Source organism: Pongo abelii, chromosome 14 (genome assembly GCF_028885655.2).
Source record: "Pongo abelii isolate AG06213 chromosome 14, NHGRI_mPonAbe1-v2.0_pri, whole genome shotgun sequence".
In the NCBI taxonomy this organism is placed as follows: Eukaryota; Metazoa; Chordata; class Mammalia; order Primates; family Hominidae; genus Pongo; species Pongo abelii.
Genome location: NC_071999.2, coordinates 92,659,134 through 92,731,222, shown reverse-complemented (window position 1 = coordinate 92,731,222; position 72,089 = coordinate 92,659,134). Strand labels below are relative to the sequence as shown.

Here is a 72,089-nt window from a genome sequence, read left to right as displayed (position 1 = left end):
TCCTCTATTCCTATCTGGATGCCTTTCATTTCTTTCTCTTGCCTGATTGCCCCAGCCAGGACTTCCTATACTATATTGAATAGAAGTGGTGAGGATTTCCAGTACTATATTGAACAGTGTTGTCTGGATTTTGTGCTGGTTTTCAAGGGGAATGCTTCCAGTTTTGCCCATTCAGTATGATTTTGGCTGTGGGTTTGTCATAGATGGCTCTTACTGTTTTGAAGTACGCTCCTTCTATGCCTAGTTTATTGAGGATTTTTAACATGAAAGGATATTGTATTTTATCAGAAGTGTTTTCTGCATGTATTGAGATAATCATGTGTTTCTCCTCTTTAATTTTGTTTATGTGATGAATCATGTTTATTGATTTACATTAGTTGAATCAACCTGTTATCCCAGGGATAAAGCCTAATTAATTTACCGTGGTGAATTAGCTTTTTGATGTGCTGTTGGATTCGATTTACTAGGAATTTTTGAGAATTTTTGCATCATGTTCATCAAGAATACTGGGCTGAAGTTTGCTCTTTTTTGTTGTTTCTCTTTGCCAAGTTTTAGTATAAGGATGATGCTGGCCTCACAGAATGAGTTGAGGAGGAGCTCCTCCTCCTCAGTTGTTTTGGAATAGTTTCAGAAGGAATGGTATCAGCTCTCCTTTTTATACGTGGTAGCATTCAGCTATGAATCAGTCTGGTCCTGGGCTTTTTTTGATTGGTGGGCTATTTATTGCTGATTCACCTTGGAGTTCATTATTGGTCTGTTTAGGGATTCAGTTTCTTCCTGGGTAAGTCTTGGGAGAGTGTATGTGTCCAGGAATTTATCCATTTTTTCTAATTTGTGTGCCTAGAGATGTTCATAGCAGTCTTTGATGGTTATTTGTATTTCTGTGGGGTCAGTGGTAATATCCCCTTTGTCATTTCTAATTGTGTTTGTTTGAATTGTCTCTCTTTTTTTCTTTATTATTCCAGCTAGTAATCTGTCTTCTTATTACTTTTTTTAAATAACAAACGCCTGGATTTGCTGATGTTTTGAATGTTTACTTTTTTCTGCGTGTGTGTCTCAATTGCCTTCAGTTCAGCTCTGATTTTGGTTATTTCTTATCTTCTGCTAGTTTTTGGGTTGGTTTGCTGTTGCTTCTCTAGTTCTAGTTGTGATTTTAGATGGTTAATTTGAGATCTTTCTAACTTTTTGATGTGGAAGTTTAGGTTTAATTTTCCTCTTAAGACTGCCTTATCAGTGCCAGAGATTCCAATGTATTGTATGTTTTTTCTCAGTAGTTTCAAAGGACTTCTTGATTTCTGCCTTAATTTCATTATTTGCCCAAAAGTCACTCAAGAACAGGGTGTTTAATTTCCAAGTAAATGTGTGGTTTGAGTGATTTTCATTGTATTGAATTATATTTTTATTGCGTTGTGGTCTAAGAGTGTGGTGGTATAATTTTGATTCTTATGAATTTGCTGAGGATTATTTTATGTTAGATTGTGTGTTCAATTTTAGAGTATGTGCCATTTGGTGATGAGAAGAATATATATTCTGTTGCTTTGGGATAAAGAGTTCTATAGACGTCTATTAGGTCCATTTGATCAAATTTGAGTTCAATTCCTGAATATCTTTGTTAATTTTCTGTCTTGATGATCTATCTAATACTGTCAATGAGGTGTTGAATTCTCCCACTGTTATTGTTAGGGAGTCTAAGCTTCTTCATATGTCCCTGAGAACTTGCTTCATGAATCTGGGTGCTTCTGTGTTGAATGCATATATATTTAGGATAGTTAGGGCTTCTTGTTGAATTAAACCCTTTACCATTATGTAATGCCCTTCTTTGTCTTTTTTGATCTTTGTTGGTTTAAAGTCTGTTTTGTCTGAAATTAGGATTGTAATCCCAGTTTTATCTGATTTCCATTTGATTGGTAGATTTTTCTCCATCCCCTTATTTGGAGCCTCTGGATGTCATTGCATGTGAGATGGGTCTCTTGAAACAGCATACCACTGTGTCCTGCTTCTTTTTCCAGCTTGCCACTCTGTGCGTTTTAATTGGCACGTTTAGTCCATTTAAATTCAAGGTTAGTATTGATACGTATAAATTTGATTCTCTCATCATGTTATTCACTGTTTGTTATGCAGTCTTGTTTGTGTGGTTGCTTATATTGTCATTGATCTGTGTACTTAAGAGTGTTTTTGTATTGGCTGGTAATCGTCTTTCCTTTTCGTATTTAGTGCTCTTTTCAGAAGCTCTTGTAAGGCAAGTCTGGTGGTAACAAAGTCCCTAAGCATTTTTTGTCTGAAAGTGGTCTTATTTCTCCTTCACTAATGAAGCTTGAATTGGTTGGATATGAAATTCTTGGTTAGAGGTTTTTTTTTCCTTGAAAATATTGAATATGGGTCCCCAATTTCTTATGGCTTATGGAGTTCTGCTGAAGGTCTGCTGTTAGCTTTTTGGGGTTCCCTTTGTAGGTGACTTGCCATTTCTGTCTGTCTTTAATATTTTTTCTTTCATTTTGATCTTAGAAAATCTGATGATTATGTGTCTTTGGGATGATCATCTTGCGTAGTATTTTGCAAGGGTTGTCTGGATTTCCAGAATGTGAATATTGGCCTCTCTAGTGAGGTTGGGCAGGTTTTCATTAATGATGTCCTAAAACATGTTTTCCATGTTGCTTGCTTTCTCTTTTTCTCTTTCAGGGACACCAATGATTCATGGATTGGGTCTCTTTATATAAACAGAAGTTTCTTTACATAATGATGTCATTTTGTTCATTCCTTTTCTTTATTTTTTCTTATTTTTTGTTTCATTGTCTTATTTTAAGGATCCAGTCATCAAGCTCTGAGATTCTTTCCTCAGCTTGGTCAATTCTAATGTTAATACTTGTGATTACAGTATAAAAATCTTACAGTGTTTTTTTCAACTCTACCAGGTCAGTTAGGTTCTTCTTTATACTATCTATTTCATCTGACAGCTCTTCTGTCAGCCATAGACTTTTGCAGTGAGTATTACAGCTCTTAAAGATGGTGTGTCTGGAGTTTGTTCCTTCAGATGTTCAGATGTGTCCAATGTTTCTTCCTTCCGGTGGGTTCGTAGTCTTGCTGACCTCAGGAGTGAAGCCACAGACCTTTGCAGTGTGTTACAGCTCTTAAAGGTGGTGCAGACCCAAAGAGTGAGGAGCAGCAAGATTTATTGTGAAGAGGGAAAGAACAAAGCTTCCACAGTGTGGAATTGGACCCGAGCAGGTTGTGATTCTTAGCTTCCTTAAATTGGGGTTTGACATTCTCCTGTATCTCCATTATCTTTGTTTCTTTCCATATTCTGAATTCTATATCTGGCATTTCAGCCTAGTTAAGGACATTTGGTGGAGAATAAGAATCCTTAACTAGGCTGAGATGGCTAGTTTGGTCATTAGGAGGACAGAAGACACTCTGGCCGTTTAAGTTGCCAGAGTTCTTATGCTGATTCTTTCTCATCTCTGTGGGTGTTCCTTTAGCTGTGGTGTAGGTTGAGTACAGTCAGTAGAATTCTTTTTTTGGATGTTTCCAGAGGGCTGAAGCTCTGTGAAAAGTCTTTATGTGTAGCTGACTCCTTGTATTTGGTTTCACAGTGTGGTATGGTAGTAAAGTATTTTTGACATTTAAATTTTGGAATATGATCCAGTAGATACCACTTAACCATAATGTAGAGTAGGTAGACTCTTGCTCAACCGCATGGCTCCTCGGTGTTTCCTTACAGTTGCAGCCATGCTCCCTCTCAATGCACTGAAAGTATGTGCTCCTTTACCATTTGAGTGTTAACTGCATGTCATGGCTTGGCACTCCCAGTCTGCCCACCACAGCCCTGGGGCAATCTCAAGGTTTATATTCTCTTCCCAACTTGCAAGTACCAGAGAAAGGGAACTTAGCAGTGCTTGTGGGCAAGGGTCTTTCACTTTTCTCCTGGGGCTCCACCCCAGAGACATGCAGAACTGTCACCAAACAGTGCTATTGGCCCAGTATAAGGGGCTGCACTCTGGACCCAAGCTGTGGGGGGTTAGGGAGGGCACCTTGCCTGGTGCCAAGCAGGGGGAGTGGTTGGGACCTGTGGGAGACACACTGGCCTCCTCTCCTTAGGGTTACTGCAGCTTGCTGGAGGTCTGGATAAAGAACTTAGGGTCTTTGTTCCTTCTCCAGTCTAAGAATAGCAGAGGCAGTGATTGAAGGGCTTTTGGTTGCTCTGGGAGCTCCACCTCTGACAGACACAAAGATACTGCTACAGGGAGTGTTCAGCCATGGGGTGAGGCAGCTGCACTGCTAGTCTGAGCTGGGGGTTCCACTTGTTGTGGAGCATGGATCAAGAGCTCACAGATAGGACAGACTGGTCTCTCTTGTGGTGATGGTGGCATACTGTAAGCTCAGGTGTAGCCCTCAAATTTTGTTTCTTCCCCAGCCTAAGGGCAACAGGAGTGGAACCACTGTTGTGGTGTGTCCAGAATTTATTCCTTCTGGTGGGTTCTTGGTCTCGCTGACTTCAATAATGAAGCCATAGACTTTTGCAGTGAGTGTTACAGCTCTTAAAGATGGTGTGTCCGGAGTTTGTTCCTTCAGATGTTCAGATGTGTCCGATGTTTCTTCCTTCCAGTGGGTTCGTAGTCTCGCTGACTTCAGGAGTGAAGACACACACCTTTGCGGTGAGTGTTACAGCTCTTAAAGGTGGTGCAGACCCAAAGAGTGAGGAGCAGCAAGATTTATTGTGAAGAGCGAAAGAACAAAGCTTCCACAGCATGGAAGTGGACCCGAGCAGGTTGTGGCTGCTGGCTGGGATGGCCAGATTTTATTCCCTTATTTGGCCCCGCCCATGTCCTGCTGATTGGTCCATTTTACAGAGCGCTGATTGGTCCATTTTACAGAGTGCTGATTGGTCCATTTTACAGAGTGCTGATTGGTGCATTTACAATCCTCTAGCTAGACACAGAGCGTTGATGGGGGCATTTTTACAGAGTGCTGATTGGTGCATTTATAATCCTTTAGCTAGACACAGAAAGTTCTCCAAGTCCCCACTCGACCCAGGAAGTCCAGCTGGCTTCACCTCTCAGTGGCAGTGGCAGAGACGCTATTGTTTCCTCCGGGAGCCTCTCCCCAGTGAAACTCAGAGTCACTACCAGTGGGCATGCTCAGTCTGTGGGGCTTCTGTTCTGCAGTCCTGAGCTGGGGGCTCTGCCTAGTTGAATGTGGTGGGTGGGGTTTCCCAGGATAGAAAGACGGGGCTCCCCACAGTACGGTGTGTGCTCTGTGCTGAAGATGCCTGTGTAGTGACTAAGCCTCTGTTCCTTCCTCAGCTGGAGGGTGGTTAGGGTGTTACCACTGCAGCTGCAATAATGGAGAGGCTGTGGGTTGACTCTGGGATTTCCTCCTCAGAGAAATGTTGAGCTACCTCTGATTTAGGTGATCAGGTAGCGGGTGTGGTGGTTATGCTAGAGTCCCAGGTCAAGAGGCTCTGCCCAGTAAGGAGAAGTAAAGTCTGGGATCTGTGTGGAGGACATTCCCATCACTTTTTCGTGTGTGGCGGCTGTACTGTGCTAGGGGTCCACACCAGCCCCCCTTCCCCTTGAGACTCTCCAGAGCCTGAAGACAGCAAAGTCAAAGGCTGTGAAATGGAAAAGATTACAGCCCACCCTTCCCTCTGTGAGCTCCATCTCAGGGAAGTGCAGAGTGGGTGAAGGCTTGAGAACACTGTGGGGGGCCGCTAGAATCCCAGGTCAGTGGGTCTTGGTCTTTGTAAGATGTCATGGAAGTGAAGCCTGCATACCATTGCTGCCTAGCCCCCTGCACTCAGCCGCTTTTTGGGGTAAGATAAGGAAGGCTAATCTCGCCCTTTGCCAGAGCTCCCCCTACTTACTGCCTGGATGCCCAGGGATCCACTGCTTCTACGATTCTGCATGTATCTGAGCAGCAGCTCTGCTAAGATACCATGTAGCTCTGCATGTCAGACTGAAGGCTCTGGTGAAATGGGTTCACAGGGGATCTCCTGACCCCACGGTGACAAAGATCCATGGAAGAACTGTGGGACCCCAGGGTCTCCCACTCACTCACCATTTCCCTGGGTTGAGGAGCCTCCCCTGGCTCCATGTCGCTCCCAGGTGGACGGTCATCCTGTTTTGCTCCTATCCATTCTCTGCTATTTCCTTGGCTAATCCCAATGAGTGCACCTGAATGTTTCAGCTGAGGTTGTATTCACTCATCACGTTTCTTTCTTGCCATGAGAATGAGTCACACTAACTGCTTCTTGTTGGCCATGTTCCCTCAGCATAACATAACATTTTACATGCTTATGTCTCCTAAATTCTTATAGTTTTTTCTAAAATTTCAATTTTTTCGAGTGCAGTATCAAACATCATCATACAGAGGTTTGAGATCAATCCCTTAATAAATGTATACATACCCAATATTTCCATTTAATAACATGTTGACATTTATCCATTAATACCATTGACATCTGATGTAATAATACAGTTTAGCCAAATTCAGTACTCATATGCTTATGTTTTCTACATCAGGTCCTTATTAAACACAGCAATATGCGTCTAGACTATATATTAGATTAGTCATAAAGAACTTACAACATTTTTGTGTTTGTGCTGGAAGCTACAAAATGTGCAAACTACCAGAGAACCTAGTTCTGAATAAAAACATAACTAACAAATACTGAATGTAGAAGCAGGATTTTAAAAGCTCTCCCCAGAAGACTGAAATTTTAAATGTCTCCAATGACCCAGACAATATTTTCCCTTTATAAACTATGGTGCCAGTGATAACATGGAGTGTCCTATGTCAGTTGCAGAAAGTATGTTGCAGTTTTATGTACATTTGTGTGTGTGTTTTAATATTAGAAAGAGGTGCTATTTTACCTTAACGTGGAGTTTTAAGTGGAAACCAACCCAAGGCTGGACCGAACTAATATTTCAAGTGATTTTACAAAGACTGTCATCCAGTATCATCCTCAGGGTTTCTCTCAGTAGCTACTCCTGTGGCCAAAGGAAAAAGCATTTTTCAAAACTGTTTTCAGAACTTTAACTTGGGATTCAACGATGAAGATGACTGGTGTTTGAAAAGCTAAAGTGTTATTTTCTTCAGGTTGTTTGTAACTCTCCAAATTTGTTTGAAACATGTGCTCATTGGATAAAAGGGACAAAGATTGTTTCCCAGTTTAAACTCAGGCATAACTAAGGAAAATGATTTCATTTCAACAGTGTTTCATTCTCTAATTTAATGTATGAAAAATATATGTTCATACTTGATTTTATCCATCTGAAAAAAAAACCTCTGAATGTTGTGTTAGAGATATTACTGCTTGAGAGAAAGCTATGCTAGTCATCATGCAAAATGTTCCAGATACTCAACTCACCCATGCACACTATTATTTTCCCCATTATTATTTAAGCATCCTGCCTTAGTTTACGTTATCACATAAATCCTCAGAAAATAAAATCCATTCTAAAACATTTAAACACCTTAAAGAGAACTTTCATTTCCTATGTTCTTATCATTTGTAGGGGCTAATATTTATCAGGCTTTTCCTTTCATCATAACCAAGAAGTGATAAAAATTTTCCTAAATTACACTTTATGACAATGAACTGCACACAAGACAATTTAAATGTAATTTGTTGTGCAGAAAGTATTTTCTTAAAAAATATTAATTGATATCAGTGTACAGACATTAATTTAAAAACACAATGAAATGTAATCAAGGTTGAGAAGACCCTGCTTATATTCTCTCTGAGATATGATAATTTCCCAGTAGTATAATGATCTCTAATGAAACTAAAAAATCAGAAGGACATAGGAACATAATACATTTTCACTTGGAAATCAAATTGTTTAAGTTGAGAAAATAGAAAGGTATTTTTCTTTCAGAGGGAGAAAAAAGCCTTACACAAATTGAGAGCTTCATTGAGATTACGATTATTTTAGATTCAGTTTTTTTGTGACAGAAAAATCACCTTAATAGTCTTTTGAAATTTTTTGAAATGTACAACACTTAAATAAAATTTTAAAACATTTATCTATTTTGTTATGTTTAATACCAGCATGCAATATATATTATTGTCTTAGAGTATTAACTTTTTTCATAATATTGTATTAAATATTTAATTAGCCATAACAGGATAAGTCAATAATTAAAAGTGGTATATGTGTTGAATATCTTGAAAATATCAAAAGTCACTTTATTTTGAATAAATTTTAAATCTTATATACAATGAATTGAAAAATATAATTAAAACTGGCTGTTTGGTAGTGGAATGAGTTTAAATCTCTAATAAATAATTTTATCTAAATCAGTTTTAACAGACTCCAAGACCATAAAACAAGTATCTATGAAGAATGTATTTGGTTACATTTTGGAATCATTTTGACAGTAGATAGCTTTAATGACCAAAATTTTGTATTACCTTTGTCCGTGTTTGCATTGTGTAAATATAACTCACAGCATATCAAATAGGATTTAAAAGTGTGAAAATTTACTTTTTTTACATTAAATAGAAAGAAAAATATAAATTTCTGATTCAACCCACTTAATACCATTGTTTTGTCCACTTGTCCAATAACTTGGAGTCGGCAACTGAGATTATTTGAAAAGGTAATACATTCAAAGACCATATCAGACAAAAACTTCATTATTTTAACTTGAGCTTTGCTTAGACTTATTTTTATCAAGCAAAAGAAAAAAAAGACAGACATTTCCCCCTAGTATTAAGAGTCCAAAAGAAATAATTATTTGAGGCCAATGACTAGAGAAAATTGATACAAGGAGGCCAAGTATTCAGTGAGTAGAGCAGGATGCATATTTGTTACCAATTATGTAATTCAGCATACAAACATGCAGTGGAAAGTGGACATTTTAAAATAAAAATGAATGTTACAAAAATTGGATGTTAGCAGTAGTTCGGCCGCATGAATAACAAAATTTTAACTGTTTGAATTTGAAAGCAGACTTATTCAAAATAATCACGGTATGGAATCCACCTAAGTGTGCACTAGTAGAAGAATGGATTAAAAATGTGACATGTATATATATGAAATACTGTTATAAAACTATAAAACTACAATGGAATACTGTTTAATTATAAAAAGACAGGGAATTCTGTCATTTGCAACATGGATTGACTTGGAGGATATTGAGATAAGTGAAATAAGCCAGGCACAAAAAGGTAAATACCACATGATCTCACTCATATGTCAAACCAAAGAAAACGAACTCGTAGAATTAGACAGTAGAATGGTGGTTATTAGGAGCTGGGGTGGAAGGTGGGGTAGCAGGGGAAGGTTTAGAAGATGTTGGTTAAAAGATAACAAAATTTTACATATGAATAGATTTATTTAGATAAGAGGAATTTAAGCAATCCATCATATTTAATATATTGCATTTTTTCTTTCTTTTTTTTATTATACTTTAAGTTTTAGGGTACATGTGCACAATGTGCAGGTTAGTTACATATGTATACATGTGCCATGTTGGTGTGCTGCACCCAGTAACTCGTCATTTAGCATTAGGTATATCTCCTAATGCTATCCCTCCCCACTCCCCCCACCCCACAACAGGCCCCAGTGTATGATGTTCCCCTTCTTGTGTCCATGTGTTCTCATTGTTCAATTCCCACCTATGAGTGAGAACATGTGGTGTTTGGTTTTTTGTCCTTGCGATAGTTTGCTGAGAATGATGGTTTCCAGCTTCATCCATGTCCCTACAAAGGACATGAACTCATCAATTTTTATTGGCTGCATAGTATTCCATGGTGTATATGTGCCACATTTTCTTAATCCAGTCTATCATTGTTGGACATTTGGGTTGGTTCCAAGTCTTTGCTATTGTGAATAGTGCCACAATGAACATACGTGTGCATGTGTCTTTATAGCAGCATGATTTATAATCCTTTGGGTATATACCCAGTAATGGGATGGCTGGGTCAAATGGTATTTCTAGTTCTAGATCCCTGAGGAATCGCCACACTGATTTCCACAATGGTTGAACTAGTTTACAGTCCCACCAACAGTGTAAAAGTGTTCGTATTTCTCCACATCCTCTCCAGCACCTGTTGTTTCCTGACTTTTTAATGATCGCCATTCTAACTGGTGTGAGATGGTATCTCATTGTGGTTTTGATTTGCATTTCTCTGATGGCCAGTGATGATGAGCATTTTTTCTTGTGTCTTTTGGCTGCATAAATGTCTTATTTTGAGAAGTGTCTGTTCATATCCTTTGCCCACTTTTTGATGGGGTTGTTTGTTTTTTTCTTGTAAATTTGTTGGAGTTCATTGTATATTCTGGATATCAGCCCTTTGTCAGATGAGTAGATTGCAAAAATTTTCTCCCATTCTGTAGGTTGCCTGTCTTGAAAATGCTGAGAGATGTAAAATGTTCTCATCACAAAACTGAAAACTATATGAGATAATGCATATGTTAATTAGCTACATTCACTCATTTCACAATGTAGATATATATCGAAACATCATATTGTGCACTAAATACCTACTTTTATCTGTTAAAATTTTTAAATCCTCAAGCAGAGTACATCTAGAAACTACTTTTATTGGAAAAGATGGACTTATCAAGGAAGATATGCGTAGAGCAAAAGTGAATTCATATTCTGAAGAATCTGGGTATCAGACCTGCAAACAACATGAATTCACACAGAAAAGAGGTAAGAATTTAACTACTGAGACAAGATTACAACATGCAGCCCAGGTCAATGAGTAAAAGTAAAAGGTGCTATGTATTTACATTGTCCTAAAAAGGACAATTATAGATGTTAACTTTAAAATATACTGTGAGACTTATCCACCACATTTCCCACCTCCAACCACCCTCCCATCTCCAACACACAGAAACATACACACAGTAAACAAGCTGATTAGTTTCTAAATTCTGAAACAAAGCTAATACATCTCAGTGTTTCATACCTAGTAAGCATTAAAAAATATTTTTTATTTGAAGAGTCATTAAGAGAGTTGAATATGCGTAAAGAAAGATAAAGGGATTGTATCCAGATATAACTTGAATATTTAACTGTATATTGCAACCATTACCTTTGGTTATTGCACCTATATCTCCTGCAAAATATCCAAGTTTCTCATGTGGAGCCAAGTAATAGATTTGTCATTAAGTATTTTGAACTGATAGGTTAAAATTTAATTTTTTGTGTAATTAAATACTAATTGATTTTGTATTGTCTCTTTCACTTGGTTTTTCAGTTAATTACCAAGATATTACTTTTATTAGCAATTGGTAACAATTAGTGTTAATGATGGCAGTGGCAGCCCCTCTGAAGCAGCTGCTGCCATGACTCCATCTGCGGTGGGGTACAGGCCCAGGATGTGAGTCCTCAGATTCAGACACCAAGGCAGGTAGTCCCCAGAGCTTCTCCCTAGGGCCTGCTGCCCTGGGAACACACCTCTGGGAGCCACTTTGGTGGGGCCAGGCCCAGCCACCCCCTGACATGAAAGCAGTGTGGCTGACCATGGAGGAGTGGACGGAGAGGGGCCCCAAGGCTGGGCTGGGCCCAGGGAGGTGCTGCTTTTGCACATGGATTCACTTGGAGGACATTGAGATAAGTGAAATAAGCCAGGCACAAAAAGGCAAATACCACATGATCTCACTTATATGTGAAACCTAAGAAAGCTGAACTCATAGAAAGCAGAATGGTGGTTATCAGGAGCTGGGGTGGAAGCAGCAACTCCTGGGCCAGCCCTGAGACTTGGAACTGGAGCTGTGCATCAAAGGCCTGTGTGGGAAGTGGGAGCATCCTGGGCTTCAAGAACCCAGCCAGGATGCAGGCACTATGCCCGACCCATCTACAGCACCAAGTTCCTGCACCTCAACAAGAGGCTCTGTCCAGGGCTGCCCAGGGATCTGCCCCACATGGAGGTGACCACCCAGGCTGACACTCTCCATGGCCAGGCCCAGCACCACGATCTGCTCCTGGAGGTGCCCTTCAAGCAGGGCCATCAGCCTGGAGAGGGGGAGACCCAGGCCACCCCTAAGCACTGGGGCCACAGAAAGAACTCACAGCAACATCACCCCACCTAGGATGACAGCCCAGGCCCAGAGAGTGAGGACATGAAGTTCCCACCCCAAGCTGTGGCGAGGCCCAGCTGGGGCTGCATGCTCCTCAAAGGTGGCAGGAGCTGGGGACAAGCAGGAACCCGTTCCTTCTGAGCTGATGGGATGGGAGTTCCCTGGGTGCAGCTATAGCCACCCTCCCATGGTTGCGGACCCAGGCATCTCTGCATTCTTTGAGGCCCACGAAGGCCCCCCAGCTTTTCCCCACAGGTTTGAAAGTGTCTGCTCCCACTGCCTGGCTTCTCCCTTCTATCAGCACTCACTCTGATCTCAGAGCAAAGTCGGGGCAAGCCCAGGCACTGTCTGAGTCAGACTGGATGTGCACATGCTCAGGGCAGTGTTAACACACCAGCCCCCTGCCACCTCAGGCCCCTGTGGACTTTGGGCATTGACAAGCATGGGAGGGAGGGTGAGGAGGTGCTGAGGACAGCCCAGTACTAGCATGAAGCCACTCCTTGATATGAAGAGCCTGGGCACCATGAACAGGCATGAGGCAGACAGGCTCCTGAATGGAAGGGGGTGGTCCTGGCGAAGCCCCACTTTCAAGCCAGGTAGGGCCTGAAGCCTGGGGCTGGGCTGCCAGTCCTGCAGTCTGGAGAGGGATCTTGCATTACTTTTCTCTGGAGCTGCCAATGCCCCCCCCATAAGGACCAGTCAGCACACACTTCCTCTCCTCTGAGGCTCATAAAAACCCCCAGACTCAGCCAGACTCAAGGAGAGGATGGAGATGACATGATGACCAGCTGTAGGGAGGAGCTACCGTCTCTACTGAGAGCTGAAGAGTTGATGGGATGACCTGTCCTCAGAGAGGAGCTCCCCTCTCTGCTGACTGAAGAGAAGATGAAATGACCAGCTGCAGAGAAGAGCTACCCTCTCTGCTGAGAGCTGAACACTTGTTGGGACACCCTGTCTACAAAGAGGAGCTACCCACTGCTGGTCTCCTCTAAGCTGTTCTATCACTCAATATAGCTCCTTTCGTCTTGTTCACCCTCCTCTTGTCTGTGTACCTCATTCTTCTGGACACACAAAAAGAACCCAGTGTAACGCCAAGGTTCTTGCCTTGCCATGCCAAAGAATTGGTGTGGCAGCTGACCACAGCAAGTGATAGAGACACGGACCAATAGAGGGAAAAAGCTCTAGGCTTTATTGAGCAGAGTGAAAATACAAAGCTTCCACAGTGTGGAAGGGGTCCCGAACGGGTAGCCACTGCTGGTTTTGGGTGATTGCCTTTTAAACTCTTTAAGGCAGGAAATACGTGCGGCAGGAAGATGTTACTAGAGCAAGAAAAAAAGAAAGTAAATTATTTTGTGACACGTCTTAGATTTTGAGGAAAATCAGAATTGCAACTTAGGTTTTATTTACTTTATGACCTTGCAGTGGCATGGCAAAGGAGACAGGATCTCACAGGACTTTACAAAGTATATTTACAAGGAATTGGAACTGGGAGTAGAGATAAGGTCTGCTGGTCACAGAAAAATGGGCAGTTAACATTCCTTTTACTTTAGTTTCAGTGGAGGGGGAAGGGAGAGAGGGAGAGAGGACACAGGGAAACTTACAGCAACATTTTCGCTGTTTATAGCTTTCTTGGGGAAGAAAACACATGCACAAATCCTGGTGTTAGGAATAGTTTAAGCATATATCTTCAATATTATTCATCCAGGACCAAAGTAAGTCCTGATGCAGGAAATGAATGGGTTTCACAGCTTTCTGAGCCCTTACTCGACCCAGGAAGCCCAGCTGGCCCCTCCTTTCACCAGGACCCATTCAATGGCAGGGCTAAAGGAGCTGTAACAAACAGGGCTGAAACAAGTTCCTTGCTTACCACACTGCAGGCAACAAGAAGAGAGAAAAAGAGAAGAGCTGCAGCCCTTTGGAGAGCCCAGACCTAGAAGCTTCCTGAGCCAGGGCTACGATATCCTCTTTGGGGTTCTGCAGTGTCTGGCATCTCCAAGCTTCTTGGAGCCACTGCATTTCCTGGTGTCAGCTGTGGAAGTTGCTTATGGTATGCCTGGTGTAGCCACAGCCTTGTAGGGAGCCAGCACCCGTGTCAATGCCTGAGACTGCATGTCCCATCACAGCGAGTGTGCCCGGCTGTGCTCACTGGCCATTCCCCATCCTCATTCACGCATTCCTTGCTGCTTCATGCCTGTCTTGACCTTGGCAGGCATGGGATCCAGGCCGGTAGCAGGAGCTGAGTGCAGTCTGCCAGGCTGAGTGGGCAGAATGAGCCCTGCAGGCCAGAGCAAAACTCAGGCAAAGGTGCCAGTGGACACAGAGGTTTCTGGTCGGTGAAGGGACACCCCAAAGATTCCGTAACATTAATGCAACACTTTAATGCATACAGTGATTCACATACTAAGTAATGAGGCTCCTAACTAGTAAGTGTTTAATTATGTAGAACTCCAGAATATGTAGAGACAAATAGCATAGTGCATGCAGTTAAATTCCTCTTATTATTAACTTCTTAAAACCTATCTCTAATATTTTTAAGTTACTTAATAATTAACTCATTACCAATCATTATTACTTAAGTTTACATATTAAGGATATGAAATCAGAAATTTGATTTTCCAGGCACTATGACAATATCACTCCTAACATTGAATATTGAAAAGAATTACGGAGACAAATGTGTTAGTTTTCTTTTCCACCATAGCAAGTAAACATCTACGTAGAGAAGTAAACAGCACCCATGTATTATCTCACAGTTTCTGTAGGTTAAAGTCTAGTCACAGTTTAACAGGTTTCTCTGATCAGAGACTCACAGGGTAACATCAGAGTATAGTAACCTGGACTGTGTTTTTTTAAGGCATTGAGAAAGAATCAATTTCAAGTACACTCACATTGCCAAAGGTTTGTTTCTGGCAGTTGTAAGACAGATCCCTTGATTATCTGTTGATCGTCAGTTTGGTTTTACTCTCAAGTCTTAGAGCCCACCCACATTCCTTGCCACGTGATATGGTTTGGCTGTGTCCTCATCCAAATCTCATTTTGAATTCCTTTATGTCATGGGAGGAACTTGGTGGGAGGTAATTGAATCATGGGGGCAAGTGTGTCCTGTGCTGATCTTGTGATAGTGAATATGTCTCATGAGATCTGACAGTTTTATAAAGAGGGGTTTCCCTGCACAAGCTTTTCTCTTATCTGCCACTATTGAGATGTGCTTTCACCTTCCACCATGATTGTGAGGACTCCCTAGCCATGTGGAACTGTAAGTCCATTAAACCTTTTTCTCTTGTAAATTGTCCAGTCTCGGGTATATCTTTATCAGCCAGGTGAAAACAGACTAATACAGTAAATTGGTACCAGTAGAGTGGGGCACTGTTGAAAAGATACCTGAAAATGTGGAAGCAACTTTGGAACAGGATAACCAGCAGAGTTTAGAACAGTTCGGAGGGTTCAGAAGAAGACAGAAAAATGCGGGAAAGTTTGGAACTTCCTTCCTAGAGACTTGTTGAATTGCTTTGACCAAAATGCTGATAATAAGGACAATGAAATCCAGACTGAGGTGGTCTCAAATGGAGATGAGGAACTTGTTGGGAACTGGAGCAATGGTGACCCTTGTTTTGCTTTAGCAACAAGACTGGTGGCATTTTGCTCCTGCTGTAGAGATTTGTGGAACTTTGAACTTGAGAGACATGATTGAGGGTATCTGGCAGAAGAAATTTCTGAGCAGCAAAGCATTCAAGATGTGACTTGGGTGCTGTTATAGGCATCCAGCTTTAAAAGGGAAACAGAGCATACTTTGGAAAATTCGCAGCCTGACAATGTGATAGAAGAGAAAATTCCATTTTCTCAGGAGAAACTCAAGCTGGCTGCAGAAATTTGCATAAATAATGTGAAGCAGAATGTTAATTGCCAAGACAATGGGGAAAATGTGTCCAGGGCAGGTCAGAGGCCTTCACAGAAGCCTGTCCCATCACAGGCCCAGAGGTTCAGGAGAAAAAAATAGTTTCACAGGCTGTGCACAGGGTCCCTCTGCTGTGTGCATTATAGGGGCTTGGTGTCCTGTGTCCCAGCCACTCTAGCCATGTCTAAAAGAGGCCAAGGTACAGCTCAGGCTGTTGCTTCAGAGATTGGAAGCCTCAAACCTTGCCAACTTCAACACCACATGGTGTTGAACCTGCAGGTGCACAGAAGTCAAGAATTGTGGTTTGGGAACCTCTACCTGGATTTCAGAGGAGGTATGGAAACACCTGGATGCCTAGGCAGGTTTGCTTCGGGGTGGGGCCCTCATGGAGAACCTCTGCTAGGCCAGTGCAGAAGGGAAATGTGGGGTTGGAGCCCCCACACAGAGTCCCTACCAGAGCACTGCCTAGTGGACCTGTGAGAAGAGGGCCACCATCCTCCAGACCCCAGAATGGCAAATCCACTGACAGCTTATACCATATGCCTGGAGAAGCCACAGACACTCAACACCAGCCTTTGAAAGCAGCCAGGAGGGGGACCATATGCTGCTCAAGACTGTGGGAACTCACCTTTTTGTTCCCAGCATGACCTGGATGTGAGACATGGAGTCAAAGGGGATCATTTTGCAGCTTTAAGATTTGTCTGCCTCGCTGGATTTTGAACTTACATGGGACCTGTAGCCCCTTTGTTTTGGCCAATTTCTCCCATTTGGAACAGTTTTATTTTCCCAGTACCTTTGCCTCCATTGTTTGTAGGAAGTAACTAGCTTGATTTTGATTTTACAGGCTCATAGGTGGAAGGGACTTACTTGTCTCTGATGAGATTTTGGATTGTGGACTTTTGAGTTAATGCTGAAATGAGTTAAGACTTTGGGGGACATTGGGAAGGCATGATTGATGCTGAAATATGAGGACATGAGATTTGAGAGGGTCTGAGGCAGAATGATATGGTTTAGCTGTGTCCCTACCCAAATCTCATCTTGAATTCTCACATGTTGTGGGAGGGAGGCATTGGGAGGTAACTGAACATGGGGGCAATTCTTTCCAGTATTGTTCTCATGATAGTGAATAAGTCTTAGGAGATCTGATGGTTTTATAAAGAGGAGTTTTTCTGCACAAGCTGTCTCTTTTTGCCTGCCACCATCCACATATGATGTAACTTGCTCCTCCTTGCCTTCCACCATGATTGTGAGGCCTCCACAGCCATGTGGAACTGTAAGTCCATTAAATCTCTTTCTCTTGTAAATTGCCCACTCTCAGATATGTCTTTATCAGCAGTGTGAAAACTAATATAACACGTGATCCCATATTGAAAACCAGCAATGAGGAATATTGCACTCATTAACTTCCTTTCAAGCTTTGGATCTCTTTCATAAGGAAAAGCTTAGTCCCTTTCAAGTATTCCCTTAATTAGATTAAATGCCCTGAGGATAATATCTCCATTTTAACACCAGCTGATTTGGGACATTAAACATATTAGCAAAATCTTTTTACTGAAGCACCTAGATTATTGTTTGATTGGATAACCTGGAGAAAGTGTGTGTGCACTAGAAAATGAGGGTTTTGAGGAGCCATCTTAGAATTAAGCATAACCCCAAAAGTAGGTGGATTGGAATGCTAAAAAGGTTTACATTATTGCCCATGTATGCTGTTCATTAAAAGGATAGAGAAAATCTATATTATGACCTAATTGCACATAAAATGGATAATGAAAATAAATTGTATTTACTTTTGGACAAAGAGCTAAGGAATTTTGGAAAAAAAACTAATACATAGGGTGGTGAAAATTCCATGTGAGATCTAACTGAGGGCTCTCTTTCAAGAAAGCTCACACCTATACATAAAAAATTTACAGCTATGTATAAACGGCTCTTGCCATGCCAAATTATTACTATTTCTTGAACATTCTACTCTGGGTAACATCTGTTCCCTTTGTGCATTTTATTCTTAGGCAGAATTAGATATGCCATTTTCTGTGATCTAACAGTTACTTGCATACATCTCTATTCTGGAGCTTATTACTTTATATTTTTGCTAACTTCCCATGAAATATTGAATTCCATTTTGGCAAGAAATGCCTTGCTACCAACTGCAACCAATAGATACTTGTTATGCTACCTGCCTCAGAGTGATCGTTTCACAAAATATGGTAGAATTATTACGTTGAAAAAATGTAAGTCAATTCAAATAAAAAGATGTGTTTTTCCTACATGCTATGATTTTATATTTTTCAGCTATATTGAAATATATTGGACAAATAAATTTTTTTTATATTCAAATGTACAATGTGGTCTTTTGGTATACATATACATTATGTAATAATTACCAAAAACAAGCTAATTAACATATCAATAACCTCACCTGGTTACATTTTTATGGTAAGAATAGATAATATCAATTGTTTTGGTGAATTTCAAGTATACAATACAGTATTATTAAATAGAGTAAGCATGCTGTGCATTAGGTCTCCAGAACTTATTAATTTCTCATAACTGAATCTTTGTATCCATGAGCAACAACTTTATATTTCCTCTGCTCTTCAAACCCTGGTAACTACCATTCTACTTTTTACTTTTCTGAGTTTGACATTCGTAGATTCCACACAGAAGCAAGATCATGTCCATGAGCATTGGAGACCACTTTCTGTCTCTAGCTTATTTCTCTTAGCAAAATGTCCTCCAGGTTCAAGTTGTCACAAGTGGCAGAATTTATTCCTTAATTAAAGCTGGATAGTATTTTATTGCATATATACATATATCCACATTTTCTTTATCCATGCATTTGAGGGTAGACACTTAGGTTGTTTCCATATCTTGACTATTGTGAATAATGCTGCAATTAAAATAGAAGTGCAAATATCTCTTCAAGGTAGTGATTTTATTTCCTCTAGATATATACCCAGAAGTGAAATTCCTGCATTATATAGTAATTCTATTTTTAATTTTTTGAGTAAACTTCATATAGTTTTTCAAAATGGTTGTATCAATTTTCACTCTCACCAACAACGCACAAGAGAAGTTTTCTTTTCTCCACATCCTCATGAACATTTGTTACCTTTCATCTTTTTGATAATAACTAACAGACATGATGTGATATCTCATTTCGAATTCAATTTGCATTTCTCTGAAGCTTAATGATGTTAAGCATTTCTTCATATACCTATTGGCTATTTGTATGACTTCTTTTGAGAAATGTGTATTAAGGTCCTTAGCCCATTTTTTAGTCAGGTTATTTTTTTTGCCAATTATTTCTTGTAGTTCATTAGGCATTTTGCATATAAACCTCCTCTCGTTTACATGATTCACTTGGCAATTTTTGCTTTGGTTGCCTGTGCTTTTGAGTTCCAAAAAATCATTGCTCAGACCAATATTTCAGAGCTTTTCTCCTGTGTTTTCTTCCAGTAGTGTTACAGTTTCAAGTCTTACACTTCAGTCTAATCGGTTTTGAGTTGATTTTTTGTATATGATGTGAGATAAGGTACTAATGTTATTCTTCTACTTATATTATAATAGATACTCAGTTTCCCCAACAGCATTTGTAGAAAAGGTTAGCCTTTCTCCATTGTGCATTCTTGGTACCCTCATGGAAAATTACTTAACCATAGATGTGTGGACTTATTTTTGGATGTCCTATTGTCCATTCATTTATATGTCTGTTTTTATGCTGGTACCATACTGATTACCACACATAGCTTTGTAGCATCTTTTGGAGCCAGGTAATTTGATACCTAAAGGACAAAAGAATTTTGTCCTTTTTGACCAAGATTGTGTTGGCTATTTGAGGTTTTTTGTAGTTTCCTAATCATTTTAGGATTTTTTTTTCTATTTTGGTAGAGAATATTATTGAGATTTTAATAGAGATTGTATCAAAGCTGTAGATTGCTTTGACTGCTATGGACAGTTTAACACCATTAATTTTTGCAGCGCCAGGACTTTTTAATTACACAGTTTATTTTGTTGACTACCTTCTCATAAATAAAAAACTAATTAGTATCACAACGCTAAAAGATTAGAGCATAATCGTTAGCTAAGCCAAAAAATAAATAAATTTGTATGTATTCCATTAACACATGGGAAAAATTCATTTGGCAGTCAAAATATCACCTCTTACCATTCATAAAATTATTCCATTTTGCTAAAACATAATATTTGCTTACTTGATATGTGTTAACAAAATATAACTCTTAGAGCCAAATAAATAATGTTTTTTTGGTGTAAGCATACAATTCTCTTGAGTTGTTAAGTAATACTAATTCCTAAAAATAATTAGCATGCAGGAAAAAGATAAGGAACCAAACACTGAAGGCTATATCAACGTGTTCAAAGTAGTAAATATAGAACCAGGGAAACATGAGCCTACTTTCATAACTTCAGACAGCACAGATGGAATTTTAAAGGCATTATATTTGATTAAATAGTTAAGTGTCATCCAATGCCATATGAGTAGCTGTATATAATCAATAAAGATTATCAATAAACGATACCAAGTATTATTCATACATTCAAGTAAAAATTCACATAAAGTTTATAATTGTGCTTCAAATCAATATGTTCTGGACTATTTTATGAAGAGTCCATATCATACGTGTGTCAGATATTGACAGATTGCAAGAAAAAGACAATTCACCTGAGTTTTTAATATTCCAAACAATCTTTGAATGCAGTATTAAAAAATGCTAACTGGGCATCTGTTTAAAAATATTATATGCAAAATTATTATTCATGCACCCAGTCATGCCAACATTCAACAAATATACATTGATATATTCTTTTACCCAAGAAATAGAAAACTGAAACTTTTAAAAATTAATTTTCAATCTAATAAATTTTCTGTTAAAAAATACAGAAGTCACAATATGCAGCATTCTATAATGTGTTATAGGCAATGTGTTAAATTTACACATATTAAGTAAAATAGAAATGGAATAATTTTCCATTTTTATGTTTACATTGAATTATTTTATTTTTCCAGTGTTGCATATTCCCACAATAATCTAACTATAATGCCCAGTTCATGAGGTGTAACAATTACTTTTATTTCTTCAAAAACTTAATCAGTGTATGTTAATTCCAGTCTTTAATTTGCATCCAGTGAACTCACTTTATCATAATTACAGAATACCTTGTGTGAATTCTACGTGCCTAGTGTTGTGCTTATTGCATTTGAGCCTAACAGCTCTGAAAACTGGCACTGTATTCCACATTTTAGAAATAAATTTTGTTGATTTTAGTTATGTGTGTATGTTTGCATGCTAAAATTACTTGTACTTTCTATTATTTTTGTTTCTATAGAGTTAAAAAATGTATTCATTTTGCTTGGTTTTCTATGAACTTATAAACTCATCAACAAACTCTTCCAGTTATCTCAAACCTTCTCTCAGTATATACGGACACATCAGGCAGCTTATCAGCTTCATCTTCTTGAAGAAATCTTTTCACAACTTGCTGCTCTATTCTAATTTGAAATGTGGTCTTTATGTTTCACACGAGTCATCTTGGGGTTTTCCATCATCATTAACCTGACAATTCCATTGCCTTTATCTTACATATATCTCCTTATCTTTAGATCCTGTCTCTTCCTCCTTTTTAGTTTAATCTCTTGTATTTGTGAAGCCCATTTTTCAGTAGCTTTTTCTAAAACATTTATTGGGAGGGTAAGCTTTTTGACACCTTGCTCATATAAATGTTTTCGTATTCTACCCTCATACTTAAATTAATACATATTCTAGATATAGAATGATTCCCTTTCTCCACAACTTACCACCATGCCAACTAGAGTTCATTATAATAACAGTGAATGAAATTAACAAAACAAATAGGTAAACCACAAGACAATTTTGCAACCCATATACCCAATAAAGAGCTATATCCAAAGGATGAGGGGACTTCAAACAGTTGTGGAAAAAATAGAATTTAAAGATAAAAATTAAAATATAAACTTTATTTTTCAACATAAGTTCTATCAAAATCATGACACTTTTGTAAGTGATGATACCAGTCATTTTTTTTGATTCCTAAAGAACTGATGTTCCTGGAAATTTAACCATTTCAATGAAGTATTTTTTGTCTTACTAAATGAAAGAAAAAATGAGTGGCCTTTAATTTTTTTTTAAATAAGGATATAAAAAGAAGGCAGAAGGAGCCAAAAGAGGACTGTAAGGTGGATGCCAATAATTTTCCATCAAAACTCTCACAAAATTGCCCTTGTTTGATGAGACAGATGAGCAGGAGCATTATCATAGTGGAGAAAGACTCTCTACTGAGGCTTTCCTTGGTGTTTTTCTAAGGCTTTGGCAAATTTCTCAAAACACATTCATAACAAAATATGTAATTATTCATTGTACTTCCATAAAGTTACCAAGGAATATGCCTTGAGCATCTCAAAAATCTGTTGCAATGATGTTTGCTCTTGACCAGTCCACTTTTGCTTTGACTGGACCACTGCCACCTCTGGGTAGCGATTGCTTGGATTACACTTTGTATTCAGGATCACACTGGTGAAGGCATGTTACATCTCCTGTTACAGTTTTTCAAAGAAATGCTTCAAGAACTTGATCCCACTTGTTTAAAATTTCCATTGCAAGCTCTGCTCTATTCTGCAGCTGATCTGAGTGCAAGCGTTTTGGCACCCATGGAGTAGAAAGTTTGCTCAACTTTAATTTTTCAGTCAGAATTGCATAAGCTAAACAAACTGAGATGTCTGTGGCATCAGCTATTGTTTCTGCTGTTACTGTTAGTCCTCTTCAATTAGGACATAAACAAGAAAATTTTTTTCTCACAAATTGATGTGGATGGTTTGCTCCACAGGCGTCATCTTTAGTATTGTCTCTTTCTTTCATGCAATGAGTTATCCATTTGTAAACTACTGATTTATTTGGAACACTGTCCCTAATAACTTTTGTAAAGCGTAAATAAGTTTACTTTCTTCTACTCAAGCATCATCATAAATTTGATGTTTGTTCTTGCTTCAATTTTAGCAGAATTCATCTTGCACTGATAGGGAATCTTTTTAACTTTTCTTAGTAGCTCAAACTAGATCCTGTTTATATATGTTACAATAAGTTTATTGTAACGTGTACAAGTTCATTTTGATAAATTTTTTTTAAATTCATGCATAATTATTTTTATAATACAAATTTTTCCCATGAAATTTTTGAAAGTCCTCTACATAAGGAAGTCAAATAATTTAATAGCAAAACAACAACAAAAACCCAAAAAAACAAAAACAAAAACAAATTACCCTACTAAAAATGGATGGACAAACCTGAATAGACATTTTTCTAAAGAAAACAAACAAATCAGCAACAGATAAATGAAATTATGCACAACATCACTAATTATCATGGAAATGAAAATCAAACCACAGTAAAATATCACATCACACATTTGGCTGTGATTAAAAAAAAAGACAATAGATAATAAATGTTGATGAAGGTGTAAAGAAAATTCTACATTGTTGGTGGGAACGTAAATTAGCATAGCCTTAATGCAAAGCAGTGTAAAGGTTACACATAAAATTAAAAATAAAACTACCTTATGATCCAGCCATCCTACATCTGGGTATAAATCTAAAAGAAATAAAATCACTATCTTGAGGTGATCTGTACGTCCTTATTAATTGCAGCATTATTCACAATAGCCAAGATATAGAAATAACCTCAGTGTTCATTCACAGATGACTGGAGACACACACACAAACACACATCCAGACACACACTGAAATTTTATTTTGTATTAATAAGGAAGAAAATCCTGCCATTTGCAACAACTTGGGTGAATCTAGAGACATCATGCTAAATGAACAAACCAGACACAGAAAGACCAATAATGCATAATCTAACTTATATGCAGAACCTAAAAATATCAAACTCATAAAAGTAAATAATAGAATGGTGGTTACCAGCGGCTTGGGAGTCAGGAGACCTGTGGAGATGTTGGTCAAGAATACAAAGGATCAGTTTTGAGAGATAAATAAGTTCTAGAGTTCTCATTTATATCATCATGACTGTAGTTAATAACATTGCATTGTATACTTTAAAGTTGTTAAGAGCATTGATCTCAAGTATTTTTACCACACACGCACAAAATATAACAGCTTGGGGTAATGCATATGTTAATTAGTTTGATTGTGGTAATCATTTAACATTATATGTGTCCATATATCAAAAACATAACATTGTACACCTTGAATGTACTGCATGTAAGTTTTTATTTATCAAGTATACCTTAATAAAGATGATAAAAACAATAGATTCTAGCAAAAAGAGCTGGAAGGTACCAACTCTAAGAAAAAGTTATTAGGGAAATCTTCATGAGGAGACAAGGGCAGAGACATTAGAAGAATTTAAGCCTCTGGCACATACAGCTAGAGCAAACAAAATCATAGCTTAATTCCTAGCCACATTAACATTAAAAACTCACAGTAAAGTCCTCAGTTCCTACTACATCATACATCATGTTTGACTTTCAACAAAAAGTTGAAGACGTGCCAAAGACAATAAAAAAAAGAAACATAGACACATTCAAATTTGATAGATATTGTAAATCCACATAGTTCCATAGTTCCATTGCTTTAATCCATTGTCTATGGGGTGGTGACTTTCAAATTGATGACTCCAATCTTGACTTTCTCTTTGAGCTTCAAACTCAGATACCAAACTACACAAAAAACATCTCCACTAGGATGTCTAATGGGTACCTCATAATAAAATTTCTTATTTGTTATTATTATACTTTAAGTTTTAGGGTACATGTGCACAATGTGCAGGTTCGTTACATATGTATACATGTGCCATGCTGGTGCGCTGCACCCACTAACTCGTCATCTAGCATTAGGTATATCTCCCAACGCTATCCCTCCCCCCTCCCCCCACCCCACAACAGTCCCCAGAGTGTGATGTTCCCCTTCCTGTGTCCATGTGTTCTCATTGTTCAATTCCCACCTATGAGTGAGAATATGCGGTGTTTGGTTTTTTGTTCTTGCGATAGTTTACTGAGAATGATGATTTCCAATTTCAACCATGTCCCTACAAAGGACATGAACTCATCATTTTTTATGGCTGCATAGTATTCCACGGTGTATATGTGCCACATTTTCTTAATCCAGTCTATCATTGTTGGACATTTGGGTTGGTTCCAAGTCTTTGTTATTGTGAATAATGCCACAACAAAAATAAACATAGGTGTGCATATGTAACTAACCTGCACATTGTGCACATGTACCCTAAAACTTAAAGTATAATAATAAATAAATAAATAAATAAATAAAAGAAAAAAAGAAAATTTCTAAGAACTCCAAGTAACAGTCCCTATAATGAGATACTTCCCTAGTGCTCCCTACTTTGTTAAATGGTACATTCCTCCCAGTTTTCACAGTGTGCACGTATAATTTATCTTTATTCCTTTTTCCTACAGTTCTGATCAACTGGAATACATTCTTGGTTTACCTTCAAAATATATTCCAAATCCATATGTATCTTAGCAGGTCCTTATTGAGCACCTACTAATTTCTATAATTTTAAACAGACCTTATTTCTTCGAATAATTTTCAATTTATAGAAAATAACAAGATAGCGCAGAGTTGGCATATATGCCACACCTGGTTCTAATATTCACATATAATAATGGTATGTTACAGCTTTTACAATGATTAAAAATTATTAATACTCTATTTTCTTACAATCCATAATTTATTCAGATTTCCTTAGCTTTCATGTGATTTTCTTTTTCTGTCTCAGGCTCCTATTATACATAACATTTAGTTGTTATCTTCCCTTAGGGTTCTCTTGTTTATGGCAGTTTCTCAGACAAACAGGTGCCACTTCCAGACTTTATTGAAAAGACCCTATATAAGCTGCATATAATAGGCTTTGAGCCAAATACAGTGATTTGTTGGGATGCTTGTTGTGGGGCTGAATGTGCTCTGTGGGTTAGATGAAGGAAGCGATGAGGTGTTGGAGTGGAAACCAGCTATTTGAATTGCAGCTGATAGATCACTGTTTCTGAAGTCGATGCTTTTCATTGTTCTTCTTGGAAGAATATTCAGCTTTGCAAATGGTGTTCTAAAATGAAATCTCCACTCCCCACCTTATTTTGTAGCTACATGAGTACATATGGCTGAATCCTGACCAGTTTGGAATAAGTAGGAGTATTGTGTGCCGGTTTCCAGAACCTTTCTTTAGAAAGTAGCTTGTGAATCGTCTTTGTTTATTTTGCTTCATTCCTTGTCTTTATTCCTTTCCTTGCTGGGATGTGGTCAGAGTCGTGGACAATGAAGACAAAAGCCACATTATAGAAGGTGGAGTGGTGAAAAAACCTTGATATTGATTCTCTTAGTACCTAATGTAGCAGTTTGCCTTTTTCTCATAATGCATTCCTCTGCACTTTTATTCTAGATGTAAATAAATTTCTATCATTTTAAGCTGCACTTATTTTGGGTATTTTTTTCCTCATCATCAACAGTGTAGCCTAATCTTAACCAATATAGACCATGGAGGTAAATGATAGTCACACATATCACAGTGCTGGACACCATGCGTTGTTGACGTATTTTTCCACTGGTTTTTACATCAATAACACACATATGCATATTTTCAGATTAAACACTCAAACTGTCATTTTTCTTAGCTCAAAGGGGAAGGACATGTTCCGCGATTTTGTCTGTTGAACAGTAGTTGATGTATGTGAATGCTGGGAAAGTGTATGGGATCTTGTGATACTAAGGGAAAAAGGCAAATATACTGATGTTTGTCATGGTGTGAGTAATACTATCTTTTTTTCTGAAATAGGTGTCTTATGTTTTTTATTTGAATCCATAAAACCGTGGCATACTAACATAGTAGCTGGCAAATAGAAAAAATGTCAGACACTTCACAATTCCTAATATAACAAACATCCTCTAGCAAGATATCTAACTCAGGTAATCCTCTGCAAAGTCTCCAGACAAACAAAAGAAAACTGTTCTATAGCAAGGAAAAGGAATACATTTGTGCTTACCAGAGGTTTCAAGGGAATCTGGAGATTAAAGTTTCTCTGGCACATCCACTCATGTATTCTCATTTTATGTGACTGCAACTCACTCCTTCCCTTTAAGAAACTGACTCTAGCATTGGGACTCATATAGGCAGTGAATTCAGCCAGTTTAGAAATTTAGCTATTTTTCCATTATATCCTCAGCCTGATTTTCTATCACAATTGGCTCTCTGGCTGTTCAAGAAGAGATCTTTCAATGCTTATATAAAGCCCATCAGACTTTCACACTGTCCCTTTAGTTGTTATTTGGCTTACTTGACTCTCCAAGGTCCCACTCCTCAGCATTACAATGACAGCTTAAAAAAAAAAAAGTACTGACTTCACTACTCTTAGAATTCACTACCCCTGAAAATCCTCAAAGGCAAAACGTATTGCTTTGTCCAGTGTATTTTCTTCTACCGGTTTGCTGTCTACCATTTGCGATGTTATCTGAGAAAGAGGGAACTTGATTGTTTATCCAGCAAATTATATTAATCATTAGTTAAACCCATGGCACTTTCAGACTTCCCTGCAAGCAATCACTCAACTGGTCAGAGACAGATCTCAGACAAAGATTTGCATTTAGAAGTCTGACTGATGTACAGGAAACAAATAGTAAGTTTCAGGCATTTGGACACTACAAACATTTGTTTTTCCAGGGCACAGCTCAAGTGTACCTGTGGACCAAGCAAATGTAAAAGTGGAAAATTATGACAAATTGATTATTGAATCAGTTGTAGTTATTGTATTTACCCACACTCACTTTAAAACACTGCTTAGAATGGTAAATTGCATTTACCTGAATTGAAAGCAAAATAAATATATTTTTATTAGGATATTCTAATATTTACTAAGAATGGAGATGAAAAAAACTGTATAATATAAAAAAAATAAGCAGGATGCAGTGGCTCACACCTGTAATCCCAGCACTTTGGGAGGCCGAAGTGGGCAGATCACCTGAGGTCAGGAGTTCGAGACCAGCCTGACCAGCATGGCGAAACCCTGTCTCTACTAAAAATGCAAAAATTAGCTGGGGGTGGTGGCACATGCCTGTAATCCCAGCTACTCAGGAGGCTGAAGCAGGAGAATCACTTGATCCTGGGAGGCAGAAGGTGTGGTGAGCCGAGATCGCACCACTGCACTCCAGCCTGGGTGACAGAGCAAGACTCCAACTCAAAAAAAAAAAAAAAAAAAGTAATAAACAATTTTAGAATTAATTTCAATATGTGAGGCTGTTTAAGTAAACTATAAAAACACCAAGTGGTTTAACTCTTAAAAATAATTAAAGTACAGTTGAGAGTTGGAAATATTTTATTATTGGGAGATTAAGAGCAATAAGGATTTTTGAGCACTGTCGTGCACCCCAAAACAATATTTCAATGAGATAGATTATATATACCACAGTTATCTCTTAAGATTATAATTGAACTGAAAAATTCGTATCGCCTAGGAGTTATTATACTATAATTTTCATCATTACATTAGAGTGTACTTCTTCTACTTACTGAAAACAAAAATTAACTGTAAAATGACCCCTGGCTGTTCCTTCAGGAGGTATTCCACAAGAATACATCGTTAGCATAGGAGATAACGGGTCCATGTATGCTACTGCCTCGGAAGACCTTCCAGTGAGACAAAAGGTAGAAGTGAAAGACAGTGATACTGATGATCCTGACCCTGTGTGGGTCTAGGCTAATGTTTGTGTTTGTGTCTCAGTTTTTAACAGAAATGTTTTAAAAGTAAAAATAAAGTAGAAATTTTGAAAAATACAAAAAGCTTGTAAAATAAAGATCAAAAGAAAGAAAATATTTCCGTATGGTTGAACAATGCGTTTGGCTTTAAGCTAAATGTTATAAAAGAATCGAAAAGGTTTTTAAAAATTAAAGTTATAAAGTAAAAATGTTGCAGTAAGCTAAAGTTAGTTTATTATTTATTATAGGGTTGTGTGAACATTTCAACAACATTAATGCTTTCAATCCATGAACCAATGATATCTTTCCATTTGTTTGAGTCGTCTTCAATTTCCTTCATCAATGATTTATAGTTTTCAGTGTACAGGCCTTTCAAATCTGTTAAATTTATGTCTAAGTATTTCATTTTTTTGGTAGCTATTGTGAATGGAATTTTTTAAAATTTCTTTTTCAGATAGTTTGTTAGTGAAAAAATCTCAATTGTTTTTGATATGTTGATTTTATATCCTACAACTCACTGGAATTTATTAGTTCTAACCAATTTTCTGGTGGAATTAAAAAAATCTTTATACATAAGATCATGGTGTCTGCAGAAACAATTTAACATTTCTTTTTCTGATTTGAATGATGTCATTTACTTCTTTCTCTTGCTTAATTGCTGTGTCTAGGACTATATTGGCTAGAAGCAGTAAAAGTGGGCACTCTTGTCTTGTTCTTGATTTTAGAGAAAACGTTTTTAACACTGAGTATGATGTTAGCTATGGGATTGTCAGATATGTTCTTTATTGTATTGAAGTACACGCCTTCTAAAACTAATTTGTTGAGGCTTTATCATGGAAAAATGTTGAATTTTGCCCAGTTGCTTTTCTGCATCTATTGAAGTGACCATATGGTTTTTACTCTTCATTCAGTTACTGTGGTGTTTCACATTTATAGATCCGTGATGCTGAACCATCTTTACTTCCTACATTTCTCTTAATATGGTGAGTTATTCATTCAATGTATTCTTGAATTCAATTTGCTTGTATTTTGTCAAAAATATTTGAATCTATGTTTATCAAGAATACTGGCCTGTAATTTTCATTTCTTATAGTGTCCTTATCTGGCTTTCTTCTCATGGAATGGTTTGTTATCATGGAATGCTGGTCTCACAAAGCGAGTTTATGAGTATTCTCTCTTCTATTTTTTGGAAGAGTTTGAGACAGATTGGCATTAGTTCTCCCTTAAATGTTTGGTATAATTTACCATTGAAGCCATGAGGTCCAGGGCTTCTCCTTGATGACAGATTTTTTAATTATTGTTTTAATCTTCCTGCTCATTCATGGTCTGTTCAAATTTTCTATGTCTTCGTAATTCAGTTTTGGTAAATTGTGTGTGTCTCACAATTTCTTTCAGGTTATCAAATTTGTTGGCATAAAATTGCTCAAAGTTGTTGCACAATCCTTTGTATTTATGTGCTACTCACCCATATTAGCTGTAATATCTCCTGTTTCATTTCTGATGTTTGCTTTTGAGTCTTCTCTCTTATTGTAGCTAAAAATTGTCAGTTTGTTTAATCTTTTCAAAAACCAATTCCGTTTTGTTGACCTTTTCTATTGTTTTTCTAGCCTCTATTTCATTTATTTCTGCTTTGATTTTTATTATATTCTTCCTTCCTTCCTTATTATTAATTTGTTTTTCTTTAGTCCCTTGAGCTGTAATGCTATATTGTTTATTTAGGAACATTTTCTTTTTTGATGTAGACATTTATTGGCATAAATATCCATTAGTTTTATGCATCCCATACATTTTACTGCATTTTACATGCATTTTACTGCATCCCATACATTTTAACATGTTGCATTACCATTTTCATTTGTCTCAAGATATTTAAAAATTTCCTGTTGGATTTCTTGTTTAATCCATTGGTTGTACAGAAGCATGTTGTTTAATTTTCAGATATAGGTAAATTTTTCAAAATTTTTCCTATGATTGATTTCTAGTTTTATTCCATTGCGGTTAGAAAGGAAACAATATGATTTCATTTTTTAGAAATTTGTTAAGACTTATTTCGTGGCTTAACGTATGATCTATCCAGGAGAATATTCTATGTGTGCTTGAGAAGAATTTTTATTCTGCTGCTGTTGGCAGAATGATTAGTATAGGTTCATTAGGTCCATTTGATCTAAAGTGTTGTCCAAGTCTAGTGTTTCCTTATTGATTTTCTGTCTGGATGATCTTTTTATTTCAGAAATTGAGTGTTGGTTCCCTACTAATATTGTATTGCAGTATATCTCTCTCTTCAGATCTATTAATATTTGGTTTTAATGTTAAGGTGCTCTGATGTTGGATACATATAGATTTATAATTGTTATATATTCTTGATGAATTGATCTCATAAGCATTGTATAATAACCTCTTTATCTCATTTTATAGTGTTTGACTTGAAGTCTATTTTATTTGACATGAGTATAGCCACTCCTGCTCTGCTCTGGTTTGCACATGCATGGAAAATATATTTCCATTGTTTTACTTTCATTCTACGTTTGCCCTTACAGAGGAAGTGAGTTTATTATGGACAGTATATAAAGGGGTCCTGTTTGGGTCTTGTTGTTGTTTATAGTGGTTATTGCTTCTATGCGTGTTTTTCAAATCTATTCAGCCTATGCCTTTTGATTGGGAAATGCGATCTATTTACATTCCAGGTAATTATTGATAGCTAAAGACTTAGTGTCATTTTGTTAATTGTTTTCTGGTAGTGTTGTAGACCCTTTGTTCCTGTTTTTCTCTCTCCCTGCTTTCATTTGTGATGTGATCTTCTCTGGTGGTATGCTTTGATTCCTTACTTTTTAACTTTTTTGTATCTATTTTAGGTTTTGCTGTATAGTTACCATGAGGCTTTCAGGAAATGTAACTTTAATAGGCTATTTAAGCTGATAACAACTTAACTTTAATCTCATAAAATAACTCCATTACTTTACTCTTTCCACACACACATTTTATGTTTTTGATGTCACAATTTACAACTTTTTATATTGTATAACCCTTAAAAATTACTGTGGATATTATTTTTATTTATTTTGTCTTTTAACCTTTATACTAAATATAATTGATTTTTACACACCACAATTACAGTATTAGAGTATTCTGAATTTGACTATATACTTACCTTTACCAGTGAGTTTTATACTTTCATATATATTTACGTTACTAATTATCATTCTTCCCTTTTATTTCTTTTTAGCTTAAATAATTACCTCAAGCATATCTTATAAAACAGGTCTGAGATTGAAAAGCTCCCTCAGTTTTTGTTTGTCTGGAACCGACTTTATTTCTTCTTCATTTCTAAAGGACAGTTCTGCCAGGTAAACTGTTTTTTTTTTTTTTTTTTTTTTTCAGCACTGAAATATGACATACCACCCTCTCCTGGTCTGAAAAGTTTCTGCTGAAAATCTGCTACTAGCCCTATTGAAAATTTCTTATATGTGATTTGCTTCTTTTCTGTTGGCAATTTCACAATCCTCTCTTTGTCTTTGATTTTTGACAGTTTGATTATAATTTGTACTAATCTTGCTTAAATTTAGTCTTACTGGAGACATTTGAGCTTCCAATTCCTAAATATTTCTAGGATTTCCAAGATTTAGAAAGTTTTTTGCTATTTTTTCTTAAATAATCTTTCTACCATTTTTTCTCTTTTCCTATGTGAACTCATATTCGCTCTTTTGATGATGTCTCATGAATTCTGTAAGCTTTCTGTAAGTCTTCCTTATTTCTTCTTATATTTTTTCTCTTCTCTGCTCTGGCTGTACACTGTCAAAGAACTTGTCTTTGAGTTTACAGGTTCTTTCTTCTAATTACCAATTCTGCTATTGAGACCCTGTATTGCATTTTTTCATTTTATTCATTGTATTTTTCAGTTCCAGAATTTTTGATTTTCTAATATAATTTCAATCTCTGTTAAGTTTCTAGTTTTGGTCATTTATTGTTTCTTTGATACCATTTAATTTTTTCACTGTGTTTTCTTGATGGCCCCGAGCTTTCCTAAAACATTTAGTTTGAATCCCTGGTGGGTAGTTTATATTCATTTCTTTGAGTTAGGTACTAGAAGATTATTGGGTTCTTTTGGAGATTGGGTTCTTTTAGTAGTTTTATGTCTCCTTGGTTTTTTCATGTTTTTGTTGCCTTATGTTGATGTCTGCATATTTGGTGGAGCTGTCACCTTTTGCAGACATGATGGACCAGTTTTGTTGAGGAAGATTTTTCCCTATTGGAGGTGTGAAGACATTTTCAAGGTGGGATGCAGCAGTCCTGGCACCAGTAAGGGAGTCCCTTTATGGTGTCTCTGCAGCTCTGTGAACTGAGGTGGTATAAACAGAGTTTGTAGGAATCTTCAATCACAAATGCTATGGATATTCACAGTGAGTGTGAGAGTTGTTAGAGTCTTTGGTGGTGATGACTGCTAAGGTACCTTTGGTCTCTTTTCCTTTCACTAGCAAAGTTGTGTCTAAGAGGGGTCATTTCTCTTAACAATGATCTGGCTTGTGGGCCTGATCATGGTGGAGGCAGCATTAGTGTCTGATGAATGAATGGTGCTCATAGAGCAGCCACACAGCTAAGACCTGAAGCATGGGTATGCATGGAAAGCCTATGGCTCTGGGATTTGCAGTAGTAATGGCACTGGTGCTTGGGATATAGACACCCATGTGGCTCTGTTGGTAACAGAATGCAAGGTATGAATGCTTGTGAAGTAATCAGGGCATTGAGGGTGTGGGCATTCACAGAGTTAGAGTGGCTATGGGATTCGAGACAGAGCCAAGCTGTCTAGGGCAGCTGTGCTGGTGATTGGGTGCAGGCATCCTGCTGTCACTTTGGTAACAGTTTGTGAAGCACAGTTGCTTGCAAAATAGCCAGGAAGCTGAGTATGGGAACATAGGTATACACATGTTTACAGTGGCTCCAATATTGGGAAGGGTGAGGCCTAGCTCTCTATGGCAGCTGAGCCAATGTCTGGAGCACAGTCACTTGTAGCAAGAGCTTGGTTCCAGAGCTCGGAGTGCAAATTAGCTCACTGTGATGATTGTTGCAATACCTAAGATGTGGGTAAGCCTAGTGTAGCCACAGAGCCTGTGTTTGGAGTTTGAGCACTATAGGGCTTGCCATGGCTCCAGGATTAGGCAACCATGGGGTTGGAAGATATGGCAGCACCTTTATCAAAGCGGGGCGACAGTGGCCGTTCCTGGGTGAGGGAGATATGTGAAGACATGTCCACCACAGACAAGAGATGATTTTTAATAGGCAACAGTTTTGGAATGCAGTTGACCTATTTCACACCTATTTTTGTGATATATACTTCTCCTAAATTTGTTTTTTAGTTAAGTTCTTCCATCTTTTTTGCTTATTGATATCATCCAGATAAGATTCTCCAACTAGCTTCTAGGTTATTAATTTATTTTTGGCAACCATTCTGTTCTCAAATCATCCACTGAGTTCTTTATACCAATTCCTATTTGTCTATTTTTTGAATCTCTGATTAGTTCTTTATAGAATTATTCTTGCTTCGTTATTTCAATATCAGGTTGGATTACCTTGAGATGTTCAGTGTGCTTGCTTTTAATTACATGACAAATAATTTATTTGTTTGAACTTATATTTCTTCTGAGATAAAAAGAATTGTGGTTGTTAAGATATCTGGTTAGGAGTGAAGACTCAAGTCCTAGTTTTTCCCCTCCTGGTGAATTTATGGCCGCACTTCTGGGGTTTGAGCTTGCTTTAGGTTGGAAAACCTCAGTTGTGCTAATAATAAAAGTCTCAGATGGAAACAAGAGGCTAAAGAGGTATAGTAAACACCTTTTCAAAAAATCATGAGGTTTATAGATAATTTACACTATGCTAAAGACACTGTATATTAAGCATTTTGGTGATGATTTAGTGATTGCTACAGTAAACAAGTAATTAAATATAAGGAAAGTTTTTTTATAGCTGAGAAACAACACTGGATGGTTTCAGAGATACTGCCTGTTACTTATTGTTTGCAGTCAATATGGTTAAGAATTCAAAGCATAAGGAACAATTATCAAACATAGTGTTTGAAATATTGAAGTAAAAGTTACAAGGAATGTAAAAATATCAAATACTGTATTATCTGCATAGCAAAAATGGAAGAGTACAAGAAATGGCTGCTGTATTTTATTTTAAAGCTTCCTGGTAATATTTTATCCTAAAAGTATGTGTATTATTATGTTAATAAAAATAAATAAATATCTTAGGTTGAAATATCTATTTATGAAGATTCATAGGGTACACTATATTCTGGGTAAATTTCAATAAAAAGAAACCATGCCTGACAGAGTTTTCAATTCTTGAAGAAATATCACTTTATTCTAAATCACAGTGAGAAGAATTAAAATTAAGAAGTTAAGAATAACAAAGCCTTAGAATAAAATTACATCCAAAGAGCTTTGAATTAATTCTAAAATAAATGGCTCAACCTTTTATGTAAATCCTATTTAATAAATATGTACATAAATATTCTATACAGAGATAATACAGCAAGAATAAAACCATAAAGACCATAAAAATTTGGCTCTAAATAGTCACAGATGATGAAAAATAAAAATATACTAAATAACTTGTTGCATAAAGGATGAAATAAAACAATTTTGCAAACTTGACTCTATAAATTTAATAAATAAACTTTAAAGGATAGTTAATTTTGTAAGGAGCCAGCAGTAGAATTTAGAAGAAAAAGTATCTCTCCCTGAAAAGAATGAGGAAGAGCAAAGTGAGATTTAATAAAAGGCAAAACATGTAATAAAAGGCAAAACATAAAAAACATACATTTTTTACATATGTGTGTATGCATATGTATGTACATATAATTTTGTTGTTTTTGATTATTCTATATGTCTGAAAGCATATGAAATATAAGCCAATTTATGATGATGAAAGAATAAATATAACAGGTTATTCTAGATACATGAGCTATACTACAAAATAAAAATAAAAACAAATCCCTCCAAACAGTTTGCAAGAATGGAGTTTTAGAAGATAAGTAAATATCTGATAAGAAAACACTCTATTAAAATTAGCTAAATCAAGAAAAAAAGATTTTTTTAAAATTCATAAAATAAAACATATATTGAAACTATTTAGACAATAATTCAATTCAAAAATTGTTAAATGGCAGGCAAGCAATTTATGTTATCAAAGCTTCCTTAATATACCTATCAGCTATAGCTCTCATTAATGTTTAATTTTCAGGTTATATTGGATATATGTACATTTATATATAAACATTTAAATTTTTAAAAGTCAATATGAAGGACATTTGACAGACTCACCATATCAATAAGATATTTTAACCCAAAACACTTGCTATAAATGACATTTTAAAATTAAAACAAATTCAGAAGTACTGATTAGAACTAATGTCATTATTTATTTTGATTTCAAGTTACATATCCTGATAATGGTTTCCAACAAATACAGACTAATAATTTTTAAAAAATTAATTAACAAATGAAGTATACATTTCCTTCCCCAAAATATCAACAAATGTAAAAAATATAAAATATCTGAGGCCATGTTTTATCATGTCAAGGCAATTGTCCCAGAATTTAATAAAACATTTAAACTGAAAATATCCACATATTAGAGTCTTTTTTTTAATTAAAGAAAGAAGTACTTTTACGTAGCTGTGCATGAACACCAAATAATAATTACAGGTTGTTTTACCAGATGACTATTGAATAATACTGCTTATAAAATTTGTTGGTATACTTTTAAAGCATTTTTTAAGTTGGCTTAAAAAAAATACGTACACAGTAGGTTTATATATTTATGCGGCACATGAGATATTTTGATACAAGTATACAATGTGTAATAACCACATCAGAGTAAATAAGCTATTTGACACCCCAAGCATTCATAATTTCTTAGTGTTACAAACAAATTGTACTTCTTTAGTCATTCAAAATGTACAACAAATTATTGCTGACTGTAGTCATCCTGTTGAGCTATAAAATATTAGATCTTATTCATTCTAACCATATTTTGTACCCATTAACCATCCCTGTTGTCCCGCTCTCTGTACTACTCACTCAGCCTTTGACAACCACCATTCTAGTCTCTATCTCCATGAGTTCAATTGTTTTAATTTTTAGCCCCCCAAAATGAATGAGAACATGGGAAGAAGTGTCTTTCTGTGCCTGGCTTATTTCACTTAACGCAATATGCTCCGATTCCATACATGTTGTTACAAATGACAGGATTCCATTCTTGTTTATGGCTGATTAGTACTCTTTGTGTGTAAGAATCCCATTTTCTTTATTTATTCCTCTGCTGATTCACAGAGGTTGCTTCCAACTCTTGTCTATTGTGAACAGTGCTGCAATAAACATGAGGGTGCATATACTATCTTTGATATACTGACTTTCTTTCTTTGGGGTAAATAACTAGTAGTGGGATTGCCGGATCACATGGTAGTTCTATTTTTAGTTTTTAGAGGAACCTCCATACTGTTCTCCATAGTAGCTTTACTAATTTATATTGCCACCAAAGTGTACGGGGTTTGCCCTTTCTCCACATCCTTAGTAGCATTGTTATTGCCTGTCTTTTGGATATAAGGTATTTTAACTTGTGTCCTAGACTGCCCTTCATATATACTTAAAACCCCAGAGTACTACAGCCTATGGTGGCAAGGCTTGCAAAAAGTCATGTTCTGAGCCCTGAGATCAATGATTTCCATATAGGGCTGATCTAAATGCTTCCTCTATGAGTCCCAGCCAACTTCTGCCTTGTGTTGCTTTCCACTGGGACAGGGCAGTGGTGAGTTCCAATGCAAGGTCCCACAATCATAGCACTCTCCCTTCCCAAGCACAAGATTCTCTCTCCTCACCACACTGTGTGTTGGAGGATGGGGGGAGGGTGGTGTCAGCAATTCAAGACTGTCTTTCCTACCATCTTCATTGCCTCTTTTCTTGATATAATGTTAAAACCAGATGACTGTTGTCATTCATCCAATTTTTGGTTCTTATGAAGGTGCTTTCTTGTCTGGAGAGTTGTTCGATTTGGTGTTCCTACAGGGGTGATGTTCACTGGAGAGTTCTGTTTAGCCAGCTCACCCCATTTTCTCTCCAAAAAAAATTATTTTAATTTTTGAAAAAAAAAGTTGCCTAGAAAAAATATCTAAATATGCCTTCCATTTAACATAAACAATAGGCAACTGAACATTCAACTTAATAAATTTGAAAGAGATGAGTATAAAGTAATTATTCAGAAAAAAATTTAAAAGTGAAAATTTACAAGTAAGGATAGGTAGGTACTTTATTTTAAAGTATAAATGATATAAAGAAGTTAGTGAAAGTCAAATAAAATGTTTCGTTATTTTTGTAAACAAATCATTAGGGACTAGAAAAAAGATGTAAGATATAGGAGTTTAGTATGTATATTTCTGGATAAATATATTTAAATATCTTAATTAGAGGGAACAGTTTTAAGCTACCTAACAAGAAAATTATGTATAAATAAGAATATTGTTAATAAAAAATAACCTGAGGGTAAATTAACTTTTAAAGAACGATTTCACAATAAGAATTTAGCTAAAGTGGATCCATGGATACTTCTCCGAATCTTTATCTTGTTTTTAAAGACACTTAAAGAATTATAATGCCGCCCAGGTGGAGTGGCTCACACCTGTAATCCCAGCACTTTGGAAGGCCTAAGAGGGAGGATCTCTTGAGCCCAGAGTTCTAGACCAGCCTGGACAACATAGGGAGACTCCATCTCTACAAATAATTAAACACAAGTTAGCTGGGTGTGATAATGCACAACTGGAGTCCTGGCTGCTGGGGAGGTTGTGGAGGGAGGATCACTTAAGCCCAGGAGACGGAGGTTGCAGTGAATCATGATCACACCACTGCATTCCAGCCAGAGTGACAGAGTCAGATCCTGTCGCAAAATAAATGAATAAATAAAAATCGAAAAAAATAAAAATAGTGATAATACCTAGAGCATATGTGTCAACTGAGACATATAAGAAAGTGTAAAGTATGCAAAAATGATTACTGAGTTTTATCGGGAAAATAAAACGCACCTGCCAACAAAAATCCCCTCTATAGCAACATAGAAAAGAGACAGAAAAACTATTTATTACTGCATAAAGGTTAACTGATTTACATTCATGTATGAGAGCATGAAAGCAAATACAAAAATGTATAGAGTATCACACAAATTTAAGTAGTAAAGCAGAATAAAGAACAATTAAAACTTCTCTTATCTCTTCAAGATACAGACAGTCTGCACCTCCTGATAGTCTTTTTTACTAAGAGACATCTGAGCTAATTCTGGTAGAACATGTTTATATATTCAGAGGATATTTGACCTGCAAACGTGGCAATAAATCGACTTTGTAAAAACTAGGGCCTGGGAGTAATTCCTAAAGAGATTTATCTTCATGTCAAATGTTAGAGTCAGATTCACTGTCTCCAAGGAAACACTACAAAAAAATGAAGAACAAAGGGAAAATGGTCCCTTATACTTTTATAAATTGTGAAAATAATTTTTATTTCCATGTACAATGTCTCAGTGGAAAACTGATCATTGTTTGGAGCAAGAATACCCTCCTGGCTTAGCCATTTCTATCCTTTCATTGACTTTGGGATATTTTAAAGCAAGTTATACTGAAGAAAACAATGGCAAGTCATATGCAAACATTTTTGTCCTGTAAAGAGACTTACTTTCCATCTCCCAAACTTAGAAAAAAGCCAGTGTGGCAGGTATTTGTAATTTATTTTAATATACTTGATATGTAAATGTGTTTGCTCTTTGCATTCTCCTTTAAATATGCTGTAAACACCTAATCCATTCCTCTATTAATAATGAGTTAAAGATAATTTTAATACTTTAATATTTTGTGTTGCTCTAAAAGAATGCCAGAGGCTGGGTAATTCATTTAAAAAAGAGGTTTATTTGGCTCACAGTTCTGTAGGCTGTACATGCAGCAGGGCACCAGCATCTGCTTCCGGTGGGGACCTAAGGCCATTTCCACTCATGGTGGAACGTGAAGGAGAGGTGACATGTGCAGAGATCACATAGCAAGAGAGGAAGGAAGCAAGAGAGAGATGGTGGGAGGTAGCCAGGCTCTTTTTAACAGTCAGTTATCCTGGGAACTAATAGTGAAAACTCTCTCATTACTGTGAGGATGACACCAAGGGATTATTCCCTATGAGCCAGACTCCACCTGCTCAGCCCCACCTCCCTACACCACAACACTGAGGGTCAAATTTTAACCCGACATTTGGGAAACAAATGCTCAAATCACAGCAGCAAGTTTTATGGTCTCAAGATAGAAGTGAACACCATGAGATACCCAGATATTTCACCATGACCTTGAAAAGCATATTTGAAGCAGCATTTCAAGCAAAAGTTTCTTTGGATTATCTAACTTAATTATTAATGCCTTTTCAATTAACATGCCCCTAAAGTAAAAAGATGATTTGTCTGATTGGGTTAGTCTACATCTGGGTAATTGTGCGAAATATTTAGATAACACTATATACTTTAAGCTTCTGTAAAGAAAGAAGAGAGAAATTGATTTAAGATACAAACAATAGTAGATCAAAATAATTAAAATTTAAAAGTTCTGTTTGTTTTGTGAAGTCAGAAATTTTGTGAGTTTTATTTATAATTATTAGCACTTATACAATCAGATTCTTTTCACTTGGGTCTATAAAGTTTGTTATCTAGTTTAAGCATGGAAAATTTGTATATAGAAAGCCTAACAAAAATTATTTTTTATAAGGACAATAATATTGTAAAAATACCATTAATTATTGCTTAATAACCAAATATATAAAGATCTCAAAAAACTCTATAGGAAAAAATCTAATAATGCAATCAAAAGATGAGTAAAATATTAAAATAGACATTTCTCAAAAGAAGACATACAAATGGAATACAAGCATATGAAAAGGTCCTCAACATCACTGATCATAAGAGAAATGCAAATCAAAACTACAATGTGATATCATCTCACACCAGCTGAAACAGCTTCTATTCAAAAGACAGGCAATAACAAATGCTGGTGAGGATGTGGAAAATCGAGAACACTTGTAAGCTGTTGGTGGGAATGTAAATTAATTAGTAAAGCCACTATGAAGAACAGTATGGTGGTTCCTTAAATAACTAAAAATTGAGCTACTATATGATCCATCAATCCCACCCCTGGGTATACATCCAAATAAAGGAAATCAGTATATCAAAGAGATATCTGAACTACCATGTTTGTTGCAGCACCATTCACAATCGCCAAGATTTGGAAGCAACATCAGTGCCCATCAATAGATGAATGGATAAAGACAATGTGGTACAGATACACAATGGTGTACTATTCAGCCATAAGAAAGAATGAGATTCACTCATTGGCACCAACATGGGTAGAACTGGAGATCATTAGCTTAAGTGAAATAAACCAGGCACAGAAAGACAAATATTGCATGTTCTCACTTATTTGTGGGATCTAAAAATCAAAACGATTGAATTCATGGACATAGAGAGTAGAAGGGTGGTTACTAGAGGCTGGAAAGTGTAATGGGGAGTTGTGGGAAGGTGGGGAGGGTTAATGGATACCAAAAAAAAAAAAAAAAAAAGAATAAACAAGATCTACTATTTGATGGCACAAGAGAGTGACTATAGTCAAGAATAATTTAACTGTACATTTTTAAATAACTAAAAGAGTGTAATAGAGTTGTTTGCAACTCAATGGATAAATGCTGGCGGGGATACATATTCCATTCTCCATGATGTGCTTATTTCACATTGTTTGCCTGAATCAAAATATTTCATGTACCCCATAAATATTTATACCTAGTATGTCCCCCCAAAATTCAGAAAAAATAAATAGTAAAGATTTTTTAAAACTTTGGAAAAATATCATTAATTATCCTACATGGATTTTTAAAAAAATACAGAATGGTATGGCCGGGTGCAGTGGCTCACATATTTTTCTGTCATAATAATCTGAAAATAATTACAGTAGGTAATATATTTTTATTACTTTTTGTCATTTCCCAAAAACCACTCTTTACTTTTATTCTATCTTTTTAAAATAATTCTTCATCAGAGCACATTTTTAACATATTTATTCCAACTCAAATTTCTACTTCAATAGCAGAACAATACAGGCATATTTTAGCTAATTTTCTTTACTTCCTAGGTACTGGTTTCCGTAGAAATAATATATATATATATATATATATATATATGTGTGTGTGTGTGTGTATAGTAATCTCCAATGAGTCAATCAGTTTCTGTAGTTGATAAACATAGTGCTATTCTGGGGTTTCAAAATGTAATAAAAATTGGTTTGTTCAACATAAAATTATTATAAACAAAATGTACGGGTTGCAGCTGTGCTGGTCTACTCAGACTTTCCCTGTAATATTCAGATCTACGTATTTTAACAATAAAATTTATCTTAATTTTATCTATAAAGTATCTGTAAAATCAAGTGAGAGTAAGGACACAAGAAGATAAATACATGCTTTTATTTAGTAGCAAATGCATTCAAATTATCTGCTCCTGTTTTTTGTTTTGTTTAGTAATCACAGTAGATAAAACAATGTTTCTGTTTCACTTCTGACATGTAAGGAGTTTGGAAGCAATCACTCTTGTCCTTACAACAAGAAAAAATAGACAATGTGAAAAATCAATGACTTTTCTGGTCCACCAGAGAACTGAAGTCACAGAGTAAAGCATCATCCCCAAGTGTGAAGAGACAAACACATCTGGAGATAAACAGGAGCTCTGTAGCAAAAGTCACTAAAGCCAGAAAACGGTAGAAGCATTTATATCATAATTTCACAAATTTTGTGGAGTTTGAGTTTCAACCTACAAAAGTTTGGGTGTAGATTGAGTTGAGAGTGAGAAACTCCTGAAAGCTTAATCTTAGAGGGTTTGCATACTTTCATGAGCTTTACCCCCAGAATCTCCACCAGGTTTTAACGGTGAAGGGCCCAGAAAGATCCCTTTGTCACTCTGGAAAAAGGAAGAGAAGAGTATCATTGTGAAACATTCAAAGAGTTGTCTCTATAATGAAGTGTTATTCTCCGGGGAAATGACTTCACCAGAACACAATTGTGAAAGAAATATCTTTTGTCTCCAGTTCCTCTGCTTTTCTATCTCACTTGGAGGAGAAAGGGGGAATATATTCAGTTTGGAACAGGAGTTCAAGAAAATATATTTGGAAACTGAAGTCAAACTAAGAAGCAGTGGGAGAAAAAGAAAAAGAAAGTGCTTTACCACTGAACAAAAGCACTTCCTAAAGCCATAGTCTTAAGATATAGATTGGCCAAAGGATTAAATGTATTCAGAAGATTATGGAATAATCCTCCTTCTGCACATGCTACTGTCACATCAGTAGGGCTCCGTTACAATAAAAGTGAATTAGAGCTGAAAGGCTTGCAAAGTGTGGACTCTCTCTAAGAATTACTCAGGAAAGCCCCCAAACAAGAGGAAAGACAAAAACAAAGGCACTGAAAGAACTGTAGCATCTGATACCTGTAGCTACAACAAACATCAAAAACAGCTCCATTCCTACTTAGATTAACTTAAGTCCTCACACTGGAAGTCTCTTTATCTCAGTTTCTATTACCTGATATGACATATCTAGCTTTCAATAAAAAAATTGCAAGGCATGTCAAAAGGCATAGCTATTGGTCATGTTAGACAAAAAATTTAAAATAAATGTGATGGATGTGAAAAGCAGATATCATGCAAGAAGAGATGGGGAATGTACTCAGAAAGACGAATAAGGTATGAAAGTATTAAAATGAAACTCTAGAAATAAAAAATCTTACAATGGAAATACAAATTAGCATTCATGGGGTGATCAGTATACTGGACACTACCTAGGAAAGAATCATCGACTCTGAAAATAAGTCAATTGAAATATTACAACTGAAATGCAAAAAGAAAAAAATATGAAAAAATAGAACAGAATATTCAGAATATAACAGAATATGAATAGATATCGTTGAACAATATCTAAATCCATAACACATATGTAATTGGAATACAAGAAGAAAAAGAGAATAGACAAGAAACAAATATTTGAAGTAATAATGACTGAGAACTTTACAATATTAATAATAGACACCAAACCAGATACAAGAATCTCAGAGAATACCAAGCAGAATAAACACCTTAAAACCCCACATTTGGAAATTGCATGTTCAAACTGCAGAAAATTAAAGATGAAGAGAAAATACTGACAGAAGCCAGAGGAAAGAAAGAATGTACAAATTTATAAAGAAACAAAAATATGTATTACAGTAGACTTGTGTTCAGATACCATGGAAGCAAGAAGGAAGTAGAACAAAATATTTAATGTTCAAGGAAAACAAAACAAAATGCCATGCTACACTGCTATACCTAGTATATTCTTTTAAAAATACAGGAGAAATAAATGCTTTCTCATATAAACAAAAACTGGGGTAATTCATCACCAGCAAATTTGCTCTGCAAAAAAGAAAAAAAAAGTTAAAACAGTTATTCAGGTAGAAGGAAAATGATTCAGCCAGAAAATTTATTTCACATAAATAAAAGAAGAGCGACATGGAACAAATAAAAAAAGTTAATATAATTGAAATCATCTAATGGACTCTCTTTCCATATGCAGGATGTTCATGGTGCTTTAAAAATTAAACTCACTCATGTTTTGTTCTGTTTTGTATTATTCAATTTTTTATTTTCATAGGTTTTGGGGGAACAGTTGGTTTTTGGTTACATGAATAAGTTCTTTAGTGGGGATTTCTGAGGTTTTGGTGCACCCATCACCCGAGCAGTGTACATTGCACTTAGTGTGCAGTGTTTTATCCTATACTACCCCCTACCCTTTCCCTCAAGCCTCCAAATTCCAACATATCATTCTTATTCTTTTGCATCCTCATAGCCTAGCTCCCACATATGAGTGAGAACATGCAATGTTTGGTTTTCCATTCTTGAGTTACTTCACTTAGAATAATCTCCAATTCCATCCAGGTGGCTAGATAGATATAGATATAGATGGATATAGATATAAATGCACTACTCAGTGTATATATATATAATATTTACATATAATATATACAATATATTTATTATATTTTTATATTTATTGTATAAATATATGTATTATAAAATATATAATTTTATTTTTATTATAAAATATATATTATATATTATAATATATATTTATTATAAATATATATTATATATTATAATATATATTTATTATAAATATATATTATATATTATAATATATATTTATTATAAATATATATTATATATTATAATATATATTTATTATAAAATATATATTATATATTATAATATATATTTATTATAAAATATATAATATTTAATTTTATATAATATATAAAATATATTATAAAATATATCATATATAAAATATATTATAAAATATATCATATATATTTATTATAAAATATATAATTTTATTTTTATTATAAAATATATATTATATATTATATGTATAAAATATTATACATTTTATATTATATATACACACACACACACTACTCAGCCATGAAAAGGAACAAAATAATGGCATTCACATTCTATCTGTCTGTCTGTCTATCTATCTATCACATTTTCTTATTTACTTGTTGATTAATGGGCATTTGGGCTGGTTCCACATTTTTGCAATTGCAAATTGTATTGCTATAAATATGTGTGTGGAAGTATCTTTTATGTATAATGACTTCTTTTCCTCTGGGTAGAGACCTAGTAGTGGGATTCTGGATCAAACTGTAGGTCTACTTTTAGTTCTTTAAGGAGTCTCCAGACTGTTTTCCATAGTGTTTGTCCTAGTTTATATTCCCACCAACAGTGTAAAAGTGTTCCCATTTCAATGCGTCCACACCAACATCTATTGCTTTTTGATTTTTTGATTATGGCCATTCTTGTAGGAATAAAGTGGTATCACATTGTGGTTTGGGTATGCATTTCCTTGATAATTAGTGAATTTGAGCATTTTTCCATATGCTTGTTGGCCATTTGTATATCTTCTTTTGAGAATGGTCTATTCATGTCCTTAGCCCACTTTTTGATGGAATTGTTTTTTTTTTTCCTTGCTGATTTGTTTGAGTTTTTTATAGATTCTGGATATTTGTTTTTTGTCCGATGTATAGATTGTGAAGATTTTCTCCCAGTCTGTGTAAATCCACTCATGTTTTGATTCATAGACTTTTACCTTGTTATATATGGGGAGGGTGTACTTAATACTATTGATTGGGCCTGTTGTTTCAAAATCTCTCCCTCATATTTATATTGATTCAAAATTTTCAATTCTTAAACTTTTAAAATACAAATAAATATTAGAGACTATCATCTGTTAATATAGTACCAGAGTGAATTAACAGCCACGTATAAGAAAAAATGATAAATGAGTCATGAACTTTGTGCCTGCATACTTACCTAAAGGAAAAAGAGAGAGAAAAAACTTATAATATCATAGATCACCATCTTCATAGTTTTGCTTTCTTCTGCCATTATGATCAATTTCTCATTTAATTTGCCTTTTCATTCCAATTGAATAACTCTGAGTTTCTTTTAATTTGCTTGAAATATAGAATTAAAATATTAATCTAATAACAACATAAAATTATTAAAAACAGTCCTACATGATAAAGGTTGGGAGGTAAAAAGTCAAATGCAGGAGAAAGTCAAAGCAGCTTGGTTGATGACATTTTCTCTGATTCTCCAAATCTAACCATTCTCTACTTTCTAACCCAAAAGCATAAGAATAAGAAAACACACCAAATCTGTGACAACAATGCTATCTTTTCATATAGTTAGTCCACATTCTTAATCCTTCTATGAAGACAGCAATGAGTTGACATAAAATTCATTGTGCTTATACACTATAATCTGATGTTTGACAAGCCATGAGATATTAATGAACAAGGTTTAGTTTATCATGGCATCAGATCAGCAATGTTTGCAACATAATTGAGTAGATATTGAAATTTGTTTTTAAGCTCTAAAGCAGAGTCAAAGATCTGAGCAATGCTGAGCAATCATGCTACATTGCTGCAAGCTAATTTAGTGTTTTGGGGCTGTATAGATCATTTAATCTGTCACACATCCTATTGTCCTGAATAAACCAAAATGAAGCATACTTTAATTTTCACAAAGAAACTGTTATTCATTCTCCAAGACCTCTTTGTATCATGGGATTAAGGATAGTCTTATAGGTTGGCTACATCACTAAAATTTAGGGATGGTGTAGAACTTGATATCAGTATTACTAAGTACAGACACAGTCATTTTTAACTATTTACTAGTATCAATAATTGCCCGTTGCCTAGTTTGTAACAAATAGGCTGATTTGAAAAATCTGGCACTGATTACATGGTTGTTTTTAAGGCCATGAACAAAGAAAATCTGAAGTATAATTTTGTGGGAGGAGAGTTCTAGTCTTTTATAATAGTCTAACAAAGTGTATAAGAGTACTGTGATTTTCAGAATTACCTTTCCCAACATTTGCTAACTTAAATGTGGCACTTCTCAAAACATTGAACAGGTACTCTTATTTAAATCTGTCTCTATGTAATTTTACTCAAATTTCATGAAAATGAAAAATGAACATGTTATTATCTTACTTCAAGACTGGATGAAATTATACAGAAAAAGAGAAAAGAGTTGAATTTAAAATAGTGTTTAGCCAGCATTGGTTTATCCTATCACATATATCTTTTAGAATATTCATAAATAATAAGTTGAAATATGAATTATTATCTGAATCTATTGTTAGAATCTAGATTGATTCCAAAATGTATTATGGCAACAGAGCAAAAGAATTCCATATCTTCTAGAATCACCCTGTTAATTTTATCACAAACATCATCACTAAATATAATTAAAATGTAGTAGGCTGATGAGAGATGTAGAGATGAAGACAGGAAAAGAGAAGAAGGGAGGGATGGAAGAAAAGTGAAAGAGAGAGAGAGAGAGAGAGAAAACACCTGGCAAATAGATAAATAAAAATTCTTAGAGCACAAAAGTAAAGATTCTCAGAAGCCAAAATCAAAATCAAAATGTGATTGTGAATGCTGAGAGGAGACGTAGTTCTAACTTTCATTTTACCTTTGAAACATTTGCTTTACACTAAAGAATATGTTTCTTTTTTGAAGACCACTAGAAATTATGGAAGAAAGAGTCAATTCTAGATCTCGCCCAAAGTTCAGTATCAAATAAAAACTTTCACATGGGAACATGGATCACAAAAGTCTACACAATCATATTAGGATGAATTAGATATGAATTCATCTTGCAAAATGGCTTACAAAGAGAATTTGTCTCCTGGAAAACTAGTGCTGAGTGAAGGGAACAAATTCTTGGCTAGGAATATGTTACCATAGACTAGCCTACAAATGCATTTGTGTTTCAAATTCAGACTACCTGCATCATCCAAAAATTCTCAAGTCACAAAAAGTGACCAAAAGCAAAAAGTCAGCAGTTGTCAGTCTACACATCCAAAAAGGTTTCATTGTGGGATTACAAATCTACTCCCCAATAAAACTTCCTACTTCCCTGCAACTGTTACCTAGTTGGATGATATTGAACCTAGGCTAGAGGGACAATGCGATTATGTAGTTAAGACAAAGAGAAGCACATAGCCTAGTATATCCTTTTAATTTTTCTCACTATAGGCTTTCAATGGCCTAGACAAAGAGAAGACAAGGAGAAGCACATGGCCTACCATATATCCTTTTATTTTTTTCTCACTATAGGCTTTCAATGTGGAGCAGTGCTGAGTGTGAGGAAGAAGACTTCTGTTAAATTACATGTTGAGTTTACATAATTATGAATTAATTACTGCAATAACACTAGTATTGTGACATAAAATTACTTGGAGCATACCTAAGAATTGTATGCCAATTTCCAATTATATATAGATACATTTCTGCATTTCTTCCTGTGCCAATGACACATGGCTTTAATTATTGTATTTTTATAATTAATGTAAATGTCTTACTGTGAAAGCCATGCTTTTAAACAACTCTTTAAATATCTTGGTTCTATTAGGACCTTTTTTATTCATATACACTTTTTAGACAGTTTGTTACAAAAATTGTTTAGATTTTGGTGTCACATTTATTACATAGAACAATTTAGTGAAATGATATTAATAATATCCCTATACATTCATGACTATGGTATAGCTTACTTTAAGTTTTTATTTTATCTAGTATATCTCAGTGTTGCTGGAGGATGATTTTCCTAGTAACAAATCTGACCAGAATAAGTAATCTCCAATTTTATCCACTAATAAATTTAAAAGCTTTGGATCTTTTGTTGACATGATGAAAATGTATCAGTTAAAACTTTTATTTATAAAAATATGTCAACTTTATAAGCCACTGCTTGTTATTTAAGATGACAGTACTAAAACATGTCAAAAAGTGTGTGTGTGTATATATATACACATATATATTTATATGTGCTACACATTTTCAAATAACCAAATCTCATAAGAACTCTATCACGAGATATATTTATATGTGTATATGTTTATACACATATATATACTACTACTTGTTTAAATTTATAATGGGCCTGATATGATTTGGCTCTGTTATCCCACCCAAATATCAAGTCAAGTATTCATTCTCAGCATTGGAGGAGGGTCTTGGTGGGAGGTAATTGAATCATGGGATTGGATTTCCCCCTTGCTGTTCTCATGATAGAGTTTTTAACGAGATCTGGTTGTTTGAAATTGTGTACCACCTCCCCCTTCTCTCTCTCTGTCTCCCCTTCTCAGGTCATGTGATGATGTACCTTCTTCCCCTTCAACTTCAACCATGATTGTAAGTTTTCTGAGGCTGCCCCCAAAGCAGAAGTCTGAACAGCCCACAGAACAGGAGCTGATTCAACCTCTTTTCTTTATAAATTACCCAGTCACAGGTATGTCTTTACAGCAGTGTAAGAGCAGACAATACAGAAGATTGGTACCAGAGCAGAAGGGTCTTACTGTAAAGATACCTGAAAATGTGGAAGCAGCTTTGGAACTGAGTAATGGCCAGAGGTGAAATAGTTTTGAGGGCTCAGAAGAAGACAGGAAGATGAGGGAAAGTTTGGAACTTCCTAGAGACTGGTTTAATGATTGTGACCAAAATGTTGATAGCTACATGGACAGTGAAGTCAAGGCCAAGGATGTCTTAAATGGAAATGAGGAACTTACTGGAAAATGGAGAAGAGGTCACTTTTGCTATGCTCTAGCAACAAGACTTGTGGCAATGTTCCCCTGCTATAGAAACCTGTTGAACTTTGAACTTGAGAGAAATGATTTAAGATACGTGATGGAAGAAATTTCTAAGCAGCAAAACATTCAGGATGTGAGCTGGCTGCTTCTAAAAGCTACACTTATTTGCATAAGCAAATAGAACTTACCTTTAAAAGAGAAACAGAGCATAAAATTTAGAAAATTTGCAGCCTTGCCATGTGGTAGAAAAAAAAAATCAGGAGAAATTCAAGCCAACTTCAGAAATTTGCATAAAGAGAAGCCAAATGTTAATATCCAAGACAATAGAGAAAATGCTTCCAAGGCATTTCAGAGACTTTCGCAGCATCCCCTCCCATCACAGTCCCAGAGGCCTAGGAGGGAAAAATGGTTTTGTGGACCAGACCCAGGGCCCTGCTGTTCTTTGCTGCCTTGGGACATGGTGCCTGGCATCTCAGCTGCTTCACCTCCAGCCATGCCTAAAAGGGGACAAGATACATCTTGAGCCATTACTTCAGAGGGTGCAAGCCCCAAGCCTTGATGGCTTCCCCATGGTGTTAAGCCTGCAGGTGTGCAGAGGGCAAGAGTTGAGGCTTGGGAGACTTCACCTAGATTTCAGAGGATGTATGGAAATGCTGGGATATCCAGTCAGAAGTCTGCTGCAGGGGCAGAGCGTGCATGGAGAACCTCTGCTAGGGCAGTGTAAAGGGGAAATATGGGGTTGGAGCCCCCCCACAGACTCTCCACTGGGGTATTATCTAGTGGACCTTTGAGGAGACAGCCACTGTCCTCAAGACCCCAGAATGGTAGATCCACTGGCAGGTTCCACCCTGTACCTGAAAAAACCACAGGTACTCAATGCCAGTCCTTGTGAGCAGCCATGAGAGACGAGTCCTGAAGAGTAATAGGGACAAAGCTGCCCAAGGCTGTGAAAGCACACCTCTTGCATCAGTGTGGCCTGAGTGTGAGATATCAAGTCAAAAGAGATTATGTGTTGGAGCTTCAGAATTTAATGACAGACCTGCTGGATTTCGTACTTGCCTGTACGTACTTGCCTGTAGCCCCCTTATTTTGGCCAGTTTCTCCCTTTTGGAGTAGAAGCATATACCAAATGCCTATACCCTCATTGTAACTTGAAAGTAACTAACTTTTTTTTTTTATTTTACAGGCTTTTAGGCAGAAGGGACTTGCCTTGTTTGAGATGAGACTTTGGATTGTGAACTTTTGAGTTAATGCAGAAATGAGTTAAGACTTTGAGGGACTGTTGGGAAAACATGAGTGTGTTTTGAGATACAAGAAAAACATGTGATCTGGGAGGGGATGGGGCAGAATGATATGGTTTGGCTCTGTGTTCCCACACAAATCTCTTTTTGAATTATAATCTTCAGTGTTGAAAGAGGGGCCAGGTGGGAGGTGACTGAATCATAGGGGAAGACTTCTCCCTTGCTATTCTCGTGATAGAGTTCTTATGAGATTTGGTTGTTTGAAAGTGTGTAGCACCCCTCACCCTTCTTTGACCATGGAAAGATGTGCCTGCTTCCCTTTCACCTTCTGCCATGATTGTAAGTTTCCCGAGGTATCCCCAGCCATGCAGAACTGTGAGTCTGTGAGTCAATTAAATCTCTTGTGTTTAAATTAACCAGTCTCAGGTATGTCTTTATAGCAGTGTGAGAACAGACTAATACAGGGCCTGTACAAATTTGTATTGCCAAAAGATTTGTAAATAAAAAAAGTAGCATGCAATTATATAGTGCATTAGTCCATTTTCTTGCTGCTGATAAAGACATACCCAAGAGTGGGAAGAAAACAAGCTTTAATGGACTCACAGTTCCTTGTGGCTGTGGAGGCCTCACAATCATGGCAGAAGGTGAAAGGCACATCTCACACAGTAGCAGACAAGAGAAGAGAGCTTGTGCAGGGAAACTCTCCCTTTTTAAAACCATCAGATCTGTGCATTGGCTCACACCTGTAATCCCAGCACTTTGGGAGGCCAAGGTGGGTGGATCATGAGGTCAGGAGATTGAGACCAACCTGACCAACGTGGTGAAACCCCGTCTCTGCTGAAAATACTAAAATTAGCCAGGTGTGATGGTGCACACCTTTAATCCCAGCTACTCAGGAGGCTGAGGCGGGAAAATCACTTGAACCCAGGAGGCAGAGATTGCAGTGAGCCAAGATCATGCCACTGCACTCCAGCCTGGGTGACAGAGTAAGACTCTGTCTCAGAAACAACAAAACAAAACAAGACCATCATATCTGGTAAGACTTATTCACTCTCATGAGCATAGCACAGGAAAGACCTACTCCCATAATTCAATCACCTCCCACAAGGTTCCTCCCATGACACTTGGGAATTACAGGAGTTACAATCAAAATGACATTTTGGAGGGGACACAGCCAAACAACATCATTCCACCCCTAACTTCTCCCAAATTTCATGTCTTCATATTTCAAAACCAATCATGCTTTTCCAATAGTCCCCTAAAGTCTTAACTTATTTCACCATTAACTAAAAAGTCCACAGTCCAAAGTCTCATCTGGGACAAGGTAAGTCCCTTACAACTATGAGCCTATAAACTCAAAAGCAAGTTAGTCACTTTCTAGATACAATGGGGGTACAACTATTTGGTAAATATAGCTGTTCCAAATGGGAGAAATGGGCCAAAACAAAGGGGCTACAGGCCCCATGCAAGTCTGAAATCCAGCATGGCAGTCACATCTTAAAGTTCCAAAATGATCTCCTTTGACCACATGCCTCACATCTGGGCCACACTGATGCAAGAGGTGAGTTCCCATGGTCTTGGGGAGCTCTGCCCCTGTGGCTCTGCAGGGTACAGCCTCCCTCCTGGCAGCTTTCACAGGCTGGAGTTGAGCATGTGGCTTTCCTAGGCAGATGGTGCAAGCTGTCAATGGATCTACCATTCTGGAGTCTGGAGGGAAGTGACCCTCTTCACACAGCTCCACTAGGCAGTGTCCCAGTAAGGACTCTGTGTGGGGGTGCCCACCCACATCACCCTTCTGCACTGCCCTAGCAGAGGTTCTCCATGAGAGCCCCGCCCCTGCAACAATCTTCTGCCTGGACATCCTGGTGTCTCCATACATCCTCTGAAATCTAGGTGAAGGTTCTCAAACCTAAATTCTTGACTTCTGTGCACCACAAGAACAACACCACACGGACGCTGCCATGGCTTGGGGTTTGCATCTTCTGAAGTCATGCCCAAGCTCTACATGTGCCCCTTTCATCATGGCTGGAGTAGCTGGGATGCAGGGCACCAAGTCTCTAGACTGTACATAGCACGGAGACCCAGGGCCTGGCCCATGAAACCACTTTTTCCTCCTAGGCCTCCAGGCCTGTGATGACAGGGGCTGCCATGAAGACCTCTAACATGCCCTGGAGACATTTTCGCCATTGTCTTGGTGAGTAACATATAGCTCCTTGTTACTTATGCAAATTTCTGCAGCTGACTTGAATTTCTACTCAGAAAATGGGATTTTCTTTTCTATCACATTGTCAGGCTGCATATTTTCCAAGATGTTTTGCTCTGTTTCCCTTTTAAAACTGAATGCCTTTAACAGCACCCAAGTCACTTCTTGAATGCTTTGCTGCTTAGAAATTTCTTCCGCCAGATACCCTGAATCTGGTATCCACAAAGCTCTAGGTCAGAGGAAAAATGCCACCAGTGTCTTTGCTAAAAGCTAACAAGAATCACCTTTGCTCCAGTTGCCAACAAGTTCCTCATTTCCTTCAGAGACCACATCAGCCTGGACCTTATTGTTCATATCACTATCAACATTTTTGTCAAAGCCAGTCAACAAGTCTCTAGGAAGTTCCAAACTTTTCCACATTTTCCTGTCTTCTTCTGAGCCCTCCAAACTGTTCCACCCTTTGCCTGTTACTCAGTTCCAAAGTTGCTTCCATATTTTCGGGTATCTTTTCAGCAACACACCACTCCTAGTAACAATTTACTATATTAGTCCATTTTCATGCTGCTGATAAAGCTGTACCTGAGACTGGGAAGAAAACAAATTTTAATGGACTTACAGTTCCTTGTGGCTGAAGAGGCCTCACAATCATGGTGGAAGGTGAAAGGAATGTCTCACATGGCGGCAGACAAAGAAGAGACCTTGTGCAGGGAAACTTTCCTTTTTAAAACCATCAGATCTGGTGAGACTTATTCACTCTCATGAGAACAGCACGGGAAACATCCACCCTCATAATTCAATCACCTCCCACCAAGTTCCTCCCATGACACGTGGAAATTGTGGGAGCTACATTTCAAGATGAGACTTGGGTGGGGACACAGCCAAACCATATCATAGAACATGCTTTTATTTTTAAAAAATAATTAATTTTTGATGCTAGATTTCTGAGTACCTTATAGGTATTATTGTTGTTGTTGTTCAAAGTTAAAACTTTTTAAGTCAAATTCTTCAGGAATTTTTAAATCTTCTTTTGTTAAATTTAAAATGTGTACATTTTATTAAATGAAAGTTAACTTTTAAAATTTATTGTCATAAAAACACTTAACATGAGATATACCTTCTTAACAAATTTTAAGTGTGTAAAGCATTATTGTTGAATATGGGTACAATATTGTGCAGCAGAACTCTAGATTATATTCATTTTGCTCCTTGATTCATAACTATGCTCCTTGATTAGTAAGTCCTCATTTCCCCTCTTTCTTATTCCTGGCAACCACCATTCTATTCTGATTCTATGTAATTAACTATTTTAATGTCTAGAAGTTTAGGAAATTGCATTGTTTCATCTAATTCTTACTATAATCCTGTAGGTGAGTCTGTTAATCTTATTTTACACATAAGAAATAATACATTTCAGACCAATTGAAAAGCTTGCCCAACAATGCAAAATGATGGAGCCACTAATAGCAGCATGCACATTCCTCAAAAAGTTAAAAATAGATATACCATATGATCCAGTAATTTCATGTCTGGGTATTTATCCAAAAGCACTGAAGTAAGGATCTTGAAGAGATATCTACACTCCCATGTCCTTTGCAGCGTTATTCACACTAGCCAAGATGTGGAAATAACCTAAACATTCATTCATAAAAGGGGAAAGAAAATGTGGTCTACACATACAATGAAATGCTACTCAGCCATAAAACAGAAAGAAATTCTGCAATATGTGACAACATGAATAAACCTGGAGGACATTATGCTAGGTAAAATAAACCAGTTACAGAACAACAAATATTGCATGAGTTTTTTCTGTCTTAATCTGGAAGACAAATGTCCATACAACCTCAGAGGAATTCTAGGTGACTAACAATCCACAAAAATGTGAGATATTTGGGCTCAAAAAGACCCTGGAGAAGTATAACTTTTTAATTTCTTTTCCTCAAGTGACATTTTTCAAGCAATATAGGTCAAATATTTTCCTCTGAAAATCCTCTTGAGATAACTGTCAGTTTTTTTTTTTTCATTCAAAAAGTAGAGTAAAACTTTTGAAAGAAGAATCTCTATAGGGATTTTTCTCTATGCACACAGCAGGGTTTGACCCTAGGTGAACATACCCCCTAGAGAGAGTAATTGCTCAGCTGAAAGACAGAATGGTCTCACAGTCTGAAATTCAGAGGGAAACCAGAGGCTTGAAAGATAGAGACTGGACGGCATCACTACTTTATTTTTTTTTTCCTGCATGATTGTGATTATTTTTTTTTGTGGCCCTATGTACTCGAAGTACTACTTCCTCCTTCTTTCTCTACTGCATTTCAAACTCATATAAATGGGAAAGAAGATTTTAGGCTATCTAAAATCATTTTTGGCATTCAAAACAAATTAAGGAAGAGTGGAAGTATAAAAAATAGCTTTTAGGTTTTTTTTAAAGCTTTTCACTCTTGAAATTCCATATTAGCACAAATACATGACTACTATATTGAAAGATATTTTATAAGAAATAATTTACTAAAGTCCTATTTTACCTACATTTTTATTTGGCAAAATTCAAGAGCAAGCCATTATGAGATCTATGCACATTTTTAAGAGTAGTGTAAGATTTTTAAATGTTAGTCAATATTCTGTCTAAATTATTTTTCTGTGGTATAGGTTTATGAGTATATTTTATATTTTCTTGCAAAATGTAATTAAGTCTAAATTTTTTTCTCAAGATTACAACACTAAAAGCCATAGTAGATATAAAATACAACAATTCTTATCAAAAATAATTATGAATTGTAACAATCATAATCCTTTCATAATTATGTGTTAAAACATCAAATATTATAACCATTCTTTGCAATGCTTCAAGTTGCTGAGATATCATTTAATTCAACTTAATTTTTAAATTACGCTACATACTTGTAAAATATTTTTGATTAACTTCGAAGCTGTATTTTTTACTCTATTGTTACTAACCACTTTTTTTTTAGAATTGCATTTAATACTTTAAATTAAAACGAGATTTCTTTATATACAAACTAAAAAGGGCTAGTTATAATTAATGAGAATTTATCTCCTATATTCTGCATACTGTGTTTATACCTCTAATGAAACATCTGGAGGTATTTGAAGTGTTGCAGAAGGGATAGAAATGAATGGAGAAACCCGACTAGAAGTAAAAGAAGTATGCTTGCAGAAAAGACCAAGATAAATGTATGAAGGAAAAAGTCACTTTCACTATGATATGGATTCTCTACTAATTTTTTAAATTCAGCACAACAATGACCATTCAACATGACTATTTGTAAGCCATGCCCACAATCTCCACCTCTATTCGACCAAAAGATTCATAAACATATGCACGTGCACACATTAAAAAAATGGAGAAGTTAAACACATTGCATGGGGGGAAATATATAAAAAAGTATATGCAATGATTCACAGAATCTTTATCAGAAGTAAATAAATACGAAGGGAGATCAGGAGATCATCTGTGAAGTCAGGAAAAACACAGCAGAGTAGATTCTAAGGGTCAAGGAAGGGAGTGGTCCTAAGTGATAAATTGTACCTCTTTCTGGAAAATCATCTATTTTCTAATATGAGCCAAGACCTCTTGCACTCTCTTACTCTATGAAAATAAGACAAAGATGTGATTGAAGTGATAATATATTTAATTTCAAAACCAGAAATTGTTTTAGATTGAAAAGGTGTAATAAAATGAACACATTTGATAAGTTTTATTGACTGACTAAAGTATGTTGTCCATTTGAATATTAAAAGATAACCTAAAGAGTAATTTATTACTATATATTCCCATTCTCTAATGAGTTAATGAGCCAGCTGTTTCTGATATTCACAGCATTTTCTTTAAAAGCAAATTACATTTCAAACAGATCTAATTCTGATTAATTTTAAAATAATTGCCGAAAGGTTTCTATATCATTTATTTTTATGGTTAAAATTTTTGAAAGAGTTAAAAAATTAATTAACCTTTTTTGTAGAACATAATATATTTTGAAAAAAATATTTTTCTAAATATACAGAGGTACTTTATATGCTCAGAATAAATTCGATTAAAAACAAGAATTACTCAATTCCATTTTTAATTGAGATCTGTAAATACTGCAGTGCAAATACTTTCACAAATACAAGTTTTTTGGGGGGTTTTCCCTCTCTGATTCCAAGAATCTTTCTTTGGCAAATAGTTTTTATAAGACAAAATTTATCAAGTAAATTGTCATTATTTATAAATTTTCAAGTATATTGCAAAATGTAGATGATTCAAAACTGCTGACTTTATCATTTTCAATTTATTCAGTAAAGGATTATCAATTTATCCACTTAAAAACCTAAGGAAATAAATGGATTTTCTGCACATGTCCATATATTCTAAAGTTCAATTAGATAATTTTCAAATTAAATAATTTCCCATCATTAAATTTGTTTAGGTTTGTCTTGCTTTTGTGGGATAAACTACAATAGCTTCTTGTTTGCATGTTTGCTTTCAGTAACTGCAATTCACTAGAAAGCTTCCAAGAGTTGAATATTTTGGAGCTTTATTTGTCAATTTGGGACAAAATGCAAGTTAAATAAACACAATTTTATCAGATTTATTAATAAAAGTGTTGAATAGCATTATAGATAAGCATTTCTTCAAAAGTTTATACATTCTTCAATTCAAATTTATAATGGGCAGCAGAAATAGAAAGTAGATATTGTCATACTGGAGTAATTTTGTGTATTTAGCATCAGCATCAGTCTCATATTTTAAAAAAGTTGTGATGTGCCATGTATGTGTGTGTAAATTTAATAACTTCAGCTTCTTCTGAACTGGTAGTCTATTAAAGTTTGTTTGGATTAAATTATTACAACTTATTGCAAGGTAATTCTGGCCTTATGAAAATGTTGTTTCCACAATGACATTGCTTTACCAAATTCACAATGCATTTTATCAAGGAAAAATATAATTTTATTACTGATGTAATTTTCACTGGATTTATCATAACATACTTTAAAATGTCATATAATCTACCTTATTGAAATGTACTTTCAAAAACATTACTTTGAGTTCCTAAATTGAATGAAAACACTTGAATCATTTTTTGTAGTTAGCTGATTTTCTATTTAATGCATTAGATGATATTGGTATAAAATTTTCAGGTTTTAACTGCTTGCAAATGTTTTCTTCTGCCGGTTCAACTCATGCATTCACAAATATCAATTCACTCTTCTATGTGCACATGAAAACTTTGATAAAAATTATTATAATTAATTTAGATGAAGTCATTTGATCAAAATAATCATCAAGATAATATATGAATGGTTTTCTGCAGCTGCACATGTAATATCACTGTGTTTTTAGAGTAAATACTCACTGTGGAAGTTGATAATGGTGCTACTTCAGAAGACTTGATTCCTATGGTTTCATGAGTTCAATGATATCTTCACCACCTCTATCTGCCATGGTAGATGGCTGTCGTCAAAAAATATTTTATGGAGTGACATGCTTATCATGAACATTCTTATTAAAATAGTGCATACATTTCATTTAAAAAGCACTATCTTTTGTTAGCTCTTTGTCTAGCAATGGGATTTACTACAGAATTTAAAAAAATGCATCAACTAAGAAAATACACTAGAAACTTTAGATTTGATTTACTGAAGAAGTGATGAATCACCATCACAGGAGCTTTCAGTCTATTTTTTTTTTTCCCCTGAGACAGGGTCTTACTCTATTGCCAAGGCTGGTGTGCAACGGTGTGATCTCGGTTCACAGAAACCTCTGTCTCCTGGGCTCAGGTGAGCCTCCCACCTCAGCCTCCTGAGTAGCTAGAAATACAGGAGTGTGCCACCATGCCCAGCTAAGTTTTTTGTAGAGATGGGGTTTCGCCATGTTGCCCAGGCTGGTCTCGAACTCCTTAGCTCAAGAGATCTGCCCGCCTCATCCTCCCAAAGTGCTGGGAATTACAGATGTGAGCCCTGGGTATTCTTTATATTCATCATATAATTACCCAGCTTCTATTTTCTGTAGTTATAAAAATGAAATAGTGCTACCAATAGAAAGAATCCTTTGTACCAATACAGAAGAGAAAAAGAACACAATTTATTATTGTATAATTATGTTAGTTTCCTATTCCTGTAACAAATTACTCCAAACTGTGTTTTTTTTTTTTTTTTTTGATTGGAAGTTTTGCTCTGTCACCCACACTGGAGTGTGGTGGCACGATCTCGGCTCACTGCAAGCTCCGCCTCCCAGGTTCACGCCATTCTCCCGCCTCAGCCTCCTGAGTAGCTAGGACTACAGGCGCCCGCCACCATGCCCGGCTAATTTTTTGTGTTTTTAGTAGAGACGGGGTTTCACCGTGTTAGCCAGGATGGGCTCCATCTCATCTCCTGACCTCGTGATCCGCCAGCCTCGACCTCCCAAAGTGCTGGGATTACAGGCGTGAGCCACCGTGCCCCACCCAAACTGATGCTTAAACTGTATAAATTTACTTACTTAATGATTTGGATATTAGAAGTCCTAAAACCAAGATGTTGGCAGGGCTGTGTACCTTCTGTACAGTTTTTGGAAATATCTGCTTTATTGTTTTTCTTCCATTTCTAAAAGGAGTTCGCATTCCTGAACTGACAGACCTATACGTCAGCTTTTGTCACTAATTCCTTCAACTCTGAATATCTTGCCTCTCTTCTCCTTAGAAGGATGTTTGTGATTACATTAGGCCCACCTACATGATCCAGTATAATCTCTCTCATACGGTTTAAATGTTTGTCCTCTTCAAATCTCATGTTGAGATATGATCTCCACTGTTGGAGGTGACGCCTAGTGGAAAGTGTTTGGGTCACGGGGTCAGATCCCTCATGAATGGCTTCCTACCATCCTGGCAGTAACAAATGAGCCTCACTCCATGCGTTCACATAAGATCTGCTTGTTTACAAGTGCCTACAACTTCCTCACCTCTTTCTCTCCTGCTTCCTGTCTTACTGTGTCTGAAATTTATGGGTTCTTGGTCTCACTGACTTCAAGAATGAAGCTGCAGACCCTCGTGGTGAGTGTTACAGCTCTTAAGGCTGCCTGTGGGAGTCGTTCCTTCTTCCCGTTGGGAGTTGTTCATTCCTCCCAGTGGCTTCGTGATCTCGTTGGCCTCCGGACTGAAGCTGCAGACCTTCGAGGTGTTACAGCTCATAAAGGCAATGGGGACCCAAAGGGTGAGCTGCAGCAAGATTTATGGCAAAGAGTGAAAGAACAAAACTTCCACAGTGAGGAAATGAACCCTAGCAGGTTGCCACTGCTAGCTTGGGCAACCTTTTATTCCCTTATCTGGCCCCACCCACATCCTGCTGATTGGTCCATTTTACAGAGAGCTGATTGGTCTGTTTTACAGAGAGCTGATTGGTCCATTTTGACAGGGTGCTGATTGGTGCATTTACAATCCCTGAGCTAGACGCAAAAGTTCTCCAAGTCCCCACTAGATTAGCTAAACACAGAGCAGTGATTGGTGCATTTACAAACCTTGAGCTAGACACGGGGTGATGACTGGTGTGTTTACAAGCCTTGAGCTAGACACATGCAGTGCTGATTGGTGTGTTTACAAACCTTAAGTTAGACATAAAAGTTCTCCAAGTCCCCACCAGACTCAGGAGCCCAGCTGGCTTCGCCTAGGGGATCCCTGCCAGGGCCGTGGGTGGAGCCTGTCCCGCCCTTCCCCGCGTGCACTCCTCACCCTTGGGCGGTAGATGGGACCGGGCGCCGCGTGGAGGAAGCCACTGCAGGGGGGCTCGGGCATGGCAGGCTGCAGTTCCTGAGACCCGCCCCACAGGGAGCTGGCTGAAGCCGGCACGAATTCTAGTGTGGCTCTGGCGGGCCGGCAGTGCTGGGGGACCCGGCGACCCCTCTGCAGCCGCTCGCCCAGGTGCTGAGCCCCTCACTGCCCGGGCACCGGCCGGCCGCTCGGAGTATGGGGCCCGACGGGCCCACCCCCACCCGGAACTCGCGCTGGGCCGCGAGCGCCGCACGCAACCCTGGTTCCCGCCGGCGCCTCTCCTTCCACACCTCCCCGCCAGCAGAGGGAGCCAGCTCTGGCCTCAGCCAGCCCCCAGAGAGGGGCCCCACAGTGCAGCGGCGGGCTGAAGGGCTCCTCAAGCGCTGCCAGAGTGGGCGCAGAGGCGGAGGAGGCGCCAAGAGTGAGCGAGGGCTGTGAGGGCTGGCAGCAGGCTGTCACCTCTCATTACCATGTCATACACCTGGTCCTCCTTCATCTTCCGCCATGATTGTAGGAGTCCTGAGGACCCTAACCAGGCATAGATGCCAGCACCACACCTCCTGTAGAGCCTGCAGAACCGTAAGCCAAAATAAGCCTCTTTTCTTTATAAATTACCTATTGTCAGGTATTCCTTAATAGCAATGCAGAGGGACTAAAACACTCCCTATCCTAAAATTCTTGACTTAAATGCATCTGCAAATTCCTTTTTACTACGCACGTATTTACAGGTTCAGGGTATTAGGGCTCGGACTTTAAGAAGATTCCATTATCCTTTGACCACAGTAAACTTTAATAGATTTATATGAATGTAATTGATCACAAAAGGTAGCACTAAGGATAAAATCTTACACATTTTATACAGCAAACAGAAGAAAGAATAACTTATCTTAAAGAATTAGACCTCCTAACAATTTCCTTTACATGTTGTGAGATATCACTGGGCCACTTTTAGTGATACATTTTCACATAGCTGGAGGTTTTGAGTCTGCCGACTTGGAGCTATCGCTTCATTGTAAAACCTGGAATATCTAGCTTAATCCTTAGCGAGATTTATCTCTATTTCACAGGTTATAGTAAGGACTCGAACTCAGTATGTCTTGAAGGAAACAATTTTTTTAAAGAGGGAAGTGGATTAAAAAAAATGTACCTGATTGTGTTAAACAGGCAAGAAAAACTTTATGTAGGACTATTGCAATAGAGAACAAGACTATTGCAGTGAGGGTTGGGGGAAGAGATTGAATTCAATGCCACAAAACAAAAGGTGGCAGAGTTATTGAGTGCTGAGGTGAGGTAGTGGAAAACTACTGGAGTATATTAGAGGAGAGATTGGTCAATGTAATTAGGCCAAGTGTGTTTGCTTATCGGTACTTACAGAAGTTAGACTTACACTGTCTCACAGAGACTAAGAAGATGGGGTACTAATTTCTTGATAATTGCATTGCAAAGAAATTTTTCCCAGGTCCTTGAGAAACAAATTCCTGAGTTACATAACTGGCAAAAGGCTGGAAAAAGATTATATCTCAAAAGGAAGAGAAATAATTTACCATTGAGAATTTTCTAAATTAAATGCTGTAAGAAAAAGTGGTCAGGGGCCTAGAGTCAGGAACAAACCTGCTTATGGTTAGTCACACTGAGGTGGGTATTAAGTAGGGACATGTTATCTTTTTCCTTTACAAATGATGAAAGACATTTTTATTGATCATTATATTTACTTACATTTAAAGTATAAGTTTCTACATTTTTTACTGGTTTCACGGATTTTAAGCCTGACTTCTGGTTAGTTTAACAAGGGACCTTTAATGACCACAATATTTTAATACTTCTCCCATTATGCTGGATGGCGTTACTGAATTTCACTATTTTTACAAAAGAATGCTTCATCTTATCGGTGAACAAGGACCCTTGAAATGTAATTTTTAATTACTCTTATGGACTCAGTGCTTGTGTCCTACCGAAATTCTTATGTTGAAACGTTATTGCTCATTGTGATGATATTAAGAAGTGGGATTTTGAAGGTAATCAAGTTTAGATAAAGTCATGGGGGTAGAGACTTAATGAATAAAATTAGTGCCCTTAGAAAAGAGACTCCAAACAGCTCCCTTGCACCTTCCAACATGTGAAGATACAGAGAAGAGATGGCCATCTAGGGAGTTGGTCCTCATCAGACATTTAATCTACCAGTTACTTAGTCTTGGACTTCCCAGCCTGCAGAAGTATGATAGATAAATTTCTGCTTTTCTAAGCTTCCAATCTATGGCATTTTTTGTAGCAGACTGAGCTGACCAAAAGAGTTATCTTGAGCCAGAATCTATCCAAGAAAAGAGGGAAGAATTACTGATGGTTTTAAAATTTAGCCATATGTTCACTGAACATGCATCTTATACCTTACTAGACAAGGGCATAGGAAAAATTGGAAATACAATGCAAAACCACCATGGCTTACATTACTATAACTTTGAATAACATTTCATAATTAGACAGCTACATTTTGATATAAATTCTGAACCAGGAAAAACCTAGGAATAACACAAGTAAACTAAAGACATTATAGGCAAGCCATGACTTGTGTTCATTATTGGAATCCAGAAATAACACATTGTAAAGCACCTGAATTGTGACAATTAGAAAAGCCTCTATAACCCTGAGACAATCAGAAACAAGGTATCTATTTGTTCAATGGATGATATTCACCCAGATACATTGATGTGTATGGGATGCAAGAGAAAGCGAAAATTAGCTCCAGGAAAGTTTCTTTGGAAAGAACTGTAGCCAGAGAGAAAAAATAGATAGAAACTAAATTTCAGCCAGAAGAGTGACAGATATATCCAGGAGCAATCCTAGAATGGATCAGGCTCTGCTTATGAAAGTGGACAAGGAAAAATGCAGAGATTGCTCAGGAATGAAAATATTAGTCTGTAGAGTTAACTAACGATTGAAAACTCAGAATATTCAGAGTTTTGAAGCATGACAGACAATGGGTCCCTAATTTGTTTTCTCTCCTTAAGTAATAAGACAATAAAAAGGCTGCTGAATAATGGCATTTCAATGTAAGCAGGAAAATGAATGCACAGTCACATCTTTCTGTAAAAAGTGTTAAAATTTTTCAGCTGGATAATCTGTTTATGCAGGTATATTTGGGTGTCTATGTGCATATTGATATGAATGGAAATGCTGAATACTGTAAATGTTTGAAATTTATAATACATAATCAATGTTCTTTTCAGTGTTACCTAGTTAAGTAAATTGCTCTTCTTCAAAATTCTTAATTTTGCTATACATATTGTATATATATGTATATATATGTTGTTTTATTATATATATATGTAAAACTTGATACATAGAAAAAAGTTCAGTACTTCATTATTGTAGCATCTAGGTAAGAACTGTGATAAAAATAGATCACTAACATTTGTGTTTTAGTATTTATATCTATTTATTTAAATAGTAATTTGAAGGAAAATGAACCATTCAGACATGCAAGATGATTTTAAATGGGAAAGAATGGACATGAACTATGAAGTGTCAGAAGACAAAATTTTATGCTGGGCTTTTCTTTGTCTTCTGTATCTAGAAACAGAAAGTCACCTTGGAGCACATCATCTTTGTTTTGCTAAGAAGTCATATGATTATTCTCTTTTATTTATGCAAATATTATGCCAAAAAGCACATTTATACGGGTAGGGGGAGAAAGGACCTATTGTGTCTTGACAAAGGCAGCTTCTTAAAAAACCTTCTTGCTGCAGAGCTGTCACAAAGAAAAGAGAGGGAAAGTCTGCATGCCGACCAAGTAGCCTCCTGGGAGGAAAGGGCATGATACTTTCACTCCTTCCACTCTATTGTTCACATTTTGAAGACTCCTCCGATGGAATAAGGTGGTGGAGGAAAGGACACACATAACAAGAACACATCATGAAAACATCAAGAAGTATGAAAGCTTCTGGACTCTCATTCATGATTGATACAATAAACTAAATTTCATGGAGGAAGGCTGGCTTCAGCAAATCATATGGTTAAGGGTGATCGTAGAGTTTTGGAGAAATGTAAGAATAATTGTTGAATGTGTATGAGCTGCTGTGCTCATACAAGCCAATGTACTCAGAAGTGATTTGGACCAAGCAGAAGTCACTCATCAGTAGGGGATGAATAGTCATCACAAAAGGCAGGGGCAGCCAGCAAACTTGCTAACTCAAGTACCTGGGAAGTAGCAGCGGTACCAAATTGATTAGATCCCAAATTCTCTCTCTTCTGAGTATTTGGAAGCAGGATTAAATTTAGTTGGATATCAAAAAAGTCCTGGATGTTGGTCAATTAGGCGAGATCTTTAAAATAAAAGAAATTCCTTGTAATAGGGGTAAATCAAGGCAGGATGGGAGAGGAGGAGTAGAAATATGCAATATTAAAGAAAACAAAGATTTGCCTTACAGGCTGCTATGAAATGACCTAGGACAGTTGAGTTACTCACGTGTAATGTATATTTTAAATTCATAATCTCAGCTTCCTTCCCATAAGCATGCTATAACACAATATGATACAATGAAAATGAATTTCAGACTGAATTCTGCCACATGTAGGAATATTAGTTAGTGAACAATTAAGGAAATAACTACAGAACTTGATTTATAAGCTTGATGAAAACTAGGTCTCTGACCTTTTAGCAGATCTAACAGGACTTGTGCAATAAAACTAGTTGTGTTCAGTTTACCTTCTAGTTCAGTCACACACCAAAATATATAGCTAGGATGTGGTATGCCAACATCTTTGTTGCCATTGACAGGGGAAAAAATTCCTGATTTTTTCAAAAGCCAACTAAGCACTCCTGATTGTCTGTGCTAAAAGGATTTGAAACTAATCACAAAGATGCAAATCAAGGTGACTGAGCAAATATAACAACATGTTTTTTTTTGTTTGCTTTTAATTTTTATCTATATTATGTGGTAATACTTCCCTCCAAAGCATGAAAAAGCATTTGGGAAAATATCTGGGAAAGTTATTTGTAAGTATAATAGGAATTGTAAAAATGAATGGGGATCATAACTGAACTGCAAATTTTAGGGGTGAAAAAACTATATATAAATATATCAGCTATTTCAAAAGCTAATTAACTTGGGTTAGTATAATAGACTTTGAGGTAAGAGCAGAAAAATGGGTATTTAATATGTCCAAGTATGGATGCATCCACATTTTGGCTGGATTCCTTGTTACACAGGTGTTTGTGATAATTCAGCAAGCTGGGCATTTGTAATTTGTCTAGTTTTCTGTAAGAATAAATGTTTCAAAATAATAAAAAAAACTAAATGCATGGTAGATCTTTAGTGTGGAAGTTCTCGCATTTACTAACATTTTGCCTAAATTACACTGTAGCTTGTATGTAAAAAATGAGTTTCTTAGGATGAATGAACATTTTAGTTGTATATTGAATAGAGATGTAGACGAACTTCGTAAAGTTTTTTGGTGTAGCCACTGTATACGATGAATGAAAAAGTGTGACATAGTAAGAGTTAAGAAAGGTAAGCAAGGACAAAGTAAGAATTATTTCACATACCCAAATCAACAAGTTCCTATGTTATTCTTTGGGCAATGTGAAGTCATTTAAATTGTGTAGAACCAGTGGATGAAATATGAATAAAATTCTAGGGACCATTTATATGAAATTGTTGAATAGAAGTTCATTATATGAACATAAACTTAATGCTATTATTTTATCATCCTCAGCATTATAGCTAAGGAAACTGATTTACAGTGTACTTCAGAAGTTTGCACATTTGGCAAGTAGTGGAGGCAAGGTTGACACACAGCCCAATCCGAATGGGTCTACCACAGAATTACTGAAATAAAGGAGTGTAAATGTAAGTCATTACAGATAACGAAGTTGAGGGACAAATTCTGGAGAATTGGATAGATGATAAATACTATTGTTTCTTTCTGAATTTATTATAGGTTTGTAATAAAGGAAATGCTATGTTTTGTATGTGTCCTCCAAAAAGCAGGCGGTAGAAACTTAATCATAATCGTAATAGTATAAAGAGGAGAGATCTTTAAGAGGTAATTAAGCCATAAGGGTTCTTCTCTCATGAGTGAATTAATGCTTTTTTCTCTGAAGTGGGTTTCTTTTAAAATGTTGAGGTTCAGACCCCTTTTGCTCTCTCACACACTTTTGCCCTTCCATCTGCCACCATGAGATGATAAAGCAAAAAGGCCAGCACCTTAATTTTGAGCTTCCCAGCCTCTAGAACTGCAAATAAATACATGTCTGTTCTTTATAAGTTACCCAGTCTGTAGTATTCTGTTAGTTATAGCAGCACAAAATGGTCAAAGACAAATATCAACTGTGATTCAGGTATTAAATGTCTACAGAGATATAGTAATAACAGAGAGACCTTCCAGAAAAAGGATTGCAGCAGATTGCATGCTGATTACTAGGGCTTTAAAGCAGAATGGTGCTTTACATGAGGCCCACAGAGATTTCTGAAAGTGTTCCTGCAGGTTTTCAACAGAATTTGCAAATTATACAGGGATGGGTGAGAAAATTTCACTTATGATGCTACAAAGGGATTTTTGTTTGCTTGATGGCAAGATTTCAGCTAAAGAAGTTAGATGCAGCATTTTATGAAGAAAAAACTACAAAGTGTTATGTAATTTAGGTTTTTATGTTAAATGTACCCAATAAATTCTTTGTCTTTATTCAGGGCTTGAGTAGAATCTGTCAAACACAACTCAACTCACTTTATCTATTTATAAAACAACCATAATCTTAAGTGTTGTGGTTTAAATATGGTTTGTCGCCACCAAAACATATGTTGAGGCTTGGTCCCCAGTGTGGCAGTGTTGGAAGGTGGTGTTTTTAAGAAGTGATTAGTCCATTAGGAGGCATTAATGCCGTTCTCCAGAGGGCGAGATCTGCTTTCCTAGGACTGGATTAGTTACTACCACAAGAATGAATTGTGATGAGCAAGACCGCCTATTGTGTTTGGTCACTTTTTGCATACACTTGCTTCTCCTTCTTCTTCTCTTCTGTATTATGATGCAGCATGAGAGCCTCACCAAAAGCTGACCAGATGCTGTGGCCTGATCTTGGACTTCCTAGCCTCCAGAATAATGAACTTAAACTACCCTCCTTTATAAATTATCCAGTCTCGTTATTCTGTTATAGCTTCAGAAAATGGGCTGACAGTAAGGAAAATGGTAGATGTCTTAACAACTAATATTTGCATAGGAAGAAAGAAAGATATGTAGGTTATAAATATTTGATTATTCTTTTGAATATAATACGAAGAAAAATATAGAATTATGAGTGTTTAGTTGGGTGAGGTATTCAAATTATTTCTCAATACCCGACAACCTCTATGTGTTGCAACAATTTACTAAATGAAAGCTGCAACTACAATCAGGATTTGTTGTATGGGTCATGGTTATAATACTAGGAAAATAAATATGCATCATGTGATACCAGTTTCTGATAGAATGAGAGACAGTGTTTTAATAATTTAAAATGGTGTTTTAGATTGCTGTTGCACACATAGTGGTGGGACCATTTCTGGAAATTTCCATTGTCACTATTTGGGTTAGACTTCTGAAAAGCTACCAGAAACAAGAAATAAGTTATTTATAATAAATTCATTTGTAGGTGTTGTATCTTAGATGAGTCATTGCAAACTGACTTCATCAAAGAGCATGTTTAAGGTAAATAAATTACATAGGTAAAGAACTACTTATTCTGCTATTAAATATGTATCTATCCACTCTCTAGCTTTAGTGTAATCAGCCTAACTCTAAATGACAAGAGTATGTAATTACTTTGAACCAATTTTAATGAAGAGCCAAATGTGCATAAAAATTAGATCAAATACTTATAGAAAATTAAATATTTTATATTTTATATTACTTTCCAAATATTAAATTATTTATACCTAGATAAGTAGATAGATAGGTAGACACTTAGAGATAATCAGTGGAAACATTTACAATAAATTTTAATTTTAATGTGTATATTCTATTGTGATAGCATACATTCTTAAACCAAAAAGTGTAAGCACAGTATTTAAACAGCAATAATTCAATAATTATCAAGGCAGTTGAATAATCATTAGTCCACAGGAGATAGGATGATAATTATTGGCAATATCAAATAGATCTCTTGAAAATAAAAATACAGGACAATTATTTAAAAATAGAGTTTGCATATATATACTCCTGTTTTGATTAAGAATATTTTAAAAAATTACCACAATGTAAATATAGTCATTTAGTACTCTTTCAGTTGTTGAAAATTAGAGTGAAATAGTATATTAATAGGTGTATCCAAAAGATTATTAAAGATTTAAATAAACAGCTCCCTTACATTTTCTCAAATGGAGATTTTCAACTGTGAAATAATAATAGTAAGAAAACATATATTTCTATAAGTGTCATATCTGAAGATAATTATAAGCATTGTAAAGCAAAAAACATATTAATATTTTAAATTTGTGCTAAATAAATAAGCTTACATATTACTTTTTACTCAGCAATTAAAACTCTCAAAAAGTTTAATAGGTTATTGACACACATTTTAGTAAAAATGGTTCAGCTCACATTTTCTCAAGGCATGTTAAGACAAGCCATATGGTTTATAATTTGCAGCTTTCATGAAAGAGTAAACAATCCAGTTTGTTTGCAAATTAAATCATCTAAATAGATTTATTTAAATACATTAAGTGCAATTAGGTTAATTTTCCCTTCATCCATTTAACAGAGCTTATCCTATGTTTGTCTAGGCAGTTGATCAAGTATTTTTGATCAGTGTCATAAGACATAATCATGTAAGTGTGACCTGAGGAAACAAGCTTACATGGTTCAGTATAACTGAGGATTTTACAATATATGGCCATTTTCAGCATTGTCTTTTTACTTACATAGAAATAGTAATGAAGTTTAGGTTTTCTCTAATGAATCGTTGGTTAGTTATTAACATTTGTTAATCTACTAATGGATAAATGCAGATGAACTAATGGTTTGGCAGAAGGGAGAACTTGATATTGATAGAATCATTAGAAACTTGCTGAAAATAAGTAAATTACACATACTTATTATTTTAACTGGGTTTTACTGTGTATATAATGCATTGTGTCATGATGATGTATAGCAGTTTTAATGTCAACAAGTTATTTGCAGTCATTTGCTGAGATAAGTGTATGAACAATAACAAATAATGCTAAAAAGAACATATTACCATTTATTCTCTGCACTTGCGTATCAATATATGCATATCAATATATGTATTAGGTCAATTCCTAGAGATGTAGTTGAGGAGTCACAGCATGTGTATATTTTAAAAATTACCAGGTATTGCCCAGCTCTTCTTACACTCCCCCCCCAAAAAAAATGCTATAGAAAAAATTTGAAGTATCAAAAAACATATGAAAATGCAGGTTTGTTCATACTCTCCCTGTAAATATGTATTATAAATTATTTGGATTTAAAATACTAACACTTAAAATATCACCTTGTTATTGTAGTTTACATTTATTTGACAATGACCAAATTCAATATCATGTGAAACCTGTAAAATTAATTAAAATACATTATTTTTTAATGTAAAATGTCTGATGTATGCCTTGAGAATAGTACTGTTAGTTGACATATAAAGAGCCTGTAAATATATCAAGTATATCAAGGAATTTATCTAGCAGCTAAGCATAGAAGTTACTAACAATTTTCTTGTGAGTCATTTTTTTTTTAGTTTAAGATATTTTGTATTTTCACTTCAGCCTCTTATTGGTTGCCTTCCACAACCAATAAGACTGGTTGTGGGCCACTCCTTCACTTACATAGGCTGTAACCAAGTAGCCAATGGGAAACCTCTAGAGGGTGTTTACATCCCAGAAAATTCTGTAACCAGTGCTCTTGAGCCACTTCCTGAAGCCCACTCACACTCTGTGGAGTGTACTTTTGTTTCAGTAAATCTGCTTTAGTCTTTCATTGCTTTTTGTTGTTTTATTCTTTCATTGCTTTGTGTGTTTTGTTCAACTCTTTGTTCAAAACACCAAAAACCTGGATGGCTCATAGTCAAGACACACCAACAGTAACACTAGAAAGGAGACTGAAGCAAGGGAGCCAAGCGGCATTCTTCTGCGGGACCCATTCACATGGCACATCACAAGTTAAGACCCACTGACTTGGAATACAAGCCAGCCAGTGGCAGCAGGCTGGAGACTGCCTGAGATGAACTAGTTTCCAGGGAGAGGGGCAGCTGCCATCTCTGTGGCTCAAGATGGTCGTTTAGGCCTGCCAGCCCTGGGAAGTCTAGACAGGCCACACCAGAATTCCCCACAGCACAGTACAGCTACTGTGGCAGATCATGGCCAGACTGATTCTTTAAGTGGGACCTTGATCCATTCCTCCTCACTAGGTGGGGCCTCTCTGTGAGAATTTCAGCAACTCCAGCCAGAATTTTATGGACAGAATGCTGATATCTCCCTGGGACAGAGCCACTGAGGGGAGACCTGCCACCATATCTGCAGTGAAACTGATAGCCTTTCTTGCCTACTTGCTCTAGAAAGTCTTAGTGGTCTGGATAAGGAGGATTCCCCATGCACAGTGCACCTGCTCTGCCAAGGGACAGCCAGATTGGTTCTTTAAGATGGTTCCTGATTCAGTTTTTCCTGACTAGGTGAGACATCCCAACAGGGGTCTCCAGACACATCCTACAGGAGCATCTGGGCCAGCATCAAGTCAGTGCTCCACTGAGACACAGCCCCCTGAGGAAGAAGCAGGCTGCCATATTTGCTGTTTTGCAACCTTCAGTGGTGATACAGCCAGGGGTGGGAGGGTCCAAGGTGATTAGGGTCTGGAGTGGACCCCCAGCAAACCATAGCAGCTATATGGAAGAGGGGCTTGACTGTTTAAAGAAAAACAAACAAACACAAAGCAACAGCAACAGCTTCAACAAAAAAGACCTCACCAAAACCCAATTCAAGGGTCAGCAACCTCAAAGAT

General features: G+C 36.4%; 1 long non-coding RNA gene across 1 annotated transcript; it reads right to left on the bottom strand.

Moving 5' to 3' along the window:
• Positions 1–13,230: 13,230 nt before the first annotated feature.
• Positions 13,231–61,346, bottom strand: LOC129049574 (uncharacterized). The gene is made up of 3 exons (XR_008512783.2): positions 61,077–61,346; positions 58,728–58,825; positions 13,231–13,354 (listed from the first exon to the last, which is right to left on the bottom strand). It is a non-coding gene; the product is annotated as an uncharacterized LOC129049574 (long non-coding RNA).
• Positions 61,347–72,089: the final 10,743 nt, after the last annotated feature.